This window comes from Erithacus rubecula (assembly GCF_903797595.1).
Source record: "Erithacus rubecula genome assembly, chromosome: 2".
In the NCBI taxonomy this organism is placed as follows: domain Eukaryota; kingdom Metazoa; phylum Chordata; class Aves; order Passeriformes; family Muscicapidae; genus Erithacus; species Erithacus rubecula.
Window position 1 is genome coordinate 66,814,142 of NC_136685.1, and position 72,089 is coordinate 66,886,230.

At 39.1% G+C, this 72,089-nt stretch overlaps 1 protein-coding gene across 1 annotated transcript; it reads left to right on the forward strand.

Annotated features, from left to right (window-relative positions):
• The first annotated feature begins 3,164 nt into the window (after positions 1-3,164).
• Positions 3,165-45,589, forward strand: NID1 (nidogen 1). The gene is made up of 20 exons (XM_079297474.1): positions 3,165-3,423; positions 9,723-10,022; positions 11,099-11,328; positions 11,938-12,362; positions 13,216-13,365; positions 14,605-14,856; positions 15,982-16,182; positions 17,952-18,197; positions 19,110-19,253; positions 20,325-20,453; positions 23,288-23,431; positions 24,173-24,295; positions 31,894-32,118; positions 32,746-32,918; positions 34,898-35,024; positions 38,552-38,723; positions 39,473-39,630; positions 40,858-40,981; positions 42,201-42,313; positions 43,717-45,589. Exons 1-20 carry the CDS (start codon positions 3,217-3,219, stop codon positions 43,836-43,838), a joined length of 3,765 nt encoding a protein of 1,254 aa, XP_079153600.1. The 5' UTR covers positions 3,165-3,216; the 3' UTR covers positions 43,839-45,589.
• Positions 45,590-72,089: the final 26,500 nt, after the last annotated feature.

The following is a 72,089-nucleotide window of genomic DNA, read 5'->3' on the forward strand; positions in this document are numbered from 1 at the left end:
TTCTCTCCAGTGCTGAATTTTCTGTGACACCCCGATCTTACAAGCAATCTCTGGAAAAGCAGTGTCATTATACACCTTTAGAAAATGTCCCTTCCTTGTAACAGAAAAACCCAGCTATTTTGTTCTACAGGATCTCAGTGGCTGCTCAGGGAATACTGTTGCTTTGTAAACTGCTGCCATATCTGATTTAATATCCAATGAATATGTGGAGTTCTTGGTATTTACCAGCTACGAAAGACCTTCTGGAAAGTCTTTCTCAATTGTGACATTCCAATATGAATTTAAATACTTTCCTTCCCTTCTTAAATCTTGCTGAAGTATTTTGCATTCTCCATTCTGGTTGGAGTTAGCAATTAACATCTCCCAATTTATTACAACATAAGTGAATATGATTTTCCTTCCCCTTTTTAGGTCCTCACTGAAGATGCCAGAAAGCACAACAGGAAACTTATTTTCTTGTCTTAGAACTAACAATCCTTAATGCTTCTCACAGTGGGAGCTGTATAAAAGGTAAATTTGCAACTACAACAGAAACATCATAATCCTCTTACGGTAAGGGTAGACTAAACAATCTCAATATGCTGACTAATGAACAGAGGGCTATTACATGGCTATTACCCCATGCAGATCAAGATATTTAACTCTTGAGCCTTCAAATTTATTTCAAAACTCTTTCAAATGTACTACACTAAGTTTCTAGCTTCCCAGTGGTCCTTGTCCTTCCAATTCTGGACAGAATACTAGGAAATCATGTGAATCTGACAGGAAAATGTTACCCCCCCTCAGAGTTTACTTCTTGTTTTGCTTATATCTTCCTTTTGTTATGTCTTACTCTCGTAGTAAATGTGGCTGTGGAAAACATTAAGCCTAACAGAAATGATGCTCTTGTGAATGTGTATATGAGGTTCTGGTATTACCATGGGGGTTCATTCAGGCTTTCTCTTTGCTATGGAGCTGTGTTGCACAAGCACAAGAACCTTAGGTTCTACAAATTTGGAAATGGGCTTATGCTGGGGGGATAATTTGGAAATGGGTTTATGTAATTCCTTGTAATAGGAAGATGATTTTGTGATGAAGGCTGCTGGTGATATGCCAGTACACACATTTAACATGGGTAAGAAGTTACAGTTGGCTTATAGTTAAATATTGATTTGTCAAATGAGGAGAAAGACACCTCGGCTGGATATTGAGTCATCTTTGTGAGTATGCCTATGCTCAGATATGGTGGTGATCCAGCCAAAAGGCTGCTCTTGTGGCAGTGGTTAGCCACATACTTCTGGATATACATAAAGTCGTGGATTCCATGAATCCACCAGTTACTGTTTTAGAGGCTCTGAAAATATGGAGGGAAGTTGCAGGTGAAAGTACAACAAGAACTCAAGGAGAGCAGACTCATCTTCCTCTCAGACCTCAACACAATGTCTCAGTGACGATTTTCACTGATACACAGAACAGTAACCCAGTAAATAGCTGCCAGTGATCATGGTGATTAGATGTGTTTCTCCTTTAGGCTGGCATGGTTACAGCTCTACCTAGGAATGTCTTGTGCTCTTGCAATTTGCCAAATGCAAAATCACGCCAGGAAGGAAGGAAGGAAGGAAGGAAGGAGGGAAGGAAGGAAGGAGGGAAGGAGGGAAGGAGGGAAGGAGGGAAGGAGGGAAGGAGGGAAGGAGGGAAGGAGGGAAGGAGGGAAGGAGGGAAGGAGGGAAGGAGGGAAGGAGGGAAGGAGGGAAGGAGGAAGGAGGGAAGGAGGGAAGGAGGGAAGGAGGGAAGGAGGAAGGAGGGAAGGAGGGAAGGAGGGAAGGAGGGAAGGAGGGAAGGAGGGAAGGAAGGAAGGAAGGAAGGAAGGGAAGGAAGGAAGGAAGGAAGGAAGGAAGGAAGGAAGGAAGACGGAAGGAAGGAAGGAAGGAAGGAAGGAAGGAAGGAAGGAAGGAAGGAAGGAAGGAAGGAAGGAAGGAAGGAGGAAGGAAGGAAGGAAGGAAGGAAGGAAGAAGGAAGGAAGGAAGGAAGGAAGGAAGGAAGGAAGGAAGGAAGGAAGGAAGGAAGGAAGGAAGGGGAAGGAAGGAAGGAAGGAAGGAAGGAAGGAAGGAAGGAAGGAAGGAAGGAAGGAAGGAAGGAAGGAAGGAAGGAAGGAAGGAAGGAAGGAAGGAAGGAAGGAAGGAAGGAAGGAAGGAAGGAAGGAAGGAAGGAAGGAAGGAAGGAAGGAAGGAAGAAGAAAAAGAAAGAAAAAGGTATGCAAAACCCATGTGGGTATCATTTCAGCTGCCTTTCCTCGAATGATTATCTGCTGTAAGCATTCTGTGGACATATCACAGCATATACTCTACTGGCCAAGATTTAATCCTTAAACACTGCTGTCCTCACTTGGAAGCTGTAGGAAAAAGATATGAAATATACGCGTTCTTCAGGTGCTTCTGAGTGTTCCAAGGGAGCAGGACTGCAGGATAAAACAAGAAGACACGGTCAGACACATAACACATAAGAAGTAATTTATCTATATATAACATATTTATTTTCTCTGTATTTCATATCAGAAGTATTTTTTTGTTTGCCTACTTATTTCATTTGTTTTAAAATTTTATTTTATAACCAAATGCAATTCTGACATGGATGGTGTTAATTTATGAAACGCATTCCAAAGTATTTATTCATTTTCCTGACAATGAGCACCTGGTATTGAAATTACTTCAGAAGACAGCATAGGGATTAATATTTTTGTTTCATGTTGATTTTGGAATTTGGTCGCGGTGCGCTGGCTGTTGGGAGGTACTGCAGCTGCTGGAGTTACTTTGAGCACACATTTTCCAAACTAACGCAGGAGCCCCGCTGGCCCTGGCGGAGAGCCGTGGTGCTTTGAAAGCATCCGCCGGATGCCTACGACCCCTCTCCGACTCAGCTTCCCGAGTTCCGCGCCCCGCAAGCGACACATATCCCAAAAGCGGCTGCGCGTCCCCATCCCCGCGTCCCCGGAGCGCTCCGAGGGTCGGTCCCTGCGGACGGCTCTTTGCTCCCGCGAGCGAAGCCCCGGGCCGGGAGCGACCCCCGTGGCTGAGCGCGCTGCTGAGCCGCGCTGGGGCTGTGGGAGCGGCCGCGGGGGTCCCGGGGCCGCTGTTCGCCCGCCCCTCACAGCCATTGGCCGCGGCCCCCCCGCTCCCCGCCGGCCCCGCTGCCCGCGCTTATAGCGGCGGGACGGCGCTGCCGCCGGGAGCCGCCGGGATGCGCGCCCCGCCGAGCTGTGCGCGCTGGGCGCTGCTGGCCCTGGCGCTGCCCGTCCTGGCGCTGCCCGCAGAGCTCCTGGCGCTGCTGCCGCACGGCGAGGACCGCGGCGATGCCGCGCTGGAGCCCGGGGACGATGTGCACTCGGCGGCGCTGGAGCTGAGCACGGCGCTGCGCTTCTACGGCGCGGCCGTCCACTCCCTCTATGTGAGTGTGGGGCACCCTTTGGCTGCCGGCGGCTCGGAACCGCTCCTGGGGACTCCTTGGGGAGCTTTGGGTGGGTGCGCGGTGGTGCTTGTGGGTCCCGTGTGGGTTCCGTGTGAATGCCGAGGTCAGAGGTCGGTCCAAAGAGATAATTGTTCCAGTTGTATACAGTCAGGTATCGGGACCGTGTTAATTCCCTTCTCGCAGTGTGGCCGGAGCAGATTCTTCGAGGTGCACAGCTTCTGCTGGGAGACAATGCAAAGGATAGTAGTAGCATAAAGAAAATTAGCCAGAGTGAATGCCATCCCCAGGCGTTTTCTGCAATCGTAACAGAGTGTGTTCGGCTCAGCAACATCCTCGTTATGGTCTGTTTTGTGTGTTTCGGTATGCCAGAGTCACAAAACTGAAACGGGGTGTCTAACCAGAAGCCTAACATGTCCAAGATTTGCACCTCTAAGCACTGGAGAACTTTCTGTTCCCTAGTGTCTCTGGCACTCTCAGGTGTTCATTGCTTTAAGTCTCTTGGGTGGAGGAAATCCATGTTAGTAATTGCAGGCTTTGCGCTGCAAGCATTAACTCAGACTTGTGTGCATGTCTCACAGCTGAATCTGCATCCCAGAGCGGTGTGTACACGTTTATAACCGATGGAGGGTGTTCAGTGTTTGAAGGTGGGATTGGAAACAGATTGCCTGGAGCAGAGCTGCTTAAAAGCAGTCATAAGGAAAACTGTTTAAAATGGCAACGTGTTCAGAACACTGCAAGGGTACTGCACACTTTATCATTGCCTCTTTTCCCCTAAGCCCCGTCTAGGCTAGCAATTAAACATGCTGAGTAACATGTTTAGAAAGGTTTTGGTAGAGAAGTCACAATGTGTTTAGTGCATTAATCTGGTAAATTAAATCTCACTTCCCTGTCCAGATAAAGCAGTGTAGTTTAGTATCATGGATCTAAGATGCAGCTCACTGGATTAACCTACATGGAGACACTTGGGAAACTAGAACTCCATGTGATTGCAGTCATTCAAAATTTCACGTAGTTCCCATGTCTGTTTCATGGGTATTCACTGAAGCTATAACTTGCTTGTGCTACACTGAGTTATATTAGTGCTGACACTGAAGTTACACTCATTTTCATTGTCCATACTGCCCATACTTAGATATATCCTGAAATCATATCTGAAATCTAAAATTCTGGGGGATTTGGGTTACACTTGTGTGGAAAATGGATGTTGTTCACTGAAGCTGACTGAGACAAAGTATTAAGTAGAGTTCAGACTTCAGTTTGACCCTTAGTTCATTGTCTTGCCTTCTGTACTCTAATTTGGTCACTGATTAGTCAACCCAAGTAAAAATACACTTTTTAAAGCGCGAACATATTCTTGAAAGTTAGTGGGCTGTATATTCAGCCACTGAGAAGCAAAGATGACAAGCAGCATGTGACAGAGGTAAGCGACAGAGATGGGGCAGAATTTTCACAGAGCAGTAAATTGATTAACCAATCTAGGTTTCTTTAGTTTAATGATCCTGTCACTTGCCTCGCCTTCAAACAGGAACAATTCCTGTTTTTGCCTGAATGATTATCCATATTGAATCTTCCAGGGCTCTGCCAGCATTGCTCAGTACTAAGGATGGGCAGTTTTAATGAATGGCATTTCAGTACCAGTTTATACACTATGCAGAGGTGTTTTCTTGCACTGCATCTGGCACAAGTATTGCAGAACAGAAGCACAGTACAAACTTCTTTGGCATAGGGAGAGGAGAAGTATTCCTGTTAAGGAAATGCGCTGAGCAGTTTTTAATGCATTTTCACATTACAGATTTTTATTGTATATTTGCAATGTGTACTAATGTGGCTCTATGATCTTGCTTGGCTGGAGTTTCCAACATATTTCTAATTGGCAGTAAATATTATCAAGCTGATGTAATTAATACTTAGTGCACATAATTTTATGTAGCAATTTTATGTTATTTCTCTATCTTTTTTTAACAGTTGAGAAGCTGAATTGTTTAAGTTAGCTGTATACATGAATAGAAAGGCAAGGCATTCTGTGGAGTGATTGTTTAGTACCAACTTGTCATAAAATCCTTGGCAACAAAACCTTTCCTCAGACAGAAGAGAGCACTTTTATTTCATATAAGTGGAAACAGACTTTCACATATTGTGATCTTCAATATGTGCTATTGTATGTAAGATTTATAACATTGAACTCTATCACTAACCCATACTACACTATTTTTTTTAATAGTACACTTTTATTATGTTTTTTTCAGTTCACACTAAAACTCACTGATGTGGAAAAATAGAAGGATTAGGGGTTACCTCAATTTAGGAAAGAAATGAGAATCCTCTAATGCAAACTTGGCTCAATTTTTTTAATCCTTGCTTTTATTAACTTCTTAAATTAATAGTTGGTCATGTTCATATTAGAAAGCTTTGCTGTTTTACGTCAACTGTCACTTCATTATAAAAATAAATTCAAATTTTCTAAAGATTTTTTATGCAGAAATATTCAAGCCCATAAAATGCCTAGTCATTAAATAGGGGAAAAAGTATCTCATTTGTTAGAGACTTTAATTTTTTGTTGTACACACAGATACAATTTTTCTTTTAATGGAAGTACTTCCTTACTTTGCATTCCTTTTCTCACTTGGTTTTCAAGGTGGACCTATAATTGTGTATGTATGTTATTGGTTCTGCTACAAACTACAAATGTATGTTAACTATGCATGTAATCCAGAAGTTTAACAGGCTAAAAATACATCTATGTTAGTTCCTGTCAATTTAAATAGTGTTATACCCTAAAAGGAAAGATGTACAGTAAAGCTGGTCTTTAGACAACGCCCACCTGAGGCCTCTTTTCCCCCCTCTCCCTTTTGACAAGAATGATGCTTTGATGAAACCCAAGTTATTTCTCTTTATTTTGGGATTCACACTTAAACCTGTGTTTGTGACCTTGAAAGAAGCAGGGTAAAGTTAAAGGAGTATTCACTGTCTTTGACAATATAAATGTATTGTTGAATCTGAAAACTAAAAACATTTTTTTCATTATTGTGAGTTTCTTTTTTGCATTAAAAATCAAGGCAAAAAATGAGCAGCTTGTTTATTTATTTTCATGTGACAACTTGCAAATGTTTCTGGGTTATAGTAACATCCCCCTTAACATTTATAACTGAACTGTCTCACTTTAAAACTTCCTTTAAAAATGGGGCTTGCATCTCCTTAATAAAATTCTTTCTTACATTAAAGTTTTTAGCAAATAAGAAAGGAATAGCTAGACACATGTCACTAAGCCGTGAAAAGAGGAGGGTCATTTCTTCTGGCCTCTGCTTTATTCTGCAGTATTAACTAGTCCTGATTGTATTTTTTCTTAATGCTATTTTAATCTCTGCCATAAATGGGGGATCATGATGCTGCAAAATCTACGCACACCAAATCTGATGAAGAGCATGGAATTTGTTTAAAATACTTCAAACACCAGTCATCTCTCACAAGAGGATTTAGATGAGAGTAGGACTGTTTGTGTACAAAAAATGTAAGAAAGCAGAAGGAAGAGGGAAACTTTTAACTTGCATTAGATTTATTACTTAAAGAGGGAGTGCATCTCTTTTTTCAAAAAGGCCTTAGCAAACAGACTGTAATGTCCACCATTCTCCATCCTGTCTTCTAGTGTGTAGTATAATCAGTGGATTTAAATTTTCAAGTCATGTTTTAGCTTTGCTTTACAGGGATATGAAACATTTTCTAGTGTACAGATGTTGTAGGAGTGCTGGGAACTTTTCTGGACTAAATTTCTCTTACATGTCCTACTCCAGTTTTAGGGTCTGTACAGAGGTAACTCATGTTGGTTTTTTTACTTCTATATTCCTCAGATTTATATTTCATCTTAGGATCTGTGGCCATTGTGAAGTCATGAAGGAACAGTGTAAAAACTATCACAATATTCACCTTCTTCCCCTTTCTAACATGACCTGCTTTCCCAACATGTTTGCACAGATTATTTACTGCTTGTATACCTCAGATCTATTGTTCATGCATAAAGCCTACTCAACTATTTTTTTCACATTATCTTAACTTTTTGGTGTTTTTCACTCTGGCTGAAATTATACATCTGCTGAAAATACAGTCAGCATATGTCAAGCCACTTTTAAACTAAATTCTGATATACTGAGGGAACTATTTGCTAAATTTAGCTAATGGTTTGTGATTAGCATTGTCCAGTTATACACCTAGCTGGCTGACTACTGGTGTGTGGCAGGGGACAGGCTGTGACCCTCTAGATAGCCAAAGGAGAGTTCAAGGTGTAGGTGTTTCTTGTATATGGAAAAGTGACTTTTTTAATGAGTTGTAATACTGCACTTTTCCAGATTTACTGTATGTAGCAGCAGTGGTGGTCCAGATTTTAAAGATGTTTCCAGGGCACATGTAGCCAGCATCCTTGATGGACTTGCATAGACTGTAATTTCTCTGTGAAGAATATGTGTGGCCTCCTTGTTTACAAATTTAGAGTGGAAAAGGGTGAAGAAATATATGGAGACAATAAGAGTGATCAAAGACAGAGAACAGCTCTTGGAAGCACATAGGAAGTGCATGGATAGGCTGGGACTGTTCATTCTGGAGGAGAAATTGCATAGTGGGAGAGACTGGGCAGAATTTTTGTATGTCTCAACACAAAAATTGGGGCTGTCAAATGAAGCTGGAAGTCAGACTGAAAGCAAACAAAAGTAGGAGAGAGCTGAGGATATGAGTCACATATTCATGGAGTTTCTTTTTAAGGGATTTTGTGGATGCATAGAGTTTATATGTGTTAAGGGAAGACTCAACAAATAGGCGAAGGAGATCCACTGAGAATGAAAAACAGCCAAACCACAGGGAATCCCTTGAGGTGGATGCAGTTGGAGGCTCACTAGAGAAGTATGTACATTTCCTCTTGTTTTGCTGAATCTCCAAGCAAGCAGGTACTGCTGGGGACAGGCCACTGGGCTAGGTGGCCTTGCAGTGTGAGTCAGTGGCCTTTCTGACTGACTTCTAGGCATATGTAAAGATTTTATCATGTTGACAGTATCTTGACCATGTAAAAAGATCCAGCAACAGTTTGTTCTTCTTGGACTCACAAGAATCCCTTTGAGTGAGATAAATCTGAGGAGATTTTAGTTTTAATTTCATAGCTTATAGTGACAGTTCTGGGACCTCTTTCCCCTTTTGAGTCCCCCTGTGTGTGGCAGCAGCTCTAGAGTGAGTGCCTGGCTGCCTCCACAAAGTCAGATGTGTCCTGTTATCAGGTTGTCCAAGACCTGGAGGTGGATTTGTATGTGGCTGAGTCAGTGCCAAACACAGCTGGTGGAAGGGCCTGTCACAAAAAGCTCTGTGTGAACACTTCATGCACCAGCTCAAGGCCTGACACCTGTAGTCTGTGTGTGAGAGCCAGCTCTGGTTTGCCAGTGGAGTTTGGCTGTCATCTTGGATGTGCCCTAGCACCTATCTGTACTTAAGTATTTATCTCAGTTTTAGTTAGAGGTGGCTGACTGTGAATCATCATCTCACTGATGGGTTGAATCTCCCTGAGCCAGTACCTATGCATTTGCAGACCAAGTGTTTCACTTTTGTATGTGAATTCCTTCCCCCAGCCCCCTTCAAGTATTAGACCCATTTTCCTATCAGACTGTGTCAGGGCACTCAGCTGTAAAGGAATTTATAGGGTGGCTTATAACTGCTGTGGAAATTGTCTCCTATCCTCTGTGCCCTGTGCTCACAGCACGTCTTAAGAGTGAGCAGCAGCTTGTTGTTGTTAGCCTTGCACAGTAGCAAAGAAGTTCATAGGAGGGTGATTATAGTGAAGTGAAAACTAAAGTAGTCCTGGCCAGGCAAAGAGAAATCAGTGTATCTTCCCAAAAGGCTTTCACCCAGGCTATTACAATATGTAAGCATGGAGCAGTTTTTTGGTGTTGGCATCTATGTATGAATTAGTTCTTTGCTCAGAAATTCTATCAGTTTCTGAAGCGTTGGTGGACAGGTTATGTACATCCTTAGATGTTAGAAAAGACAATAGGTGTCTGAAGTTTAAAAAGCTGAAATCTTTATCTAGATTAAAAAGGCTGTTCCATCTGTAAAGTTGACTTCTGATTTTGGACAACCGAAATTTCAGGACTCCTGATGTAAGATAAAAACCAAAAGCTTAAACAACCGCCATTACTTTTTAAGTACAAAACCGACTGTAGATTAAATTTCTTTTGGAATTAAAATTAAAACATTGTGAGACAGTTGTATAAATGGTATTTGTGTTATAATTGTCATCTTTTTATTAGGTTACCACTAATGGGATTATTGCAGTGAATGAACCCTCAAGTGAAGAAAAATACCTTGGTCAATTCCCAGTGAGTTTTGGGGCTATTGCTCCTTTTATGGCTGACCTAGACACAACGGGTGGACGTGGAAATGTGTATTACAGGGAAGATTCATCCTCGGATGTCTTGCAACTTGCATCAGACTATATCAAAAGAGGTTTTCCTGAGATTGTTTTTGATCCCAGCAGTGTTGTTGTTGTTACCTGGAAGCTTGTGGCTCCTTTCCAGGCACCCGGAGAAGATCATACTTTGGAAGAAAAGGTGAGTGTCAATCAGAGCTTTAAATCATGTTGGACACATGCTCGGCTAAAGTGTAACACTGTAAACTTTCGATTTGAAGACTTAAAGTTCTTTGTGTTTAAATGAATTCTGCAGACCTAAGAATGTATATATTGTGTAAAAGACTGTAGCAAAAAACAGGAGTTTCCAGAACTTTTATTTGAGGTTTATTTTAATAATGTTTTATTAATTCAAAAGATAATGCTTGAAACTACATAGCTGATTTTGTTGTTTCCTAATGACTCTTACTTTGAATGTTAAATGTGATAATAACAGAACTAGAATGTCCTGACCTCCCTCTGTGCAATGTAATCCTGCTGGCTTGCATTTTTCAGCAGACTCTTAAGTCATTTTGACATCAAACTATGTAAAATCAGATAACTATGTGAACTAGTAGGTTCTTAAACCCATTTTAAACAGATGGTATTGCATTCAGAAAAAAGTTTGTGTTTTGTAGCTAGTATTGGATTAAGAAACAGTTAGAGATTATTTTTATTATTATTCACAGATAATTTTCCCTTTTAAACCATTCAGGTACTCTCCTGCAAGGATATTTAACTTTGTACATCATAGTTATCAAAGTTGATGAGAACATTACATTATTTAGCACATCTTTTCATGTCAACAACTATTTTTTTTTGCTGAACTTGACACAAGGATTGTGTTTATAGTAACAATTCTGCACCCTGGTAGTAATGAACATCTGATGCCTGAGGTGCTATCCCAGTGGTTTCTACAGCAGACAGGAGTGTTCCTGTGGGAAAACGCTTTAACAACATGAAACTTGAACTTTAAGCATTCTATTTACATATTTTTTTTATTTAGTCTAGCACATTACTTCTGTTATTTTAAGGAAATGAAATAGAAGCCTATAACATTACAGAACTTAAAATTGTTATGCTTTGGTCAGCCTATCTATTTCCTACAGATTTCATTTATTTTTGTTAATGTTTTCTTTTTAATGAGAATTCTGATCTTCATTTTGTGTTTTAAAATTACTCTATCTTTCTTGACTATTTTTATGTGAATAAGTGTGTATTGATTTTTTTTTTCCACAGAGAAACACATTCCAAGCTGTCTTAGCATCTTCTGATTCCAGTTCCTATGCTATTTTCCTTTATCCAGAAGATAGCTTGCAATTCTATAGCACATACTCCAAGAATGGTGATGAAAATATTCCTGCTATGGTTGGCTTTAGTCAAGCCTCTACAAACTACTACTTTTGGGAAAAGCCAGGATCCTACAATGTCATTGCTAATGATGAAGACAGCATTAGAAACCTGTACAAGTATGCTTTTTTCTTTGTCTAAACTCCTCAAGAAAACATCAGAGTTCCATGGTTTTCTTAATTGTAGCATGAATCAATGAGAACTAATTAGATCCCTTTAGCATGAGAAATCACAAGATCTGCCACTGATAAATATCCACCCCCTTGAGGACTTTGGTGTAATTTGTTAAAGTCCATATTCCCATTGTCACTGGTAGAAACTCCTGTATACTTAGTTCTTCTAAAAATAGTACCACTTCAACTCTTCATAATGTATCCTAGGGAGATTGTTTTTGAAGAAAGAGTGAACAAGCAGGAAAGGTAATAAGTTAGAAAGTTTCAGTCAGTGGTAGCAAGATTTTTGTGGCCATAAAATCTCGTTCCCACCACTTTGGAGACAAGAAACAGAAATTCTCAACAGATCTATAGGTGAGGAGAAAGAAAAAAAAGTTACTCAAACTGTCAGGGGTGTTCTACAGCTGAATAAACTGTACCTGTAGGTAAGTATGTATTGTAGATAAGATAATTAGATGGTTTTGTCCTGACACTTTGCAGTGAAGAATAACATTGTGTAGGCTAGACTTGTGTAGACACAACTTGCTTTATTTTGCATGTGCTTCTCTTTGACAGAAGCAGCAATGCTGGGAAGCAGGGCGTCTGGGTGTTCGAGATTGGTAGCTCATCTGACAGTATTGTGCCTGCCAAAATCAGCAATATTTTGGAGAGCATAGAGCCCAACGAAGAAGACCAGGAGATGACTTCTAAGCCCTTTATGTCTGACTATGGCTCCACTGAAATAACACAGCAGTATATCACAAGTAGTACAGACAGCACTGAAGAGGATCACCACCTTGTCACATACAGTGTTCCTCAGTTAGGTGAAGACTTTCTGACTTCCTACCAAGATGTAACAGGAACACCTTCAACTGAGTCTTTTTACAGTCCTCAAAATTTTCCAACAGCAAAAGCTCCACCTCGCCAGTTTCGAATCCAGCAGTTTCCCCCACAACCACCTCAAGTCATAGATGTGGAAGAATTTGATGAAACTGGAATAGGTAATTTTTTTTGTATGGTTTAGCAGCTTTTAACATGAACAGGTTGAAAAAAGGCGTGTGAAAGAAATTGAATTACAAAAGAAACAATGTTTTCTTCTCATTAGCTTCATATCTAAAAATCTGGACACGTGTTTTAAGTTTGTGTTATTCATTGAGGTAGTTAATTTGGATGTCACCTCAGATGCAGTTCTTGCCAGTCTAGTAAACTAGTTCTCTAGTTAAGCTCACAGACCTTTCTCAGATGTGTTACTGAATACAGGTGATTCAATAAAGCCTCAAGTCTTAGAAGGGCAGAATTAGCAATTTTAAGTTATAATAAAGCATTTCTAGAAATTTCAGAGTGGTTTGACTGACTGTCCAGATGTTAATTGCTCCTTGAAGCAGGTGTAAGAGTTGCTATCTCCATTAAACAGGGTAAACCAGATAGGATTACAGGGCACATCATTTACTTCATGGTTCTGAATACAGATATGTGCTGCTATGTTTTGTTTGAGGTTGGAAAGTCCCCTTTTTGTTTTGATTCAGAAGCAAGGACAAATTTAAATTATTGTGCGTTTAGCTTTGACAGGAACTTTAACTGAACTGTATTGATACAGATCTGCTGGAGTCAATAGAATCAAGCAGTTTTCTAATGAAATAATTGAACAGCTGAAGCCCTGATGTTTTCTGCAAAATAGTAGAAAGTTATTTGCATGTTGCAAGGTTAGCCAATAGCAATTGAAATACCTTGTTTACCTTAAAGAGAAAATGAAAAGGCGATCAAGTGAGTCCAGAGACACTTTAAAATTAGTCCAGGGATATGTGCATACCACAGTAATTGCATGAAACATAAATGTCTGGTCTTATTTTCCAGTGTTTCGCTACCACACAGATGTCCAACAGACCTGTGCTAACAACCGTCACCAGTGCTCTGTTCACGCGATTTGCAAGGATTATCCCAACGGGTTTTGTTGCAGTTGTATTGCTGGTTACAAAGGAAATGGCAGACAGTGTGTAGCAGAAGGTAACTGGTTTGAAATTTAGATGCATAAGCAACAATAACATATGGCATTCTTGAATGAGGTGACCTGTATTCAATACCAAAATAGACCCTATAAAAACTTTTTGAAAGACTTATCACTGAGATATAGGGAAAGGCATTTAAATCAGTCAGCTCTACTTTTTAAAATGATTTTTTGAGTGAAGCAAATTATTTTGAGTAGTCAGTTTTATGCTTTATGCATTTTAATGTGACTTTCTAGAAAAAATAAACTTCTTCTGCAACTGTCATCATTTGAAAGAAAGCATAACATCCAGCAGTATTTCCTAGAATTAGTAATGAAGTTCCAGCGTGTTATAATCTGATATGGTACTCACTCTAGAAATGGACAGTTCAAAGTGATGAATAAATTCACTTTGATCGTCGAACCAAAGAGCACAGCTCCTCTTGGACTCTTAAGCTGCTTTACTAAAGGGTGATCTGCCAGATTTCTGTTAAATACCCATTCAAACTTTGTTCCTGTGTAAAATCCATAAAGGAATTTCTTATGTATACACTCGTAATCCTTGTAGTGATTTGGCTCAGAGTACAGATGCTTTTCAACAGCTCAAATAGTTTACTGCAAGACTGGGTTTTATAACCTAGGAAAGCAAAACCTAATACTTAGCTTTCAGTTCATAAAATTGTGTTTTCCATAGAAAGAAAAGAAGGATCTGGTAATAATTAAATTTAAACTTCCATGTAGGAAATGATATACAGGAGAAAATTAGCAATCCAAAATAGCTACTTCTGTATAACATTAACAGTCTTCAAAATGGTCAAAAGTTCAGAGCCAAGAAATGTAATAGGTTAGAGTAATAGAGAATCAATTACTCTAATGCCTAATGATGTTAGTCTCCCTACAGAGAATGAAAAAATTTGCAGTGTGTATTGATATGCAGTGTGATCTAAGAAGCTTCTGTCTGCCACTTACTGTCAAATATACTGTTATAGCGTTATGAAGTTATCCTTGCAGACAGAGCTTTCAGTGAGGATAAAAAGCATCTCTGCAGGCAATTTTGGCCATTTAATCCTTCTCATTAGACAACACACATGCATGTACCCACATAAGCAAGTGAACACATGCCAATTTCTTGTCTGAACTCTGGGAGTATTTGCCATTTATTTCAACACTAAGCACTGAACATTGTGAGCACTCTGGACATGTTCCTTGGAGAGTATGAGAGTACTGTTTTGTTCTGATGCATTGTATTGATTTTACAGGTTCTCCTCAGAGAGTCAACGGCAAGGTCAGAGGAAGAATATTCGTAGGAAACAACCCCGTTCCAGTTGTATTTGAGAACACTGATCTGCACTCCTATGTTGTGATGAACCAAGGGCGTGCCTACACTGCTATCAGCACAATCCCAGAGACTTTGGGGTATTCTTTACTACCTCTTGCCTCTATTGGAGGTATCATAGGATGGATGTTTGCTGTGGAACAGCAAGGATATAAAAATGGATTCAGCATTACTGGTAACTTCTAAATTAAAATAATGCTCAAAATTGCTATGCTTTCCTCCGTCTTGGTAGAAAAGAAATGTGTATTTAGAATCAATATAGGGTGAAAACATACATCTATTCTGAGCTGCAAATTGATTTTTTGTAATCAAATTTCTCACCATTTTTCTTGTTTACCATATCTAGACAATGGACTTTTTAATTTACTGTCAGTGTACAAGATCAAAGTGTGCTAGAGAGAAGATTGGCTTGGCCAGTTTCTTTCAAGAAAGAGATTATTAAAAAGATCTGTTGGAGGGGAGATTTTTACTAGAATGTACATAGTTACTATAAAAAAGCTTCTCCTACATCTTCAAGAGATTTAACATGTTAATTCCCTGATTGTACCAGCAGAGCGAAGGAGAAATGATAATCAGACCTCCTGAGGGTCTGAAATACTTTACAGAAACAGCTGCTGCATGACATGCAAATGACTCTGTTAGCTAGTTTGAGGGAAACCCCTGCTTACAATTCGAGCTTTTCATAAGAGATTAAGGCCAAATCTGGTTGGCTGTGCTGCTGTAAATTCAAGCTGTAGATTCAATCTGTTCTAGAAGAACACATGTTTCTTTTTAAAACTTGATCCTTTACAGACTTGTAATGCGAATTTAGTTGAACACAACTTTTTGGTTCAGGTTTTCATGGATTTGGTATGTTTGAAGCTTGTTCTGGAATTTGCAACATACATTTCACTTGGTTTTGATTTGGAAGCAGATGTAGAGGATTTTGAATTTTTTTTTAACTCTTTGTACTCCTAATGGAAATTTTTTCTAAAATGACCTTTTAAACAGAAAGATAAGGACTGCTGCTATTAACTTAATCAGAACTTCTTTTTAAATTTAATAAAACACTGCTGCCTCAGGTTTATTTGTGATTTATCATGTTTAGTGCTTAAAAAAATGCTTGCTAAGTATATCATCAGTATACCTCTGAAAGTTATTTCATTAAAAGCACAAGACATTAGCAACTGTGCTATATCAAAACTTGCAGACGATAGTATTTATTTTTTATGCACTAGAAGCAATATTTGGAATAGAAGGAACTGGTAACCTCTAAGTTTTAACTAATAAATAAAGAGTTTAACTAATTCTTTTTCTTTAGGTGGTGAGTTTACACGGCAAACAGAAGTAACTTTTCTCAGCAACAATGAGAAGCTGGTTGTAAAGCAGAAGTTCAGTGGCATTGATGAGCATGGTCACCTTACCATCAACACAGAAATGGAGGGCAGAATACCTGAGATCCCATCTGGGTCATCAGTCCATATAGAGCCATACACTGAACTCTACCACACTTCTAGTTCTGGTAAGAATGAAATTATAAGAAAGTGCACAAAGCAGAGACTAAGACAATCTGAAACACATTCTTTTGTTCCCTTTTTAGCAATTGTATTTAGGACCCTTTGACTTATAGAAAGTTGCTTTTTGCCTCTTAAGAAAAGATTTCAAATGAAGGTGGATTTTGAGTGGGATTATACAAATATTTCTAATCTTTTCACCAAAAACTTACGAGTTTAATTCCCTTTTTATTGGCCTTTTTTTTACACTGTTGATGTTGTAAAAGTTGCAAAGTTTTTCTCTGTAAGTCACAGCCCTTTAGTAGAAGCTGTAGTGGAGTACAGCTTTTTGTGGTAATGTCATTAAGTGAGCTGTGATCTTTGAGACTAAACCCATTATTTACCACTATCTCATGTAAACTTCATTACAATGACTCTATGAGCATTTATCAGTAGTATTTGAGCTGAATTTTAACAACCAACTGGAAAATTACCTCTTAATTCCCTTATCAGTTTCCTACATTGTTTCTTCAGTACTCCTCTCTCTTCTCTCTCAATTCCTTTATCATAGGTCCTAGGTTTCCTAAGAAAACCATTCTTCACTCATTATTTACAGGGCAATCTTGATTTGCTAACTTATTTTACTTTCTTCTTTCTGGATAAAATTATGGGTGTTTCAATACAGAAAGTAAAGAAGTGAAGTTGGATTGTTGCTGCTGGCCAGCCAGCCCAACTGGTTGAGCAATACAGACGAAGAAACCCAGCGTGCACATGAATACTGGAGAGACTGCACTCTGCTCTAAGGGTGCACTTTTGGTTGTAGAGAGAGAAAATGGTGTGGTTACATCCTCATTGCCTTATATTCACTAATGTCTGGGTTTGGTAGTCAGTGATGAACCCACTTGTGCTTTGCCTGTTATTTTGGACTGGGAAGAGGAGGAAGTGGAAGCAGCAGGAAACTTCTGCTTTGTGCTGAACAACTTGAGAGTTTGGGCAGCATCTGCTCTAAAGAACAGTTGTGTACTTGGCAGAAATGCAGTTCCCATGGAGGTAAAGTCAGGGGCTGGAGGGAGGTGTCCTTCAGGCTGGATTTGATTTACCAGGACTCAAACAGCTGCAATTCTGCTGTCCTATGGCATATCTAAAGGGCTTAGCCTAAATCCAGCTTTAGCCAGCTGTTGCAAATGGATCGATATAGGTGTGTTCTGGTGTCCAAACAAAGAATAGTAGTGTTATGAGGACCCTTCTGTTGGTGGGAGGATCCACAAACCCAGATCTTTTTTAAGAGTTTTTGTTCACAATTTTTCCCTATATAAAAAACTGTTGTGAAGCATACAAGAGCTCTCAGACATGCAGCTTCTTCAGGACTCTGTTAAAAACCAAGGCTAATAGCCTGGAATGAACTAAAACTGGATGTAGTTTAGGCTGGTGAGATGGCTTTTTTCCTTAGCTTGGGGATATATTATAGAAGTCCAACTAAAGGAACCTCTGAGTTTGCTGAGTTGAATTTTCCTTTCATTAGTTGGAAACCCAAAAAGTAAAGTAAAATTTGTAAAATATGTCAAAATAAATCAAATTACTCATTTCTCAAAGCTGTGATACCTAAGAACAGAGAAAAGAAAAGAAAAAGTGTATTCAAGTGTTTGTTCTGCTGCATGGAAATACATCTATTTTCACAGCCTCTAGCCTTCGAAATTCCCATTTGCACTACACAGACTGCATCCCAAGTCTACAGATAGCATTTGACAGCATGCTTTTGGTCTCTGCTCTGATCAGTGTGTTTGCTGTCGTGTTGTAGTGATCACTTCATCATCCTCGAGGGAGTACACAGTGACAGAGCCAGAAAGGGATGGAGCTGCTTCCACGTACACGGGCGCCTATCAGTGGCGCCAGACCATCTCCTTTGATGAATGCATCCACGATGACTCCCCCCCTTCTACTCCTGCCACTCAGCAGCTCTCAGTGGACAGTGTGTTTGTCCTGTACAACAGAGACGAGCAGATCCTGCGATATGCCATGAGCAATTCCATCGGCCCCATCAGTGGTATGTATTGCAAGTTTTGCTTTTTCTCTTTTGTAATTAAGAGCAGTCATCCATTTTTTTTCAACCTGCCCTAGCTGGGATTTATTGAGTTAAATTAACTAATTGCATTATCTCGTAGCAGTCCAGATCCACCAGGTAAGGAGACAAATGGAACTGTTGAAAATTTGTATTTTTATTTGAGAAAGGGTGTTTAAGTGATGCTTTATTCTTGAAATTCACTGGGGTTTATGCCTTATTCCTTTAAATACTCTCAATATACCACCTTGAATCTGTTCCTGCTTGAATGTATGGAATATGTTGTTTACCTAATTTGTAGTTCCTCTATTATTTTTTTTTTTTTGGAGGGGGGAGAGGTATTGTCAGAGAAGAGAGCAAAAGAGGGGAGTAAGATTTACCATGGATGAGTTTCTATAATTTATCTTGAAACATGGCATTTTGTCTTTAAATTGTAGGCAACTTATGAAAGGGTTGCTTTTTTTTTTTTTCTGGAGGAGCTTTGCAAGCTTGCACTAACATCAGAGAGAAAGCAGAGACAACTTGAAAATGTACACCAGATGAGTAAAACAACAGGCTGTGCTCACTTTTGATTTTTACAAAATAAAGTTCTGCTAATTAAAATCAATAAACCAAGCTGTTAAGGATCATGTTTTGAGTCTGGTTTCAGTGGCTGGAAGATGAATTTTCTTCTTGTCTTGCTCTTTTGCTCTTTTTTAACTCAGTAGTCCTTAGTACAAGTAACAAGGAATACAGATGCTATTAAATATGTATCTAAGATATCACCTGCACCCTTTCTTCCTGATGCAAAAACTGTGTTTCCTGATTTAATGTGTGTTATGAGCCTCCTTCCAGACCTTAACTGAGTGCTATTACTTGGACAGAGTCATCAAGGATAAATATGGTCTCTCTTGCCAGATGGTTCTGCTGATATTAACCGGAATCCTTGCTACACTGGCACTCATAACTGTGACACCAACGCTGTGTGCCGTCCACGAACTGGAAATCGTTTCTTCTGTGAATGTTCAATCGGCTTCCGCGGAGATGGAAACGTTTGTTACGGTATCAGAAGTCTTCAGTTCATTGCAAAATGAAAACTAATGTAGAATTTATTTCTCTTGGGGTATACTGACCTTCAGGACCAGCCATTCTAGCAAAATGGGCTGCCCTGAGAGGCTGTTTAAGGTTAGAGGGTTGCTGGGCTGTGTATCTCAATAATCAAAGTAAGCAAGTCTGACTGTCTTGAAGAGTATGTTTTCCTGTCTTGCAAAACATCTTTCCCACCCAGTTGGTCTTTGTATAAAGCATGAGGGAACTTAGTTGTGAGAAATTTACTATAATGCAAGTACTGGTTAAAATGAGTCAACAAGGTTGAAAGTTCTCAAGGGAGATGAGAAATAGGAAATGAACGTGCGGAGAGAGCACAGATATGTGCAATTCATGGAATAATCTTTTTCAGTATCTACTTTGAAAATCTATTTCTGTTGAAAGAGACTCATATTTCTCAGTTCTGTCTAGCTCTGTATTCCTAGTGTATTTGGTTTTGCCGTGCAATCAAATTGCAGCACTAATATTCATTTTCAAGAAGTGAAGGTGTGTGTGTGTTAATGAAATGTGTCATGCCTATTACCTAAAAAAGTTTTGGGGGTTTTTAAAACCCAAAGCGCAACCCTTTAATCAACTTGCAAATGAAAGTGATGGCATCACATTGTCCCTTCTAGTCTTCTGATGCTGTGAGTTGGGCAGCAGTGGACTAGAGAAGTGTATGGATAATGAAAGGGGAAGCTTTTCCTAGAGTTCATGCTCTCCTAGTAGTTATCATTGCTTCTGATCACCTAAAGCTGCATTTTTTTGGCTCCTCTTTCCTCTGCAATTTCCTCTGCCTCCCTCTTGTTACTCCATGATAGAACTTCTTCTGGTTTGTTTTCTTCTTTTTGGTGCAGATTAGCTGAGGCCACAGTTACCTCAAAACTTATTTTCAGGTTATTAATATCTCTTAAGAGGTATGATCTATCCAAGCGGTGGCCTAAGTGCAGAAGACTAGTATTAATCTAGAGTTTCCCAGTTTCTGTTTTTCTGGCATCCATATTAAATGGCTTTTTTGTGATAACCAAGATCCTTTTAATACCCCAGATATTGATGAGTGTTCAGAGCAGCCAGGGCTGTGTGGCAGCAATGCAGAGTGCAACAACCAGCCAGGAACCTACCGCTGCGAGTGTGCAGAGGGATACCAGTTTGCAGCAGATGGGCGGACTTGTGTTGGTGAGTTTCATGTTTCTTGAAAGCATTGCCCACCAGCCTTTGGGCTGTGATCCATCTCACAGGGACAGAAAACTGTGCTTCATGATCTGTGCTGATTTCTAACGTGAGTGGAATTCAGGAGTTTGTGCTGCAGCTCATGATGACCAGATTTTTCTGCCTTTTCTAAGTGCTGTGCTTTTGACTTTTTGGGGGTTTGTGTTTTGTTTCTTGTATCTAATCCAGAGTTCAGTTTAACAGATAAGATTTCAGTTACAAATTCATTCCTTGGACAAGATAGTTCACAGCTCTAAACTAGTTTGTCTTGGCTATTGCAGACTTATTCTGAAGTGATAAGTTATCACGATGATAAGGAATTGTAGCTGCAGATCACTGTTAAAATCTTTGCGATTTAGCTCTTTGCTCATTTTTAATGAACCATTTAATATCAAATTCAGTAGTTGTCACTCAACTAGGTTTTTGGGTTTTTTTTTTCTGTAATTTAAGAACTTTTTTCTGGAGGAAACCTGAGTTAATTTGTATTTGCTAGACTAAGGTTCTCCTAACAAGGGATATCTTTTCATTCTTTGCCCTGATCACTGAGCTGTGATCTGCCAATAGTTTTTTTTTTACTAATGGTATAGAAATTCCTTTTGGAAAAAGCATCCACAAATTTTACATGGAAGAGGGATAATGACAAATAACAAAAGAGGAATAATGACTCTACCTCTAGAGCTGCAACTGTCAGGATAGAATGGAGATTAGAGGGTTTTTTCTTGTTAGAGTTTCTATCTTTTCAACCTGACAGTAATTCCATACCAACAAAACCTATTCACACTCTTCCAGTATAGATGGAAGCCTTATACTTCCAGAATGGCTGGAAGTTCCTCTTTCTTTTGAAAATAGGTGGTAACAGCTGAGGATTTTCTTCTTCTGTTGTGACAGCTTTGTGGTAGAAGTTTAGCTACCCTTTGATCATCTAGTGCATCCAAGTTGTTGCTCATTATAGCCAAGACTGTTTTTCAGCAAAGACTGAGGAGCCTTCATATTGCTGCAGAGAGTTGCATTACTTTCCTTGAGTTTGTGACTTTGCATGCTGTGTTTTACACTCTGTCACAAGCCAAATTTCTCTGCTCCACTTGGAATTACAATTCATGTCTGTTCCCTAAGTCACAGTGCACCCTAAGTCTCTTTCTTGCAGAACAGTCAGAAAAAGCAGCTCCTTCTACCAAGGCCACTGGGAAGGGATAGGGTGAGATATGGGAGAGCAGCTTTATGTTCCTTCCGTTATGTCCAACACTGCACTTTTGTGACTTGGACCTGAAAGGGAACATTCTTCTCTCCAGCCATGACCTCACCAGCTTCATTCTACCACTTTCCCATGGAGCTGATGTTCCACTTTTAGCAAGTGCTAAGTAATTCCTTGCCCAGCTTGAAAAATTTCAGTTTGATCCCTTCCTTCAACCAAAACCAAATTTCATTTTTAAGGCTGAAGAGAGGGAAGATAAATTCTAGTTTTCCAACAGATTGAAAATAAATGTCACGGCAATCTTTTCACAACAGAAGGTCTTATAACCTACAGAGAATTTGAACCCCAGAAGGGGCAACAGCAGCTCTCTGTGGTTTTGCAAGTTGCTCTGGGATCCCAGTTCTGACTCAGCTTTTTTGGAACTAGCACTTTTTTTCATACCGACTGTGTGATTCACTGGGTAGCTTCATAAGAGCAAATAAACCTTGTCCTCCTATTTGTAGGATGAGAAACAGAAAGACTTGGGAACTGCCTTTGAGCTCCAACTCTTACCTTATGTATTTATAATACTGTTCTTAATTAATTTCTCTTTAATCCAAAACTTACTTCATCAAATAAATATATTAATGATTCTAATAACAATGTCATTTCCTCCAGAAAAAAAGAAAAAACTAGTGTTTTCAGATATGGCTCTGATAGAAGATTTTTTTATTTCCCTGCTGACATTGTGGTAGTTTCCATCTGTGTGCTGTGATGAAATGAACATTGTAGAGTCTTGTCTTGACTCCCTGTCAAATCCTTGTTGTAACTGTGTAAAGCCTCAGTATTACAGCAGCCTCTATTAGAACAGCTGGAATTCTGTAGGATGTACACACTGGACACCCTATTTTCAGGCTCAAATTTTTTGTAGTGTTTTACCTCTTCCTATTTCAAATACCATGATTTCCTTTCCTGTTCTCTGACAAAACAGGTAAACATGGGCAACTTCCTGAAACAATTTAAGTGAAAAGTAGTGCAGTGCCTTCAGAGTCTCAGCTGTCAACATGAGAGAATTACAAAAAGCTACAGGTCTGGTCCCAGATGTCTCCAGTAGTTGACAAATGTGTTTATCTCCAACTGAGTGAATCATAGCTCCTATTTGTTGCAAAGTGACAGCAGCTCTGGGTCAGTACTAGGTTAGTGCAGCAGGTCATCTAAATAATTCCCAGTGCAGTGAACTGGCAACTTAGCTAACATGTGAGGTAGCTCTGTGAGATGCCTTACATTTCTTCATTGAGGACTCCTTTTCATAAACAAAGTTCATACAGATATTAGGATCTGTCACTGTGGTAGCCTTTCTGATCCATTCTATATTAACAAGCACCTATGAGATTCTGAGACAGTCAATTCATTGTGAAACATTAAGAAGATTTAACACCACTGAAAGGGGAGATTTCAGGAAAAAAAAAAAATCCCAACCCCCAGGGCAAAAAACCCTCAGTTCCTTGTTTCCTTTCTCTCCTGTAATCTTTCACAGATGTTGTTCTCTTGTATGAACTTACTAGGAGGCTTAGACTTTGTGAGGGGAAGTTCAGATTTTCATCTCCTCTCTTTCACATTTACCCTGCAGCTGTGGAGTATGTGGTAAATCACTGCCAGAGGGGCACACACAACTGTGACATTCCTCAGCGTGCCCAGTGTGTGTACACTGGAGGGTCTGCCTACATCTGCACATGCCTCCCTGGCTTCTCCGGAGATGGGCGTACCTGTGAGGGTGGGTAGCACCATTTATTGTGGGGCTTTTATACTCTCCATTGCACAGCTGGGCTGGTCTTTGCCCTGTCCTATACCTACTTGTCATTTCAAGTAGGAAATTTCATAATCTGGGTCCCTTAGGCAGGAATTTTTATTAAGCATTTCTTCTTTTCCTCCTCTCATTTTGAGTTTGCTCTTCAATGTTTGGTCTATAGAATGTCCAAGATGAGAACTGCAGAAATTGCTGTAGTTGCAGCTGCAGACCTTTATCTGCTGCAACTTTTTGCACTGTAATTAAAATCACTAAGGTGGTGAAACAAAATGCTCAGACTACGTAAAAAATTTTGCATTCTGTTTCATGTCAGTCTGAGTGCCATGGGGAAGCAGCTTTACCTAATTACATGTTGGAAATATGGCTAGTAATTCCTACTTCTCTTGCTATGTTAAGTAATTTCTTGGAGAAATATAGGCATGTATGTCTAAAATAATATGTGAGTTAATAATGCCTATTACCCTTTGGAATAGGAGAAACATGGGATTTGCTAAGATAGAGAATCTAAAATACAGGCAGGCTTTCCCCCCAGCCCGTTTTATCTCCCTTGCATTTCTGTACTAGTTGTATTTCCAAAAACTATCTGTATGTCTAATCAGATACCCTAAAACAGGAGCCTGAAAATGTAACAGGTCTGTACTTTATTTCATCACTCTGATTTGTCCATCAGAAGGAACAATCACCTGAGATTGATCTTTTCTCTTACAGATGTAGATGAATGTCAACAGGGCCACTGCCATCCAGATGCTTTCTGCTACAACACTCCCGGGTCCTTCAGCTGCCACTGCAAGGCAGGTTATCGTGGGGATGGTTTCCGATGTGTGTTAGGAGGTAAAATTCTATAGTTCTTGAAAGTTGGACCAGAAATATAATTTGGGATTTGGAGGATGTATATCTTAATTTGGTTCCCTTCTGAAACACAGCACCTAATGCCACACTGGCGTCCTTATTCTTGTCTAATCTTGCAACTTTAGGCCTTTACCAAGCTTGTGTCAGAGCTGTATCTTGACTGCTATCACTTTTTCATGATATCCTGTTCCATTTTATGTTTTGTTTATTCTCAGCAGTTTTCAGCCCCAAGCTGATACTATCTTTGCAGTTGCCTTGTATAAAGATTTGACCGTGGGGGTGATTTGGTTTGCATACTCAGTAATCACTTACCATAAAATATCTGGAATTGTTGGCAATGCAAATGAATGCAATATTTACAGGAAAAAAGTGAAGAATGAGACCAAAGACATGAGGCTCTTGTCTGCAGTAAGATCTAGATGCCTACACGCAGCCCGTGGTCCAGAAAGACTACAGTCTCCAACTGGCACTTATTTGTTTCTGTATTTAACCAACCTACTGTCTATTCAGGAGAAAGTTCTTTACCCTCACACTTCTGTTTCTCCATTCAGCTTTGAGGCTCAAAGTGTAAAACTCATACTGAAGGTATGCTTTAAAAAAAAAAAAAAGAAAAAAGAAGGAAGTAAGGAACATTGGAGCACAAAGTAGCATTGTTATTTTACTTTAATTCAACAGCATGTCAAACCTATGTGACAGACTTAGGTTTTGTAGATGGTGAATCTTTCATCCAGGAAATGAAGCCTAACTTCTCAGTATATTCAAACCCAATTCTTCTTCCTCTAAGATTCTTACTGTTGGGCATTTCTCAACAGACTGAAACTCAAACTGTGCAGTCAAGAGTAATAAGAATATCCTAGGGCCAAAAGGAAAGAAAGGTTTTGGGGTTTTTGTTTGTGTTGTTTTGGCTTTTTTTTTTTAATAGTGGAGGTGCTTGTTTCAAAGTGTTTGTCTGTGTGACATGGTATTACTATCTGAGACTTAATATTTTTATTTTGCCTCTATATTCCCTAATTCTGAATTTTTGACTTATTTTTTCTGCACAGTTGGATGCGCAGTTTTTGGAACCAAAAAGCAAAGGATTGTACAGAGGAAAGGAAAAAAAAATCAAAAAGTTGATTCTAGTTTTAGATCATATTTACCATGTGCACAGTAACACTTTATGTAAAATCACCCACTGCTTGTAGATTTTTATATCATGGGTAAATTTCAGGAGGTTTTGAAGTGTTTAATTCTGAGATGTAGCTTTCACCACTTTGTCAGTGTTTTAATATAATTTTTAACTAACATTTCATGCATAATCACCCATGTGTATTTTCATTTTAGTGCCAGATAAATGAGGAACTAACTGGTATTTATGACCTGTGTCAAAATACTTAACTAACTATCCACCTGATAAAAACAAAGTTATTTCTCCTAGAGGAGAAACTTAATGTGCATAACTTGAAGCAAATCAAACCTTAAAGCTTCCAGTTCTTCAGGCAGAATTGTAGGGGCAGAAACATTGCTTTCATGTCTGCCACAGGCCCTTTGTAGATGAAGCAGGTGGTTGGGTAGACTGTTATTTGCAATCAACCAATTAACCTTATTACAAGGACACAATTAATTTCTTCTGAGTATATGTGATGATTTACTTAAATGGGGGTAGTTTGTGTTATTCTTAACATCTTTTCTTATGCAGTGGTTAGTGTGTCTACTAAACTGCTAAGCACATGGTATTATTGTGTAGTAACTTTTTCCTACTTATCCTGTACACTTCTTCACTTTCTGTGCTCAACACAATTGTGTCTTGAATGGGGATTTTTCCGTGTCACAATTTTAATAGTAGTAACAAAATATTTTTAAGAGTTTTGTATCTACTGTTTTAGTGGGTGGAGATCTGCCAGGCTTTGTTAGTCTTCATATATGCCTCACTGATAATTTGTTTTAGTATGGTTCTGTATTACCTGTAGAAGACAGGCTTTTAGAAACACTTGGAGCAATTATCTTTCTTCATTAAATGTTCTGAGAAGTAAAAAAACCCAAAAAACTGTGTAGATAAGAAGTCTCACTTTTGCTGAATTGTGACTGAAGTACAAAGTGTCCGTGTTGTTCAGCTGGTATGCAGCAATGGCAATGTTTACAACTTAGTGACTGCTCCCTTCTTAGAGTTAATAGAACAATAGCTGCCCTTGGGGTGTCATCTGTTGCTAAAGCTTTAGTGCCTCTAAATGGACAGATCCATCAGTTAATCATTGTCAGGGACAGAAACAAGCTATACTTTCTGAAGCCTTAGAAAAGTAGTTTAGTTTACTCTAGCACTCAATTTGTAAAGTAAGTTGCTTCAGAATGGAGATTGAAGAGTAGTCTGTATTGTATTCAGCTGTAATTAGAGACCCTTTCTCCCCCCTTTTGCCCACTAAGGTTTTGATCTAATAAGCCTCAGTGTAGTAACTGAAGTTTTTCCTGGTTGTTAAAATTAATAGCATGGAAAGTTTCATTCATCCAAATACTTGGTACTTTTTGCTGTTCTTGATTCCAATCCATGTGTACAATCACTTGCTTGTTTGGTGTCTGTATTATTATATGAAACCTACTGTTAAATCTCAATGGCAGCTCTTGAAACAAGTAGACTAACAAGAGAAATGGATTTGAGTCACACATGTGGGAATGTCAGTAGGAGTGAACTGGCAGGTTAATGAAAGAGTTAATGATGCTGGAATGTCCTGCTGCTCCCAGCTATTAAGGAAGTCTGTACTTCATTATTTCCTCACGCTTCATTTTTCCATTTCAAAAAACCCAGATGTCTGAGTGTTTCTACCCCTGCAGACCCCAGACACTGTTTACTAAACAGAAACAAGCCTGGATTCTTGGAACTAGGAACTGTTAAGAGCTATTCTCTGATCATCTGTGTGCAACTGGTCTCACATGAGAAGCACACTTACCAGGACAAAACTGTAAGTGAGGAATTACAAAGGAAAATGAAGGGACAAAGGGAAGGTTTTTCAATGTTTTTTCTCCAGCATCTGAGGACAGCAATTAAAAATGTCAATATATGTCTTTGAATAAGAGAAGTCCTTGCATCTCAATTTCTTGTCCTTTTACTCAGCCTCCATCTTTTTAAAGAAAAGTCCATAAACCATTTTCTACATTACTGCTACAAGAGCAATCCTCTATGACTAAAAAATATGACCTTAGTTTGTTTTTTTTCTCTGTTCCATTTCTTTATTCACATATGTGAGAAATGTGTATGTGTATGTTTTTCATCTCATCTTTCCATATTCATGCTACTTCTATTTTCATTTTTACAAATTCCATAATCTATTTCAGTGACTTTTAAATTCTGGATTGCTAGTGGTAATTAATGAATCAACTTCAAAAAAAAAAGTTTAATACTGATCAAATACGAATTGATTCTTCTGAAGAAGGGTATACATTTAGCTGAAAGTTAGGATGCACCATTCTATGTATCTAGTCTGACTTGCACTGTGCTCCATAGGATACACATTCTTCATCACACCTTTGTTCTCTTTTCTGATCTGCAGCTTCTATCTTAGGAGCAATTTTCTGCACACTCATTCAGTTTCTCACTGTTATCTTGAACTGTGGTTGCCAGAGCTGGATGCAATATTTCTTGAATCATCTCCTGAGCCCCATATTTTCTGTGCCTGTATATTCCCTGTGTATATGCTGAATTCTTTTTTTATACTCTTTCACAATCCCTAAAGCAATGAGCTGTGATCTGCTGATAGACTAATCTTTGAAGCTACAACCCAAATAAGCTATCTTCAGATGCTTGTCTACCCAGTTTATTCCAAGAAGTATGACTTCACATTTACGTCCTGTCCTTCTCATGTGGTCGGTTTCATGTCCACAAATGATGCAGCTTGTGGTTGTATATCTTCCTCTGAAATGCAAATAATGGAATTAAATTTCTTAATAGGGAAACTTAAAAACAAGACTAAGGTAATATGGGAATTTACTAAAGATACTGCTACTACATGATATTTGACTTCTGAATCAGATTACTTCTTTCAGTTTTTAATTATTTGCCAAATCAAGCGCTTAGTTTCAAAAATATTATGGTCCTGTGGGCATAAAGAGAGCACCATAGGAAAACACAGAGCTATTAAGTCAGTGTATTACCTTCAGCAGTCAAGCATCAACTGCACCAAAACCCAGTGGGGATGCAGTTTTTTCTTAATTTTACACCAAAGACTGATTGGTAATGTTTAAATGCATACACTGAATAAATACTGTAACTTTAGCCTGCTGTTAATGAAAAGTTCATGTCACCCCTGATTTTTTTTCATTTCCAACAATTACCTAGGTCCTGGTTTTACTGGTTGTTTCATCTCTGGCAGAATGAACTAATCCTGGTGTATACTGTTTTTATCATCATTGACATGATCATTTGCCTTGCCTTTCAAATGTGGGTTTCAAGAACAGTAATCAAAATCAGGGCTAGTTATCCCTCTATGAGAAGCCTTGAAACAGGCATGGCTTGTTTTCCATTTGCTACAATTAGGGGCAGGTAGGTGTTACTTGCTCTTGGTACTACCAGCTGTATTTAATGGACTTTCTTCATACCAATCACAAGATCAGAGAACTCTCTTAATGCCAACTGTTCTGTATCTTTGAAGAGTCTTGACTGGATGAAATACTACAGTATTTATGTTAAGGGCAGGCCCACTAAGAAACCACATTTAGGCTGCTGTAGTGAAGGAGATTTACTGGCTTTTAGGTTTGTGTCTGGATATTGGCTTACAAAGTAGCCCTTGACCTACCTTAATAGGTTTTTGTTACCCATTTTGTCTAGTTTGTGCAGTTTTCTCATCAAGGCAGGATATGTGCTTTATTTGTTGTGTCAATCTCATCTTTCAAACTCTGTCATACCTATAAAAATTTCAGAGAGTTAATTAATTTAAAACTTGCAAATTCAGAGTGTCTTATCCTAATCTCACTGAGTAAAAGGTATGGCAGTATAAGCAGTGTAAGTAGACTATATTTGTCATCTGTATCCAAAATTATTGTGCCTTCATTGTTGTATAGGCTATGACACTGGGCTGGGTTTCAACTCACATTTCTTTAGGTGCCTCTAAACTATAAGCATAGTAGTCCTGGCCATGATTCACAGATAAGGAGAAAAAAATGGAGAATGGATTCCAAGTGTTTGGTTGAACTATCCTTTAGTTTAACCACTGTTTGGTTTATAAGTTTTAATATTGGTTAAATTCATATTAGGGAGTCAAAACAAAATGTTGAAAAATGGGTAAAAATTATTGAGTCAGCACAGATGAACGTGGTAACCCTGGCTTTATTTCTTTTCAGAATGTCTGTTTAACATATTTATTGTTCTTGATACCATTAATAAAGTGATCACTAGAATAAGTGATTTTCATGAGCAAAGAATGAGTAAAATACATAGTTATTCCTGAAAGTGAGTGACCATAGGGTATTTGCAAATATTTTTATGCAAGTAAAAATTCTGCACTGATGTGCAAAGAACCAATCATACTCTGCCTTCTAGAAATTCAGTACTAATTTTGAAAATTATTTGGTTTTGACAAATCTCTTGACTTTAGAGTGCTAAGTGCATAAGCAGACCATTTATGAGATTGGTCTTGAACACTAGAATATAAGTCCTCTTTAAAAATACAATCAGAATTCTTGAGTAAAATCTGCAGATATTAATGTGAACATTGTCTTGAAATTAGAACAGATTGATATTTCAAATCACCAAAAACACCAATATATTTTATGTGTAGCCACTGGGTCCTATCTGGGAGTGTATACACTCTCATTTCCATAATTCTTATAGACTGTTGAGTAAAAAATTGTGACCTGTTTTTGAGTTTCTGATGGGAAGAAGAAAAGGTACAGTTTCTACTTTTGTTTTTATATCCTACTGAGGAGGAGTTAATAGTGTTTCTCAAAGCTGATAGGAACGCAGTTATGATTTTTTTTTTCTGCACTGCATAGAAATATATGTGGGGAATAGTTTACCAATACTCTGTGTTCACCCTGCTTTCTCCCGTGAGCAGTGCCTATAATGACAGTTTAGAATAAAAAACCTGTGGCAAAACCATCTGTTTACTGGAATCAATATTTCTTCTACCTCATACTGCAAAGGACACTGAATACATGGAAATAAAATCTGAGACAGATAATAGAGGCTTTCCCACAGTGCCTGGTTTTGTAGGTTGATTCAAGGCTTTCCACCACCCACATTAAAACTGATGCCAAATATTTCAGTTGTTCAGTGAGCTGTTGTCCAGTCGTTTATATTTTTCTAATTATGTCCAGGTGCATGAAACTTGTCCAAAGCTTTTGCTTGCATAACTAGTTTAAATATTAATAAAAACCTGCCTTTTTTTTTCAGAGCATAAATTTACACCATAACAGTCTGTAAATGCATGGGATTAGCTTTTTGCTCAGCTGCAGTCAGTCTAACTGAGCCACACAAAACTAATCCTGTCCATCAGGGAGTGTAAAAACGAGGAAAGGAATACATAGAAGTGTAATGTTAAAGACTCTTCAGCAGTTTGTGCCTAGTATTTTTAAATGTCTGTAGAAATCATTGACAGGGAAATAATACTCTCCTAAAATTACATCTTTTTCTCCTAGGGATCTCGAGTGTATGGTAAAACCAAGCCAGATTTTTTTTTTTTTTTTTTTTGTCTGGAAAAGGAAATACATTATTTTTATTGTATTTTTTAAATTTCATCATGTTATTTGGCTTCTAGAAGATATATTGATCCAGATTACTTTCCCTACTGCATGATATGTATATAAAAAGAAGGTGCAAATTTTATTTCAGACTATTTTGTAAAATTGAAACATAAAGAGCCAGATCCCTGAATGTCCTGATCTGACACCTGTAAAGTTTCTTTCCTCTGTAGTCTTTGCAGTAATATATATGCATGTGGTGTAGCCAAAGTGCATGGTATGTTTCTCTGTGCTTCACCAGGGACTGGACAATCTGTCCCTGCAATTCCTTTCTTAGATCCAGAAGAATCAAATGAGTGCTCAAATTTTGTAACTTAAAAAACCTAAATACATCATAGCAATGAATTGCTTCACTTCTTAAGATCTATAGAGAGTTTGGCATCTGCCTCATGTTGTGGTTTTCTCTTGTGGCTTTGAAGGGAATCTCGACTTTTAGAATTACCAAAAAACTTTCAGCCACTGTAGGGTCTGTCTAGTTAGTCTCATTTTAAGGCCCATGGACAATTGCCAATGAGTAGACATCAGGGTCAAAAGTCAGACATAATGTTCTTGCTCATCTGTTTCAAGAACAACTGTGTTTTCCAGCTTCTGTTTATGACCCTTCAATGAAGGAAGATGCAGGGGATGTGTTTGTTCTCTTTTAAACTATGCAGTGAAAGAGAAAATAAGTTTAAGGCAATTGTCACACTTACATAGGGCAGTCTGGTTGAAGCTGTTCTGAAGTCACACACCTTCAAGGCTTGTAACAGTGTCATGTTCCACTAGAGGTAAGAATTCTTGTGGTCAGTGTATATTGACTGTTAATGGACTGTAGTTATTAGCTAAAACAAATATTCACTGGAGTTTGTTTTGTCCTGTTGTTTTTTTTTCCCCAGAAGTAGAAAAGACTAAATGCCAGCATGAACGTGAAGTAGCTCTTGGCAGTGGAGGTGCTTTCTTCCCAAGAGATGCAAGAGTTGGTCACTTCATTCCCCAGTGTGATGAGCATGGGCATTACCTGCCCACTCAGTGCCATGCTGGCAGTGGATATTGCTGGTGTGTGGATAGGGATGGAAATGAGATTGACGGCACCAGAAGCGGCCCAGGAGTTCGACCACCATGTAAGTGACTGAAGCTCTTGTTTCTTGTGGGCATCTCTCCATCTGAGTGTACTGTCTCCCAAATACAGGGCTTAGTCCTTCCCTGAGATACAGCACTAACTTGGAGAAATGCAGATTTCTGCTGTCCCAGTGGTGGTATGTGTCATTCCCTACAGTGACCCCAACACACATTTTTCCTTCAGCCAGGGCATGTGGACAGCTGTGGTAAGCTTCTGAATAAGAGGAAGGTTTTCTAGCTTCTTCCTTGCCTTGAAATGGTGAGAGGACAGATAGTCTCTGCCCCCTGGGAGCTGTAATAGCTGACTTGCCTCAGGAAATGGAGGATGTTCCTTCCTACGTTTTTCTCACTTCAGCTGCAAAATAAGATGATTTTTCTAAATATTTGAAGCAAAGAGCAATTACAGAGCCAAACATGAAACAACATATTATGTCAATTTCTCCTTCTCTGTCAGCCAAGGGGAAAATTTCAGAAGCCTTCTGCATCTGATTGTAGTTATTAATGTCTGCTTATAGGGCTGTTTCCTTCTAAGAAGTCTGACTGTAATTGTGTTTCTGCAGATAATAAAGAGCCTTGTTGTGCTGTACAAGCTAATTTTTTCCCCATCTGTTTCCTTCTCTGTTAACAAGGTCTGAGCACAGCTGCTCCTCCTGTTGTCATTGGGCCCTCTGTTCGACCAGACACAGTACCTCTGCCACCAGGAACGCACTTGCTTTTTGCCCAAAGTGGTAAAATTGAACATGTTCCACTGGAGGGAAACAATATGAAGAAAAGCAGTGCAAAAGCACTCTTGCATATTCCAGTAAGTAGTGTACTATACTAAGTCTATGTTTTTTAGATTTCTGATGAAGATGAAAGCTACTCTTTGTCTACACACCTTGATAATTTCAGTTGAAAACACAGTTTTTACTTTTCATTAAAATTCCAATATCTCATCAATTTGTTACTGAAAATTCCTGACTAGTCAAAAATCTTAAACCTAAGGTATAGAAAAGATAATTATTTCCTTTTAAAGAATGGTTCACAATAGATCACAAGACAAAAATCTAATCTCACGTGCCTCCAGAAGCTCATCATATAAACTCCTCTCTATTCACACTTCTACTGATTTTCTGACTCAGGTATAAAAGTTTAGGAGGCCTACAATAGCAGTAGGTGGAGAGGCCCTTTTTCCCATTCCTACTCCCTCAAAATTTTTTTTCCTTAGGCTTAATCTATTCCTGTTTTTTTCAGTCAGTTGTCTCCATGTCTTGACTGGACATATATTTTTCTTTCTTTGTTTTGTTTTGCTTCCTTTCCCATGTGTAAGCCCAGTGGGTGGTAGATCTTTTTACCATCCTTCTTACTACTGTCTTGAGAATCTTTCTTTTTTCCTTGAAAATTAATTCCTGATGCTGAGAACCTCTCTTTTCCACCACCTGTGTCACATGCCAGCCCTTTTCACTGGCAGTTTCATTATATTCATTTTGCCCAAGGCCTAGGACTTCTGTTTTCATTCCAGTGTTACTTTATTTATAATAGATGGCAACATCAAGTAGCATGCTGATCCCTTTTCTTTTTCCTTTATATATTATACTGAGTTGTTAGTAAATCAAATACTGGCTAAATTACACAGATTTACTTCATTAAATAGTACCATAAATTGTTATGATGTAAATGCAAAATCAAAGTTTTGTCTCTTATGTAAAGTGCTGCTGCAATAACATAAAAAAAAGTAAAATGCTGTATAAAAATGGTGTAATATGGGTGAAGGTGAAATGATTCTGAATACTTGTCACCTAGTCTCATTATTTACTTGTTCTAACTTTAATTACTTAATTAGAAGTATCTTGAGGAAAGAACTTCCAAGAGATGAGTTGCAATTCTTTCTTGAAATTTTCAATTAAAAGGAAACCTTGTCTCTGCTAGCATTGCTGACTTCTTGTTGTTCTGTGTTGTGCATTTGCAAAGTGGTACCAGAGGTGTTTAGATTGTTTTGCAACCCACGGAGTTAATGTACAGTGATAGTAAGTTCATCTGTTTTAAATCATGGGTTTGGAACACCTTTCTGAGAAGCTGTGCTGCAAAAGCAGCAACAGTGACAGACTTGAGAATCCATGTATAGCTGTTGCTTCACCCTGTTAGTCTCTTTGATTTGCCTGCAGGAGGGAGTTTGAACTCTAAATTCATACTCTAGTCCTGTCTTCTTTCTGCCCGAAAAATTGCATGTAAATGTTTCTTGTTGCTGAGAATATTCTTTCCACCAGAATGATTTATGTAGTACTTGTTTAAGCTAACTTTTAAAATAAAACTTTACTCTGCTAGAACTTTTTAGGCTCAAATGGTGCTACATAGGAAGCACAGACATAATGCATGACTTGGTTGTCAGTGCAAGTCAGATTTAATAGAAGTCATTATTCCCCTTTAAAGGGAAAGAATGAGATTAAAAAGGTACATGAAAAGGTGACACAGTAAAATGTCAACATGAATTTTCTTTAGATTGGTATGCAGGTAAAGGTGCAGAAGTCAGACAAACTGTTCAGAACTAGTATCTCCAATGCTTCTTTGAAATAATGGTGAAAGATATCTGTTAGTTAAAAGGGACTTTTACTGGAAGTATTTTCCTAAGATATTTGATGGTGACTGTTATCCAATGATTTTTCTCAGCCTCTCCTCCCCATTTCCCACCTTTCCTCAAGAATTTTGTTTCTTGAGGCTTGAGACTTAAAAGCATATATTAATGCTGCTGATGAGTAACTGTTCTTCACCCTAAGCTGATCTAACCTGCTTGTGGTCCAACAGGACAAAGTTGTTATTGGAGTTGCTTATGACTGCGTGGACAAGATGGTTTATTGGACAGATATCAGCGGCCCTTCGATCAGCAGGGCCAGCCTGCATGGCGGGGAGCCAACGACCATAATCAAAACAGGTAACAGCATGAAATTCTTCCTCTTGCTACTCCCCAGGAATGGTATTAGACATGAATTTAGTTATATGTACTTCCTAGGTGTTGCTGAGCTGACTAAGGGTTGTGTTTATATATAACATAGAATACCATTAGAGGGTGTCTGGTTTTTGTTCTGGCAAGCAAGGTAGGTGCTGGACAGCTGAGATTTTGTTATATGTAGCATTTTTTTTCTCTCCTGATCTCTGCCTGTCAGCTGCCTGCTCTGATGAGAAAGGACTGGTGATCAGGGAGGCTGAAGAGAACTCCTGCTCTCTTCTTTGTCTTGGGGATCAAACAGCTGAAAAGTTGTTAGAAACCATTTCAGCCATGATTTTCCCATGCTTGCCACTCAAGCTGTAACATGGAAAGTGAGTAAAGCCATCTTGTTTGGTTTTTACCCTTTGTAGTTGTTGAAGGATTTGAGAATTAGACTAGATGGTATTGTGGAGTTAGTGCTTTTTCAGTTTATACTCTTGTTCTTACATTCTTTCCTTCAAGACTGCTGCCCACTGCAGTCCATGGTAATTTTCATTTAGAAGGGTTAAGGTCAAGCCCCTGTATCTTGAATGTTAAACCCTTTTATTGAGTGGAAAGTGCTACGGGGAAGGACAGGTTTAGAGAACAAGGTGAATGGTTGAGGGAGGTGTTATTAAGAAAAACAATAGCAAAAGTAGCTGGAGGCACATTTTAAATACTAGTGTCCTCAACATCCTTGAACACCTGTGAAATCAAGATACTGGAAGAGGTCACTTTGCTTTCAGTCCTTTGCAGACATTGTTACAAAAACTTATGAAATTGTTTTAGAGAAATGATCAGCCAGTTATAAAACTCTATAATAAATTTCGTTTCATTTTCTTTGGATGTGTAGAGAATCACTGCCTGGAATTTGTGCTTTGGAATAGTCAGTTTGTGAGACTCCATCCAGGCTCTTAGGAGCAGCAGATAGGTGGGGGTGGCTTGGATCCTACCATTGTACTAGGAAGGGAAAAGGGAAAAATAAGGCCATCCCTAACCATTCCAGCTGTTATGGAGCTTCATATTTTTATACCACTTGATGGCTGAGGTATTTTGTGAGACTTCTTTTTCCATTCCAATGTTGGTTGCATAGGATGTGAATGCTTTTTCTGAAGAGACTAATAGAGATGTTGCACTTTACTTTTTGTGTGTTAATGGGAATTTCAATAAGGATTCAGATCAAAATAATATTGAATATCCAGCATTCAGATGGATATCTTCTATGCAAGCCAAAACTGAAACTTTCAAATTTATTGAAATAGAAAAATTCCTCCCCCTCAGAAGACTCATGAGAATTTTTTTTGTTTTGTTTTGATCTTTGCCTTCTTCCTCCTGTGAGCTCCAGCTGCTTTCTTCAGTTCATGAGTATTTTTGTGGAATGTACTACATTTTTGATTGGGTTTTTTTTTAAGCTCTTGTGATCCAAGTTGTGCTGCTTTGCAGAAACACTGCATAATTGTGGAGCCCCATCCAGTTCTCCTTTATCCCTGCAGCTGGATAGGCTGTGGAAACTTTCTCAGCTCTGCAGCTGTGGCAGCAGGTTAGGAAGGAGAGCTTTCCTCTGCAGTAACTGCCTAAAGTCCTGTCAGCTGTGCATGTCTGTACAAACCTGCCCCCAGGGACAGAGCCTGAGGCTACATCAGGCTTGATGACAATATAGCAGGAACATACTTGTGCCTCTGGAAAGAGTGGTAATAAATGAAGCCTTTAAATATTCCCTTACCCCTCCCTTCATGGGAGATTGTTTTTTTCTGGCTCGTTATCAACCACACAGAAGGGACATTTACTTTAGACTTCTATAAATCTCCTAACATATAGCTGACATAAGGGAATTAAAACAAGAAAACTAGTCAGGGAGCAGGGGCTCCTGGGAATCAGTGACAAATCTTTTGCTTGCTGCTGTCCTCTGTTTTCTAGAAGAGTCTGGAAGCTCCTCCATTACCATTTAGTCAGTAATCTTCTGATCCCAAAAACTGGGGACTGTTGCTACCGTCACCTCAAAATGAGGCCATCCTCAGCAGACTCTGCCACTAGCAAAGAAAGAAGTAGGAACGTTTGAGGATCTGGAGTATATGTGAGGTGGTTTCTTGCAGCTGACGGGTTTAGCTCCACAGAAGCACTTAGAGAAATAAAGGAGTAATGTGAAATCAGTATAACTGAGTCTAAGTGTGCCCAAGAGCCCTGAGGAGGAGTAAAGAAATGCCTGATTAACATTTACTTTCTTGCCCACCACCCCTCCCCTCCGGCCGTGAGTTGTGAGTCAGAAACAATGAGGTACATCTTGTTTGTTCCTTTCCACCTCTTCAGCAATTAATATAAATCTAAAATGTCATGTGTGCAGATAAAGTGCTAAGTGTAATCCACTTGAGTGGGAGAGCAGAGGATGCTTGAACTATTGTGCAACTGTTATTCACAGCAACATCACAGTAGCAAAGCCTAGAGAGCCTATGTTCCGATATTCTGGGCCAAAAGCCTTTTCTCCAGAAAGGCTGCTTGTGTCACATAATGTTTGTTTAATGGCTGTCAGTGAATAAACTTAAGAATTAAAAGAAGGCTAATGGGCCACATTCCGTTCTGTGTGTGGATCAGCATTTGAAAGTTGCATTTTTTTCAAGCTGGCTGGTATAAAGGGTCATTTTACCTCTTTTGGGGCATGTACAATTCTTTCCTTTTCTTTTGGAACTGAAATTGAATGAAAATAGATTTTTTTTTTTTTTAACTTGTCTTTTGCTTCCTTAAATTCCACTTGGCCTGCCCATTCTTTTTCAATGGAATCTTGAAGAAAAGAGCAGTTTCTCATAGTGACTGAATTAAGCTTTATAAATTCTTTCTTCATCCTGCATCCAAGTTAGAAATTACTAATGCTGGAGCAGTAAGGTCATTATCTGCTATTTCCTGTTGCTTTTGGAACAACTAACTGTCCAAGAAAAACTGTGCACATACAGTGCTAAAATGTGTTCCTAAAATAAGAGCTCTGCAAAAACACAGAACTGGATCTAAATTGCATCAGTAAGTTAATATCATTGTCTCTAGTGTTTAGAGTTTGATTTTGTTTAATTGTTGCGTCAGGTAAACCTAGCATAAATTCCATTTTCAGAGGGTGCCATGTATGCCAGTACTAAAGAGGGAGAAATATTAAGGGTTATAAAATCCATTTTATGGCCTTGTAAGGATGGTAGAATAAGATTTTTGACACTATCTGCTGCTCCTTTCTGTTATCAACTCTATGTTTCCCCCTCCAAGTACAGTTTCTATGTGTGGCAAGTTTGTTCCGTATGGAACTTTTCATTCTATGTCGTTATGAGAGGTCTGTGTATTTAAACTTTGAGGTAAAATGCATGTTCCTCTTCCAAGTGATATAAAGTACCTTTGTTGGACCACAGCCAGAACACTGAAGAAAGCTTATGTCTGTTAAAGGTTATCCTTATGAGGCTGACACAGTGTATTGGGAATAAATATAATGCCTGGGAATGTTTTTCTTTGTTCTGCTGCAGACTTGGGAAGCCCTGAAGGGATAGCTGTAGATCATCTAGGTCGCAACATCTTCTGGACTGACTCTCAACTGGATAGAATAGAAGTGGCCAGGCTGGACGGGCGCCAGCGTCGCATCCTTTTTGACACTGGTTTGGTGAACCCCAGGGCAATTGTCCTGGATCCTGTGAGAGGGTATGGATGTGTTGTCAAAAAAATGTGCAAAGCTTGATTTTATTTATCTGATTATTTAATGGACTGAGGAGAGACTTGTGTTCCAGGCAGAACCCCACTGATGGAGTAGGGCTCTCGGTTCAGGTTCATGGACTTCCATCTTATGATAAATTGTGTTAAGGAGTAAACAATAAAGGTGCCATTGAGGGGCCTTGCATATTCTCAGGCACAGAATGTACATCCAAGGGAAAAAAACCCTACCACTAAAAAATGGCTATTAATAGTAAAACATCAGAGAGTTAATGGCCCTCTCTGGGGTCTCTGCTGAGGATAAACTACTCTGATTCTGTTGTGTGTTGCTTACTTGGTAAACTGAAAGGAAAAATATTGATTCAAATGGGTCCCAGATGTATGCCAAATACTCTTGCTTTAGCCTGAGCAGACATGATTGGAAGTGAGATGAAGAACTCTAAATGTCGATGTACATTTTGAATGGTACTCAGAACTGCTGCAACATAGCTCTTTTTTGGCTGGCATTTTGATCATATGCTAAACAATGTAAAGAAGGAATTTGGTTTTAGTGGAAGTATATTTGCTACATTTTTACTACACTTATTTGACTTTTATATTGAAGTGCAATATGGCCCTCCTTATTCATTTAAATGATTTAGGGGCTGTGTATTACTTTTGTGTTCTTTGCATTTTCTTAATTACAACAATCTTTTGAGATAAGTCCCTGTCTTAACTCTGGCCTTTTTCTTCTTTCTAAGAAACTTGTACTGGACTGACTGGAACAGAGAAGCTCCTAAAATTGAAACTTCATACATGGATGGCACAAACAGAAGAATTCTTGTTAAAGATGATCTTGGGTTACCTAATGGACTGACATTTGATCCTTATTCCTCAATGTTGTGCTGGGTAGATGCAGGTAAAGGGGGGGCTAAAATATATCTTTGTAATAGTAGTAGTGTAAATATATCCAGTCCTGAAATTATGCACAGCCATAACTTTTGGCTTTAATGATTTATTCATTGCTATTCACATGAGATTGCGTAAAAGCTGAAGGATTTAAATTCTGATCACAAAACTTTCTAGGAATGCAACAGATCTATGTCTGTGTGTCTAGTATGTGGCTATTTTTTTAGGTATTTTTTTAGGGCTTTGTAGAAGTTGTTAATTTAAGACTAGGGAAAAGCCACAGATTTATCTAATCTGCTTTACAGAATGTCATCCTGGCACTTTTGTTTTAAGGCCTGTAACCTGAGGCCAAGTCTGGCTTATATTTGACTGAAGCAAGTCTTGAAAAGGAATGCACCCAGAAGATCAAGGGATTAAAGTTCCATCACAAACCCATTGTTAGTTTTGTGACAGTGTTTTACCAGTAGGTGGTGGGGGGGGGGAAGTGTGCTTTTAATTCTCATTTAATTTTTATCTTCTGGCATCTTGCTGTCTTTCACCTTGTAGACTCTGGCAGGGAGGTCTTCCCGTGGAGGTGCTTTTACACTTCAAGTCACCTTTCAGATTTTGGATAAACTAAAATGATCAAGCTCTCTTCTTCACTGTAAAACTGTATCCAACCTTCAAATGCATTGCCTTCTGCTATCTCTAATTACTCTCTCTCTCTTCCTTTCTTGTTCTCATATTTTCACATTCTCTTTTTTGTCTAATTCTGAAACACATCACTTAGGAAAAACCTACAGGTGTTTAAATTCATTAGCAGTGTTCCCAGCCTGCAGTGGCTTTGCAGCTAGACCTTTTTGCACTGTATTTGCATCTGTGAGTTAGATGTTCTTCCTGCAGTCTCGCCTTCATGGCCCAACCTAGCAAACATTTCAGGAACATCCTCACCAAACAAACTTTGCAAAAATGTCTTCCAGAGGAGGTGGAATCAGTTAATAGCTGAAGTATCCCTCCAGAATGGAAGAGGCCTTCAGCCAGCTGCCACACCAACTTGCATCAGCACTGAAGTATTTATCCATTCAATTTTTGGCACATGCACACATGTGACATGGAGAAAGGCTTTGACTAAGCAGCACACTGAAAGATTTTCAGGACTTTCCACCCTATTCATGCTTGCATATTTGTGCTTGTCTTTCATCCCTGATGAGAGCTCTGCTGTTCTGATTCAAAGGCTTAATTGTTTCACTGCATCCAGGTACCAAGAGGCTGGAATGCATGAACCCTAATCACCTTGGTCGGCGAAAGATTGTTGAAGGGATTCAGTATCCTTTTGGTGTTACAAGCTATGGGAAGAATTTATACTATACAGACTGGAGAAGGTACGTTATCTGCTAAGGAAATTATGGAGTGCTTTTATCTTTTTTTGCTCCCTGGTATAAACTGAAGTATATATGGCATTTCTCATGCCTGAGCTCTCACACATTCCTGTTTTGTTGCTTTCCTGGCAAAAGCTAATGTAGGGTGGAGTGGATATGTAGAGTTGACCTATTGATGCTGCCAGTTAACTGAGTTTTCACTTTTTAGCATAGTGATTTGTCCTTGAAGAAAATGCTTTTAACACTGAACATTCTTGGGAAAGGAGTGGGCAGTAACTTGTTTCTCTTATAGCAGCTGCATTGTAGAGGGCAGACATTAATCACTCTTGGCTTTCTATGCCCTATATTATATGAATGTTCAATGAAAAATAAGGAAAAAAGTGTTCACTATCTTGGTGACACTTTCTTCATTGCAAATGCTCTAAAATGTTGCTATGTGAACAAGACTTATAGGTTTACTTTAACTTCTGGAAAAAAATCCAGTCCCTGTATTTTAAAATAAATATTTTTACTTAATGTAAATGGGCTCTATCGGCCAACTCTTACCCAAATGCCTCTATCAATTGCAGCAGCAGTAACTATTACTGTATGTGAGGATTTTCAAGTTTGAAACTAACATCTGGGTAGTGCTATTCTAGAACAGGCTTGAGGAACAGTGTTCTACAGGTCTGTCACTTGACTGTCCTTTTATACTAAGGAAGAAAGAATTGCTTATGACTATCTGCATTCCTTCTGGACATCAGGCTCCATCTGAAACACATCATTGTCCATAACTGTTATGCTTAATAGCTGCAGTGTCAGCTCTACCACAATATTTGTCAGAGGGGCAGAATTTGAAAAATTAGTAGCCAAAGCTACTAACACATGCATCCTTCCTGTAGAGGGACATTGTCCTGTATTGGAAGTACCTTCAAAATTGTTAAGGTGTCTCCCTGATAAATTTCTTAGCTGCTTAGAATGAAGGTTATAACCTACTAGGTTTGTCCAGGAAAGGTAATGTCTTTGGGGATTTTACTTCTGGTATCTCTTCCTAACTGTAAAAAGAAAGCAACTTTAGATTTTCCCCACTTTTGGTTTTGGTTTTGGTTTTAACTGGGTAATTAGCTTTTTTGTTGTTGGGGTTTTTTTTGGGGGGGTTGGAGACTTTTTGTTATGTTGGTTTGTTTTCCCCTATACTTTCACCTTCATCTCACTTCTGTGTATTTTCTTCTGCATATGGCAGGGATGCTGTTGTAGCAGTGGATCGCACAATTTCATTAGAAAATGATAACTTCCAGCCTCACAAGCGCTCACGACTCTACGGAATCACCACAGCCTTTGCTCAGTGCCCAGGAGGTAATCCAGATGATTCTTGAGTTTTTACAGCTGTGTAACACCTTACTGTATAAATGAACTTAGTAGCAGCTCCCTTTTATAAGCTGCCAGCTGATTTCAGTAGTGAAGATTTGGATTAGTGCTTAGATTTCTGTTTAGTAAGAAATTTAAAAACACCTGATTTCTTTCCATAAAAGCAGTTTATGTAGTTGCCACATGAAACTAGAGCTGGAGGGGGAGAAGGGGCCTGTCCTATCCTTTGTGAAAGGACGTGTATGATTAAGATGAGCATCTGACCTGTAAAAAATGCTAAAGTTTCATCTTCTAAATTGAATGCTATATTCATGGCTAGGGCCTTATTTACTTATTAAGTTTAAACTACAGAAATATTATAGTCTTCCAGATGTCCTTAATGTGATCCAGTGTTTTTCAAAATGGAATGTTCAGAAAACAGCAGTTGGTAGAGTGGCTGGACTGAGCTGGCCCTTCTGCTCTGTTGAATGTTAAATTTTTCAAATATTCTATTGAAAAGAGGAAGAGAGGAAGCTGATACCCTTGAAATATTATTTGGTTTTTGCAAAGCTGTATCATTGTGCAGTTATGTTGTTCTTAGCAAGTCACAGGAGAAGCATTCACTAGTTTTCATTACAATATGGCTGGAATTATATGAGTTGTGCTATTTTTACTTTGGGACTAAAAAAACCCTTAGGATAGTTTCTTTTCAAATTACTCAATACATGTAATTAAAAACAATTTACTGAAAGTTTTGGCTCAGAGCTTAAAAATACATACAAATGTCATAATTAAGAAATCAATTATATTGTTATTACTAGTTAATTCACGGATTCATTTTGGTAAGCAGTGTAAAATTCAACAACATTGTGTACTCTGAGTATATGCTTGTACCTATAGTATTCAGAACCTTGGTGTCATTTCTTTCTGTTATGTATGTTTCAAGTGGTTTTCTGAATGGATGCCTTTCCTCTCTGATCCACTGCTTTTGGAACAGACTTCTCTTTCCTTTTACTCTTTAATGTTAACACTTCCTCAACCACCCAATTTATTTGTGCTTGTTTTCATGATCATTCCTCTGTCTTTGTAAGGTTGGTATCTGAGGATGATGTTCTGTAACATTTTGGACTTTGTCCCCACGTTGCACTTCTCTATTTACTCACTTCATTCTATTATCTGTGACCATGTGGCCAGTTTATGAAGGGTGTTTTAGGAGCAGTCCACTTGATTCATGTTGCCTCTTTCACTCTGAAATCTTGATCTTTTTTTCATGTGAATGTCAAGTTGACACAAGGGATACGGTGACTCTTATCTCCCCAAAGCTTGTTTCCCTAGTGTAGCCATAAATCTTAACATCTCTTGTACACATTTTTTTTTTCCCTAAAGTTTTGCATCTCTGTTTTTTTCCCCAGGACATAACTACTGTACAGTGAATAATGGTGGTTGTACTCACCTCTGCTTGGCTACCCCGGGAGGCCGTACTTGCCGCTGCCCTGACAACACGGTTGGAGTAGATTGTATAGAGAGAAACTGAGCATTAAAATAAGCTTTAGAGCAGCAGACACCTTTTGGAAGTGTGCTGTAAACAATTCACTCCTATCAACACAATCAGGCCCTAAAGATAAGTGCTCCCTCTCACAGCAAGCCACAATGCACATATGCAGACACACACACACACAGGCAGAGGCTGTTTTTGTAGCAGTTAAGTAAGACAGAACTGCCCAGGTTGGGTCCAACTTCACCTTATTCCTTGTGAATCATCTCTTTGCTATTACAGGTTAATGTGGAGGCCTTAGTTGCATCTGTCCCAGACAAAGAGGATAAGTCTCTTGGCAAAATTGAAGTAATACAGAACAGAGTAAAGAGAATGGAACTACTCAAATCCTGAGACTGAATTGTACCTTGGAGTGCACAGCAGTTTTCTGCAGATGTGGTATGCTTAGCTCATCATATATGTGGCTGGGCTTATCTCTAGCTGAGCAACAATCAGGGAGTCCCAAGGATGAACAGGTGAGGGAATATACCCAGTAACAGCACACAGTTATTGCCCAACCATATTCCTTCTAACTACCAGTCCTTTCACTTCAAAAAACTTGAATCTCAACTACAGAAGTACTTTATCCATGTGTTGTAAGGTTTATAATTCTCACCCTGGCTCATGTGGTCCTTTCCTAGAGCACATGATTTGTAAAGAATAAACAACAGTTTAGTAGATATATTTGAAGTTTTTGTTAGGTTTTAAGAGATTTATCTTTCTGCTGTTTGAGGTGGATTCCTGAGTAGTTCCCTCAAATCCACTAAACAAAATTTAGATATTTTGAACAATCGCGGGTAGATGATCAAAGAATGGATGTTGATTCATTGAAAGAAAAGTGGTTTTAAAGAGATAGTCACATTTGTTTTCTGAGAGGTTTTTAAATAATATTTCTACATTTGATGCTATAAGCCTCAAAGTGGTCTCTGAATTCTGTCTTAGAAACCTTTCTTCTTTAGCAAGCCATGCCATGCATTTTTGCAGACCATAAGAAACCATGGCAGTTAAAATCTGTTTTTCAGAAAGCTCACCTCTGTTTTTCTTTTTAAAAGAAAAAATATATAGTGATGCCCCATTTATGTGCCAGTGTTCAGTAACAGCAAAAATGGTGTTCTGAAAATCAAAGTGAAGTTGATGTTTTCATCATCACCAGTAAGTTTGGAGAGGGAAAATCTAAATGCATATGTTAAATTAGCAGTACAAATCTGGGAGTGAAATTTGGTTTCCCTGCAGTGTGTTGGGAAGGAAGCTTGCCTGCAAACCAACCTGTGGCAGAGCAAAACAGGGCTTGTGAGGCTCCTGCCCGAGCACATTTCACAGTGTGTCATGATCAGAGCAGTAAGCTAATATCCCCATTTCCTCACTCCCTCTTCAGACACAACAGTGACAATTTTAAACAGAGCCAATTCTCAGTCTTGACTGTGTGACATCTTCCTCTTTAATTGTATATTTATCATAAAATAGCAAAACATATAAACATTTTAAAGATTTTTTGTATAACTTTTTATAACTTTTAACTCATTCTATTCATACACTTAATCAGGTATGTCTTACTGTAAATATCAAAAATTTGTTGAAATGAAGGTGCTTGATAACTCTTTCTCCAGAAATATTCACACATCTGGTGAAATATTAAAGTTTACACTCTGTACAGGTATCTGCAGTACAGTCAATAAAAATGTTTGGTTTTTATTTTCTGTAAAAAAGAATGTCATGCCTGCAGAAAGAAGTAATGTGGTGTCTGAAATACATTTTCTTGTTGTGTTCTGGGTTTTAGCTAACTCATATCTAGTGATGGTACTTCTCTTCCAAGATGCAACATCATAGGGGGGAAAAAACTGCTGTTGGGGCTTTGTATTCTGGAAGCAGTAGGATACTTCAAGACAAATACATGAGAGTACTTGAAAAACACAGAGTTTTATCTGTTTTGGCTTGATATTTTTGCTGGTTGTAAATTCTTGTTTACCTTTGTCAAGTAAGTATAATTCAGTTATCCCATACTTCAGACTTACAGCAGTGAAAATATAGAAGAAGGACAAGAATAAAAAGGGTTAGAATTAATCCCTGTGCTCAAAAATGCCCCAGTGCTGGGTTTCTATGTGATAGGGTGCTTTGCAAGGCAAGTACTACTGGGATCCAAAGGCTTAATTTGGAGTTACCACAGGAGATTGTTGGGAATCTGTTCTGCACATAGAATTGGACTGTATGCATTGATTTATGGTTTGTTATTTTTTTAATTTGAATCAACACAATGTTCTTCTTCATGCATTGTGATGGTCAATATTAAACACTAGTCAGCTAATTCTATGCAAATCATTCAGCAATGACAAAGATGTCAAGGAAAATGTATCTCAGCAGAACTTCTAGTGTTGATGCACAAGCTTCTGAGCAGTCTGCAGCACAAAGAGTGAGACTATTACTGTTAACTGAGATTTTAGACTGAGGAACTCAGGTATCATATCTGGGAGCAAGTAGGACTAAATGAGGGGACACTTCAGAGATCTATGTCAGTGGTGTAAATGTGGCAGTTCGCAAAAATTCAAAGTTTGCACAACTCCAGCATTCCAGTCCTTAGAAATAAGGAACTTTAAAAAAGCTCTAGCATGGTGTTTCGTTTCTCAGCTAATGCTTGTTGCTAACCTCAGCTGCTGTAGCTCAATGCCAATGTGCAGCAAGGGCAAAGCTGTTTCCTCAGGGAAGGGAGGACAGTGGAAGCTGTGGCTTTTCCAGCCATGGACCAGTCCCACTGTACCCCAAGTGAGGCAGTCAGTGCCAGTGAGGGTAGCTGGGTTCATCCCAGGGACCAGAACACCAAGCAAAGCTGCTGTGTGTAAGCTGGGAAACTGAGTCAGGATCACAGATCATAATCAGGTTTGGGCATAGTGGCCAGGATCAATGATTGCCAGTCAAGTGCACAGGGGTGAGGCAGGCCCACAGCCACACTGGGAAGTTGGCCAGCACCTGAACCAATGGGGTGCCTGGCTGTGGCACAGCCCAGGCAAGGACCAAGATGAGAGCCCAGCAGCCTTTGCTGCGAATCCCCAACAGAGCTGTTAGAGGATGAGCCTCTGCTCAAGCTCCCTCAAGTTTTCTTTTGTTATAAGCTGCTAGTGCTTGGGTGGTCTCTGCATGCTGGCACTCCAGAGTTCCCTATTCCCGTATCTGTTGGCTTCTCATTGAATCTTGCTAAATCTTCGGCCTCCAAAATGATCACTGATGTTGAGTTCCTTATTTTAATCACAGTCTAGCCAGGAACATCAACTTTTGATGACATATTTAGCATTAGCCACTTAAGGATATTTTTCCTGTGCCTATCATGTTTTTCCACTTCAAAGTTCACAAGTATTCTGGATGCTGAAAATGTGAATTTTCAGTTTCCTTCTTCTAACCCTAGAGAGTTAATGGTATCTTGCTATAAGACAGTGTTTTCTCATGCTGACCTGGGTCTAATTCATCTACTCTGTCCTTTTTCTAACTGTTGCTTGTTTGACTGTTCTAGACTCACCTCAGGAGCAAGTAAATTTCAGATATATATTTACATTATGCTTGAGGTTAGAGATAATGAAAAACATTGTGTTTTATTTAATTATTAATATTAATTTTTTTTTATTATAATAGGCTGGGACTGGTAGTCCCATATTAGTCTCTGGTTGAAGAAAGGATTCCATGTAACTGCAGATCATGGGGGTTTTGCTACAGAAATCTGTAGATTCCCAGGTTTTCCAGGAATCAAGAACAATTGGTTCAATATTTAAACAAAAGACAAAATACTTTCTAGAGCTATTCCAGAGGTAAGTTAATGTTTTCTTAAATGGATCCATTCGGATCTTCCAGCACACACAAAAATATTAATGATGTTTACCAATCTTGTAATAAGTAGCAAGAAATTGAAAGTAGTGAAAATAGGAGTGGCTTCCTTATGGCTTAATTGGACAGTTTGGCTATCTTTCCATCTGAAGGGTGTTTGAAAACTCCAACTTTACCCACTTTTTAACTTGCAAATAACCTTCCTCATGGTGAAAATCCAGCGTGGCTTTCTGAAGCTCAGCATCCTGAGCAGTGTGTTGTTCTAGGCTGACAAACTGCTAACTCTGCAGTTATCCACTTGCACAGTTTTGTCACAACATATTAGATTTTTAACTTGCTGGCACATGATTAAGAATGACAGATGATTACTAGAGGATAATGGCCCCTCCATGGCAGTGTCACAATGCATCAGTTTAACCTATGGTTAAATGCAAAGTGGGGGTTTTTGTGTAGTATTTCATAATGTACTCCTTGGAGAACTTGGTGGGGGGGGGGGGAGGGGGTGGTGGGGGAAGCAGAAAAACAAAAAAGCTAACAGGCTGTTAAACACCTATGGCTATAGGGAATACAGTTGTGAGAATGTGAGAAGTCCCCTGTTTGGCCTGTCTCTAAGAATGAAGTATTACCTCCAGAACCTAAGTCCCCTGGGATGTGGCAGGAGATTGTTAATGAACTGATTGAATCACTTTCTTTGTTTAAATTCTAATCTTATTGAAGTCTGTCCTTTATCTTATAAGTTTAGCATAGCATGGCAGTAAAATTGGTGAAAGGTCAGTATATTGCATGCTACAAATGTACATATTGATGAGTGGGAAGCTTTGCTTGACAAGCAAAAGGCTTGGCTGGCAGTGGAACGCAGTGAGTGACCTTCCCTGCTGCTTTATGGCAAAGCAGAAGGGACTGCAGTGACTTAACGAGGTTTTTGACCAGAGGGTTTCTTGACTTGATGAAGGGAACAAACTGCCATCCCCACAAACAACCAGGATGTTATGTTTCAGCCTTTGGCTTCTTAGTCTTTAGTATTCACCAGAATCTATTTGGTTTGTGATGGCATTAGTCACTCCAAGCAAGCAGTGCTTCCTACTCAATGGGGTATCTGGAACACATAGGAAGCAGACAGAGGAGTTGTGTAGTGCAGGGTGGGCCATGGCACATGGTGCCTCTGGATCTCACCCAGTAACTTGCACAGCAGCACTGGGGAAATCTTCCCAGAAGTTCCCAGGGTTATAGTGAAAGCGAAAAATGTTGTGGGAAGGCAACTGAAGGTTTTACAACAGTGGATGCAAAAGTGTGTGAAGCTTAAGAGGTGGGGTAAGTAATTAGTAAGATGATGGCTGTACTGTGTATTTGAGGTCTTCAGTCAGTTCATCATTGTGCTGCTGGGTGGGAGACTAAGATGTATTACACTGGATTTCAGAAACCTTTCCAGTCTCTTCCTTTCCCACTAGAACCATACTATCCTAGGCTCTTCAGGCACTATTGACTGCAGACTGTGTTCTTTGAGGCCAAAGTTTTGTTTGTTTGAGAGCAAAACTCAGGAGCAGGAGTTTTGTTTTTCACATGTCTGTTCCCTGCTTCATGTGGATAAGACACCTAACCAGATAAGCCAGAAGACAATAATAATCCATCCAGCTCCCAACCAGAGGGAGAGCATGCTGCCAAGCATAACTTCATTTCTGACAAAGCCCCAGATATCCTGGTGAGCCACTCTGGCATTTCATGGTGCAGCTGCTCCCTCAGGTTGGTATTCCCAACTAATACCCATCTGCACCACCTTTTCCAGGACTAAAACCTCTAGCTATGACTTCCTGTGCACATTAACTGTACAGTGAGTGTGTTACAGAGACCTCCTTTAATACTAAACAGCAGCCAAGTACTAGCATGCTAAGAAGCTGTTAAACCTATCTAACAGCTCAAATCCAGAGGTCCCTGTTGATGCATTTGTAAGCATAAGATTTAACCCCCTTGAGTTGTATTACAGGCTGTCTTATTAGTGATTAACCTTTGAGAAAATATATCTCATGTATCTTTAAGTGATTGCATTATAATTAATAATGTATTCTTAGTGGTCTGTTGTAATTTCAACTCATATGGGAGATGGCAAATCACACATTTCATCCTCTTCTAGGCAGAGTATCCTTCTAGGCTTTTGCTTGCCAAGTGACAATCCAGCCATAGCGCTGATTTCTTCAAAACAGAAAAAGGCTGATATACTGCAATCAATTTCTGTGCTTATATGGATTGTCACTTGATTTCTGTTCTGACAGGCCACACTGGCATTTTTATCTGACCTTAATCTGAAGAACCCATGGGCTTTGCTTTATAGGTGTTTCATCCTAAATCCTGGCAAGTCTGCTAGATTCTGTACTGTTACACCCAACTAATAAGTCACAGGATGACGTTTGATATGGCCTTTTGTATCTATTAAATTAAGTGTATTTGATCCTGGGCCAAAAACAATTTGCATGATGTATCTGCTCCAGACAATGTCTGTGCTCTGTCATGGCAGGAAAACTCAGTAATGACAGATGTTTGTGGTTTTCATGTGCTTTACCCTAGCTGCCTGTGATACCCATCTCTCTGCTAGGTTTTACTGATTAATTTTACGGACCTGGAGCCTGGAATTTGCCATTAAAGATGTTTTTAATGTTACACATTGGTTAAGACAGAAAGGAGGAAATTGCTTCTCTTGTGGGATTTATGTGCTCACTGTGAAAGTCCAGTCCTCAGTGTGTGTTCCCTGGAATCCAAACTTTTCAAAGATGACTTGGTAGTACTTGGTTGTACTCATATTTGTCTGTCTGCTTCTCAGTTTATCTGCTAGATTGTCTGCCTGTGAGAAATTACATTAGGGTCTGAAAACTTCTGTAAACTGTACATTTGTTCTGAAATAGTATTCTATTACCAGTGAAGCAAGAAAATTTAGCTTCATTTTCATTCTCTGGTGCTGTGACAAATTTATGTTCCTGCAGTTATCCCATTCTTATTTCTTTCATTTTGAACTCGGTTTTTACTTTAATGAAGAATCATAAAAGGAGAATGAGCATGTTCTTATATTTAAAAAAACCTCTTTCAGACATTGTTTTAATAAGCAACAAATGTACAACAGTTAAGAAACACAAAGGAAGAGTTTCTTTCACAGATTTTTATCCAGAATATTTTTTCTTCTAGAACCATGGCTTTTATACACATAACCCTCAATCTTGGCTCTAAAAGGCAAGTAAAATGACCAACACACATGATACTGTTTCTCAAGTTTGTTAACTATATGCACTCTTAGAAAATTCATAGACAAATTTGGATTGTAAGGAAGCTCTGGAGCATGTCAAGTCCTCAACTGGAAGCTGGTACAACTTCCATGTAAGAGCAGATTGCTTAGGATCTTGTTCAGCCAGCTTCTGAAATCCCCAAATATGGAGATGCAACAGCCTCTCTGGACAACATCTCAGCCCTGAACCACTTCAGTGTTGAAGTCTAAGTCCAATGGGAATTTTCTTTAATGTGACTAGTGGCATGGCTTCTTGTCATTTCCCCAAAAGGGTTGGGTTCTAGGCCCTTTCTTTAGGTGGTGGAAGACTTACACTAAGCTTGCCTTTAGGGAATATGTGTATTGGAAGCTGGAATAGTTGGTGTCTTTTCTTTTCCTGGTCATTCTGAAAGTATGTTATTTTTATTGCTCTTGGCATTTCTGTCTTGTAGTAGCCCTATTCCAGCACACAAAACAGCTATTTGTGCATTTGCTGGTCCTAGTTTGAATTCTTAGAGCTACAGCCCCTCCCCCCTGAAAGCCCTAGGACTGAGAGAAGCCCTGGAAAATGAGAGCTGTATTCATTCCCCATGTGGGAGGGGAATTAATCCACCAAACTGCAACTCTAGAAGAACTGGCACGAAACAGGAGCCTTCCCACAGTCAAAGTGCAGCTGAAAGGCTTTTGGATACAGGAAGGCAGGAGAACTTAGAGGGAGCTTCACTGGGAAGGGTGCTATGAGACTCAAAGAGATGTTTCCTCTGAAGTTCTGCTGGGCCCTAGACAGGATCAAATTGTTGATCTGGGTAAGCACCAGGTGAAATTTGGACCTTATAGCTGACTGGTTGTGCAGGAGGGGATATGAGGGTCTCAGTGCCACATCTGTGATGAGTAAGACCCCTTCTGGATCTGCTCCTCATTCCTTTCATGTGATTCACTGAGCAGTGATGGCTAACAGTGTAATTCAGTGTCAAGAGACATTCTGGGCTAAGTTACTGCTTATTTATAAATATTTTACATAAAGCAATATCAACAGCTTCAAACTCACTAGTGGGATGTGAAAATTTCCAAAATTTAGGTAGTTAAAAGCCAGGTTATTAACATAGGTATAAGGTCAGCAACTTACCTGTCAGGCTGCAGTCTTGAATCATGAAGTTCAAGAGCACAGCCCTCAGAATTTGCTGCAAAGGTACATGTGCTGCAAATGCAGGATGGGAGCTAAGTCTTCTCTCAAAAGATCAGCAGGACAAGAAGGACCTTCATCAAAAAGATTGATCTGACGTTGAAGTGAAGTCAGTATTAATGTTGTCATGGCAAAGGGAGCCTTGTGAAACACATTTAAATTAAAGATTCTATCTTTTCAATTACTAACAAGACATAATATGAACAAAATAATGATTTACATATAGAAATCTGAAGTATAATCAGGGGTTTGGAAAATGAATTACTACTGTATCACAGAAAGCTATACTGGAGATGAGCTCTCATAGTCTGTATGTCTCTGTATTTTGGATTCTGCATTTGTTCTACTCTGGGTTGCAATTGGTCGCATGGAATGTTTAAAAGACAGTCAGTCCAGTCATCAGATGCCAAAACATTTAGCAGCAAAATACTTCTGAGTGCAGTATACCTTCAGGCAAGTGTCAGAATTTATTCCTTACTGCCCATGTATAGAATCAAGTCATAAAACAACTAATGTTTTAAACTTTAAGCACTGTAGTAGTGTAATCAGCTAAATAGCCATCTAACTACAGTTCATCATCCTTAAGTTAGCCATAATATTTCACATGGCTCAGATATCATTTTCTTAATGCAAAACTGCCCAGTATCACTTAAATTACAGCAATTTCTGATTCAGCATTTCAGATGGGCAGGCAAGTTACTAATTTCAAAGGGAGAGCCTTCAAGTACAGTTTTCTGTTTGTTTTCATGACTTGAGAAGCTTCCCAGAGTTGTGCAAGAGAACAGTGTTTTATTATTCCTATCTTGGATCATTGTGCAGCTTTGAATTCCCAAGATGCATCCAGCTGCAGCTGCCTCAAATGGAAAATAGATTGGAGATCAGAGAAGGTTTGGGGGTTTTTTTAGGCTGCTTGTAATTGGATCCCACAACCCTATTACTTCTGTGTGCATTCTCCTTACAGTGCTCAAATGGCTGTAATTCTAGAGTTTTAGAGAAGAAAAAGAAAATAAAATCGAAGTTATTCTGTAGAAAATATTACTTTGGATTGATCTTATTGCCAGGCAGCTGTCAAATGGTTTCAAGTGTGCTAAGTTACAAGCTCCAGATGTGTGAGAGAGACTACATGCAACCTGACATCAGTGCAAACAACTTCTGGTGGATGCACTGATTTGTAATACTCTCATAGAATAAGAGTCTTGTGCTTGTATGTGCAGTATCACTGAGGAAAAGCTCAAAGAGGACTCTCTTCAATTATGGCTAAACAGCCCTGGACTCATGAATCTAATCACTGACTTGACTTCCTTCACACACAACATAGGTAGCTCCAAACACCCTATATACTTGAGCTGATCAAAGGGTCTCAAACAGAGTTTTTAATAATTCAGTTTTAAATCACTCAATCCCCCATTTTGATAGTAGTAAGGGGGATTTTTTTTCCACCATGAAACCTGCAAACTTTGAAACTTGCCATGTAAACAGTAAAACTGAGCTGAGTCACATTTTCTAGTAATTTTGCTGCAATTTTCTACATAGCTGAATTTTAGTACTTCTCTGTTGCTTCTCTCTTGCCTCTCTTGCTCAAAGTCTTTGAAATTTATTAATTCAGCAAGTAAAGAGTTAATGTGCTGTGGTTTTGTTGGTAGTGAATGACTGAGGCCCCCTGGTGCCTTATTTATTAGCAGATCTGGGAACATAGTGAAGCAGTTCTCTGTTTGTCCTTGTATTTAATTGCATGAGTAAAACAGATACTCTTTGCCACTATATATTCAAGCCTGGACCCCACATTTCTTCCATGCTGTCATAGCCTATCTTTTCCTTGCAGCTTTCCTCTCAACAGCCCTGCAAATGAAAGGTAAAGTGCCACAAATATCAAGCTGCACAACACACACAGGAAGGGTTTCATTTTTCTTCAGACTGACTCTTATGGCCCTTTGATGCTTGCAAAGTTGGACAGTAGTGCTAGTTTTTGCTATCTGGACTTTGCATTACTCTCCTTTTTGTTACCCTCCTTATTTTTAGGAAAGATATTTTGCATTGTATCAAGCCTGGCTTGCAGTTCCTTGGTTGCAGTTAAGGTGCTCTGTAGTTCGTTGCTTTTGTTTATGCAAGAATCCTCTTCAAAGACTTCATCTTTTCCCATTTAAAAGACCATACAGAGATCAAAAGTAAGACTTGAAAAGCCAAATCTTCCTTGAAAATCGTTTACCCAAAATATCAGCAAAAGCTGTAAGTGCAAGAATTCAGTGAGTCTGAAGGTTATTTTTTGATTAATGCAGCTGTGGTTACAGCTCAGGTAACCGGACACCATCTAGTGGCAGAAGATCAAAAATAATCTGATTACAATCATGTTGATCCTTCCTCTGGGGTTTATTCAAAAGCTCACAGTGCTTAGGTTCTTTCTGAAGATCTTTGTGTTCACAGATAAAAAATGTACTTGTACTGACTCAAAAACTCAGGAAATTAAATGTCAGCTTCTTGCCAAATAATCTATTAGTAATTTGCAGCCCTCAAGAGGGTATTTACAATTTGAAATTATTTTCTAATGCATGTGATCAATTAGTATCTTGATTAGGAATATTCCAATGTGTGGAATTCAGTAAATCATTTAAAACCAGTTGGCTCCTAAGTGTGCATGGAATTTTTATATGGGTGTGAGTTGGGTATTGGGTTTGATGTGGGGTTTTTCTTTTGTCTGCTCTGATTTAAAAGCATTAACTACTTGAGTTCATGTATTTAGAACAATTTGGCAAGGAAAGTACTGCTTAGTATTTGCAACACATGTTTTGCCTAATATTTCCTTAAAACTTTGTGTATTAGTTGATCTGAGGTTTTTGAAGATCTCAGTCTTAAAAAAGCAAAAGACATTTCAGTATTTACTTTGGACATGGTCAATGCATACAGACATTTGCTAAGACTTCAGTGCCTTTTTCCCATTTTTTATAAACAAGATACTACATTTTTTTTTTACTTGCTTATACACTGCAAATAAGATATTGAATAACTGATTTTCTGTTGGCTAGCACAGCAGGATGGATGAGTTGTGGAGGTTCTTGGATGATAGTGTAGATTCCTTGTCTTGGTCTCTTCTTAGCATAACAAAGCCTAATTTAAAAATAAAGAACAATCTCAACCTTGATTATTCAGAGTTATGTACTGCCAGTAATTACTAAAGCTGAGAACAGTACTTGATACTTTCTTCTCTTGAGGTCTGCAAGGTCTCCGGGATAAACATTTGTCAAAACAAGGTAAAACTGAAAATAGTAAAATTGAAGGTCAACACTTTCTTCTCTAAAATACATGGTTTTTGCTCATACAGGAAGCTGATATAAAATCCGTGCCTTTCTCACTGGACTTGTCTCCCAACACAAATAGATGTCACCTGTTAGCAATGTATTTTCTTTACTTTGTTGTGAGACAATCCTTTTCTCTTCACAACCTAAGTGAAAGGCAAAGTCACTGCTTGAAAGCCTAAATGTCTTAAATTGGCATTTAATAGCAGCGCTGCTGAGAACAAAAAAGAGCTGTTCCAAAGGACAGACTAGCTAATTTACAGCATCCAAACAGGGAAGTGCAATTTAGAAACTGTGAACTTCAGTCCAAATTCCATGTTTGAAGAAGGGTTGAAATTTGAAACTTCACAGCTGGATCTCATTCTCTTTTATGAAAAGACCCTTATCTTTTACCAGAGCTTTAGGCTATGCACAGAAAACTTGAGACACAGACCTCTGTCTTGAAGTAAATGTGTTTGGCAGGTTATGTACATAAAAGCAGAAGAAATAAGAGATCTTGCATTAACAATCCTACATGAGAAATCCCAGTAGATGAAGTCCTGCTTTATCCTGTCTCTAATGAACCACATGTAAAGTTGAGATCCATGTAACTAGTGAAATAAATTTAAAACCTTTATTTTGTATAGCTCAAGCATAACTTAATTTTAAAATCCCCAAGCCTTAAAAGCTTCTGTATTCCTTTATACAGGAAACACAAATGGTTAATCAGTCCCATTAGCATTAGGAACAAAATATCTGCAGCATCAAGTATTAAACACCCCAATTCTTCCTGAGGCACCTGTGAATGCCATCCTCAGCCAGTCCTTTTGGGGCCACATCAGCACTGCACCCACCAGCACTGCACCCACTTGCTGACAGCACTTCAAATGACCTTTTCTACATTCTTAGGAGGAATCAATCCACCAGCAGTCTTACACAGCTGCAGCTCACATACCCAGCCACCACCATCTCTCTTTCCAGCCCAACATCAGGAAACTTGCCCTAAACCCATCCTCCTTTCATCATCTTGCAGTCAGCTGCCTGGTTTTGTGCAGTTCTAGCAAGTTGTCTTTGATGTTGCTTTTGGCTGAGAAGCTCAATGAGCAAAATGATCTGATGCAGAGATTAAATTGCTGACAATCCCTGTTATTTGAAAGAACTTGGATTTGTGGGAAGCTGTGATTTACCAGAGCTAACAGCTCTCAGGAAACAGGTTAAAGGCACAGGTGTGAAATACAAGTAACATACATCAATTATGGATTGAAAGTAGCTGCTCTGAATTTAAGTGTTAGCACCTACTGAGAAGAAGTTGTTAGAGAGGAGAAAGGTTTGGTGGTTAGTGCCTGTTAGAGTTAAAGGTCAGGGAGTCATCATGCAGGTTAAAGTTTTGTAGCATTTGGTGGGGGTTGAATAAGGATCTGTCTGATTCCTCTGCTTTGCTCCATCGTCTCCTGTGGGTGCATTTTCTGCTTGAATGGTATGCAGAATTGCAAGCTGTGCATGGTGAAACTTTCATAGGCTTGAAAAGAAATAATTGACAGTTTTAGAAATATTATGTGTCTTAATTCTTATGCAAGTCAAGTCTGGAAGAGATTGCTGAGCATCCCACGTTCAAAGCTTAAACACAAAGCTCTGCATTCAAACCTTTTCTGTTGATAGTTTTGAGACAGACAATTTGACTCACTCATTTATTTTGCTCTATAACTTGGAAAATAATGGCTCCTCACACCATGGGTTTGTTGCCAGGATCAGCTTTAGACCATGAGAATGAGAAGGGTTACAGAATTCCTGTTTGTCAGAACCAGAGCCGATGCAGCCTTGGTCTAACATGAGGAGGTGCAGGAAGAGACAGGCTGCATGGATCTGCCCATGATGGTTGCTCCACTGGCAGTGACAGCCATGAGCCACAGCTCTGCTGCCTGCTCAGTAACTCTGTCTGTCCCTCACTCAGACACAAGAGACTCCTGAATTAACAAGCTCTCACTCAGGTTGTGGGGCTAAGTCCAGACTCGTGAAGATGGAGGAGCAGAAGATGAGAAATTTTTGGGCCCTTGTGCATTTTAAACAAGTGGAACTCTTCACAGCCCTTCTCTAAACTAATGATTGGGGAAAGGCTTTGGCAGCATACCTTTGCTGCCTACAAAAAGGTTCCCGTACTCAAGGCAGTGAGGAGCTTTGTATGATGTGGTTTGATTTCAATTCTAGCCCATAAGTATATGCATATGAGATAAAAACATCAGAAAAATTACAGCGCCATTCATGGAGGGTTACAGGCTTAAACAAGATGTGTGACAGGTAGGTGAGCCTGAACAGAAGGCTGGAGCTGGGCTGGATGAACAGAAACCAGGTAAAAATTGTGTCCCTTGTCTTCAGTGCTTACCACTGTTATTGGGTTGGATTTAGCAGAATTCCCTAGGGAACGGCATTCATTTAAATTATACCAGTGGTGGGTTTCTTGAACTGCAAGTGGAAGGTTTTTCTGAGGTAAACTGGGAGGCAGTGTTAAAGTACAGGAAGAGAAGTAGAAAATCAGCCTTTTTCTAGAATAGAACTAGCCTCTGAAAGCTTTTGAAGCAAGGATTCGAAATACATAGTAGAGACAATAGGAAATTTTAGAAATACATTACATATGCTAAGCAATAATCATCCCATACTTCACTACAATCCCCAACTAGTGGGCTGTGATCCTTGGCTAAAAAAAAAACCTGCTAAGTTGCAAAATCAGCTAAAAAAAAAAGTCAAGAACTTTTGTAAAGAATTGTCTACTTTTCTTCCAAAGAAAGTTGAGGTTAGATAGAGTTCTGCACTATTGCATGTTTTCACCACATATTTAAGCTGGTGGGATAATAACATTTCTTTTGTACTTCCAACTCTAAAATCTGCTAACTAGCAAACAAAAAGTAAAAGGGTGGATTTTAGTCAGAGAGGAACCACAAGTTCAGTACTCACGTGCCTCAACTCAGCATCAAATATGAGTGCTCTGCAATGGCATATTCACACTAATAAATCAGGGAGCAGAATTGGATGTTATAGTTCATCTTACTGCAGCACTTGCTTTTTGGGGGATGTTCTTCATCTCTGTATTTTGGGGAGGGTTTTAAGCACCCTCTGTTGTCTGGTTTCTCAGGGCCAGCACAGCATCAGAGTAAAACATAGCATTCTCAAACCTTCAAAAATGTGTAATGGTTAAAATGTTAGTGTCTTTAGCCTAGTGTGTTTTTCACATCTTCTAGTGCAGGGCCTGAAAATAAGAGTAGAGGTAGAACAACTTTGGTGGTGCTGTGTTAGACAAGGAACCCTTCTTCAGCAGAAGGCATGCACTAGTGTCTGCTTTTGCCTTCTTTCCTTTCCCCAGGCTGGGTTGTGTTGGTTTTGTACAGTGGCTGAAGGGTGCTGCTCCTGAGAGCAGCCTAGGAAGCTGATGGCCATAGCCATCATCCAAAAGGACCAGGGTCACTTTGAAATCTGGATCCGCCTTGCAGATCAACAGCCCGGCTGGCTGCTTAACCCTGGGAAGGGGGAGCTGAACTCCAGGGAGCATCAGGTTCTGCTGAGGCAGTCCTTCAAGGTCCCTGCTCAGACACAGCTTTAGCCCTGTCTGCTGCAGGAGGGACTGATGGCTTGGGGAGAGCTCTCCCTGGGGCGGACAGCCAATTTGGAAAAAAGAGCAATGGTGAGAATTGAGGCTGCTGTTCACAGCGGCCTAGGGAAACTCCACTATCAGCCTGAAAGTGCTGCAGGAGCCATGCCTGGGTAGAGCATGAGCAATGCCTTTTCTCCAGACTTCACTCAGAAACTGAGATAAAGTTTGGGAGCATGGGAGCCCAGCAAGCTGTAGGGAATTTGTCCCATGGCACTCTGTGTGTGAGCAGTGGGTACCACTAGGTGGTGGTGCATGGACACAGAATGCCTTTTCCACAGCTGGCATCTTGGCAAATCTGAAGCAGGGACAGCCAGGGTGAGCTTGGAGCAGGGAGAAGCTGGACAGGCTTTGGACTTACAGAACGTCTGCTGTGATTCCTTGACCACAAAGGAATGTGACTTAGCATGTTCTTTCCCTGCAGAACCCGTGGTGATTGTGAATTCGAATCAGGAAGTACAGTGGGTTCAGAAAGCAAAATCTTAGTAGAATATGGATCAAAAAAGATGAACAACCACCTCTGGGAATTCAACCCTTTTCTTCCCATTACTAATAAAAGAGCAGCAGAACAAAGAGACAAGCCATAATCTGGCCAAAGATGCTGATGAGGTACCCCTTGGGAAGGCACTGTCCCAAAAAGCCTTTGTGGGTGATTGAAAAAAAAGCTGTTCTGAGGAAGCTGCTATCATTTTACTAATCTGTCTTAGAGCTCTCAGCAGCTAACATGCTACTGAAATGACTCTGCATTAAGGCATCTATGCAATCTTTACTTTATGCGTCCCTGGACAGTGCTGTGCTTCACAAAAAGTCTCCTGAAAAGCTGAATTGAAATAGAGTTGAGTTCAGTTCTATCAATAATATATATTGCAGCAATTGCTGTTAGTTTTCTTGAACAAAGACATTATAAATGAACCTTAACATTGGCAATCTGAGAGACTCAAACAGGCAGAGAGGAGCTCAGACCCTATTGCTCGTTCCAGTCATGGGGAAAAATCAAAAATCTTCCTGAGGAGAGGAACTATGGCATCTTTTCAGGACTGACCACTGTGCTTATCAGGAAGTTGTTGTAATGAATGTAGTCCTACCTTTAGGGAGGCTTTGCTTTTCAAGTCTCCCAAGATTTTAATCCATCTTCCTTTATCAAGCAGGGATTTTTAGGCTATTGATGCAGCTGAGCCAATTGAATGGCAATGTAGTTTAAAAACCCCAAAATATTTGAAAACATTTTCTTCTGGAGGGTTGTCACTGATCCTTGAGCCAGGGTTTGAATAACTCTGAGGTAGCTGGCCTAGCTGTTTTTCCACTCCAGTGTTTTAGGGAGAGGTTCCAAATTCTGAGTGTAGTGATTTAAAAGATCTTTCTCACAGTGTCACTCTGGGCATTACAACATGCTTTATTAATTAATGAATTAATTGACCACTTTGTGGTTTGTATTATGGCCACAAAATAATGAGGGTAGTTACTGGTACCTTGCAAAATAATGATGGAGGGTTTAATTACAATAATAGGATCATCTAAGTATTTGGAAATAAGGGATGATACAAATTGAGAAAATCACAGATAATTCTGTCTCTACACTATTGTGCCATTCAAATTCCTTCTCTATGCAAAATAATTTTTATATATGTCACTTTGAAATAGCAATATTTTTAAGCCAAGGACTGAATTAAACACATATTTCCAGGCTTAATATTGCACGGAGTTTAGCAAATTCGATATAGGATTTAGCAATTGTCTGGAAGCTTAGTACTTGGGGAAATCTTCCAAAACTGAATCCAGTTGTCTGTCATTGTAGGCAGCCTTGTTCTATTATCCTTTTAAAGGATTTATCAAGCTCTGTCTTAAAACTGATTAGGCCTTTTCCAGTCACTGTTCCTGACTGGAAGTCTGTTCCAGAGCATCACTTTATTGATGGGTAGAAATAATACCGAAACTCCAGCCTAAATTTGTATGTGGCTGGTTCACAGCCATGTGGTCTTGTGCCAACATTATGCCATTTTAGCCTTTTTTCCTCCTCTTTGTGTCACTTTCCAGTGTTTTTACAAAAAGCAATCATATGCCCTCACAGACTTTTTAAAATGAAACAAGCTTAGCTGGTTTAGTCTCCTCTTATAAGATAGTTTTAAATCCCCAGCATTTTTCTCTGCATTCCTTCCAACATGAGCTAGGTTTTTTCTGAACATAGGGACCCAGATGCTGTGCTTTGTCCTAAAAAAGCCTCACCCAGGCAGTGCCTCAGAGTGTGGCACAGGGTTTTCAGAGTGCTGCACTGCGTACAAGCTTTTGGCAACTAATCCCCTCATCCATCATCACAGGCATGCCCAGCTCAGTTGAGTGTCCTATGTCTTTGCATTCCTTCTGCTGAGAAAGCAAACTGCAGGGGAAAAAATTTAAAATAACTGGGACAAAAAGGGAAACTCAGCTTGAGGCATCTTCCCTTAAACAGGACACGTCAGACAATCCTTTAAGCAGTGTGAGTATAGACTTTGTAATTTCTGAATTGGTCAAGCCATAATAAGAGTGCGGTTTTCTTCCCTGATTAAATCTTTCCATATCCCAGTTCTATAAATACAGTGGTAAAATACTAAGTGCAGCCTGTGGTATATACTTGATAAGATTTGGAGTTTTTCCAATTTGGCCAGATAATGTCTGATGCCAATGTTTTCCCGGGTAATTTTGAAGCATGTGGACTGGTAAGCAAAAAAAAATGTAACAAAGGGTCCCAGATACCTGCTACACAGTGCAGAATGATACTTTCTGTTCTAGATTTTTTTTTTTTTTTTTTTTAATGAGAACATTTTAGGTCTAATGTTATTTAAAGGAGAAATCTTGATCTGAGTTGTGCCCAAATGTGGTCTAATTTAGCAACGTTCCTGGAAGAAAGGTGAAAGGGAAGTAGTTAGGAAGGAAAATGCCTTTCTGTATTTGCTGGATTTTCAGTTTGTGACAAAATGGAAGTAGAGTGGAATTCTCACCCATGAACAGTGTTTGGAAGGACACCATAAGTTCTTGTGTTAGAGATGCCCCAGGGGTAGATACAGCTAATGCTTTTTTGAACTTAATTCTCATTTTTCCTATTCCGGTTAATATTGGCTGGTTCCTCTGAGTAACTTCTCCATATCCAGGGAAATGGAAAGGACTCCAGAGAGTGTTTTTAAAAAACAGAAAACAAATAGTATATTTAATTCATTTCCATGTTTTTTCAAGGTAATGTGGCTCAGTCCAAAACAATTATCAGTAAAATAGGGCATCCAGAGCCATTTTAGTCCTTAAGTCTATTTTCTGTTCTTTCTATGTATCATGTTTCAGATTTTCTTTCTTGCATTGTTTTGCATTTCTTTCTTGAAATGTTTTGTTATTTTGTAAAAGTCAATGAAGTATTAAAAAGATAAAAAACTGTCCAGATGCTGAAGCTCATGACAGCTAAATAGATCAGCTTGACTGTTTTTTTTAATAGCTATTGAGCCAGTCAATCTGTTCTTCTGCCTTGCTGTGCTGAATAAGGGCTACTTCACTTGTGTGGTGTGAGGCTACACTGCCTAAAAGGCAAGCTGTACAGAGGAGAGGTGTGTAGCTGCATCTTCCTCTGAAAAATTATCAGAAAAGTGTGTACAAGGAAGAGCTACATTGGTCAACTGATGAGGAAGAGAAATATTGTCAGCCTGGGAAAAATCACATAATTCTTATTCCCTTTCTCATTTTTTGCTAAATTTTTATTAATTTTTTTTTAATTTAATTTCACTGTCTGGTACAAGATAATAAAGATGAATGTTTGTTTTTATCAGAACCCTGTTTTTCAGTAGGCTGTACCTAGTGAGAGATGTCATTGCCTCAGTATCTTGCAAACCATATGGAGAAAGTGTTGTACGAAACTGATTTTCTCACCCACCAAGGAAAGTCTCTCAGGAGAAGGGATTTCTTGAGTATGAGGCATAATAAGAACCACTAATCCAGAAAGATTCTACTGAAAATCCCAGAGTTTAGTGTCAGGATTAGGTGTTCTGCTTGAGATTTTGCCCTCATCTCTCTGATTTCTGAAGTCCTTTTTCTTTTTCCTTCCCATTCTTCCTCCTGGAATGAGAAAGTAAGAACAAACTCTGTATGTATTCTATGATCTAAATGCTCAGGATTGCCATAGAGCCTCTACTGATGTTCATGCTGGGACAGACATTTCAATTGCCATACATAAGGCTCATGTTCAGTACTGGATCAATAAAAGGATTTCATCATGTAAAGATGTCAAATCACCAGCAGACTTCTGCTTTAAAGGTTTCTGAATATAATATAGGTAAGTCTTTGCAGACAGGACAGATTCTAGTCATAAACTTTTAGGCCATAAATTTTAGGCCAATAGACTTCTTAGTCTATGGAGAACAGCACATAAGTATTGTCCTTAATAAAACCTGATTTCTGTTTTGCTGGATTTATACATTCAAATTTTGTGTTTCTCACCTCATTGAGTTCTGCTGAACAATTAGCACTGGTAGAGTGTTTTGTTTTATGCAAGTCCAAGAGTAAATCAGGGCTTGGGGGACCTTTTTGTTGTCCCTTTTTCTTGTACATAAAATAGAGAAGAGGTCCTAACAACTGCATGTTTCGATGTGGGGCTGGAGATTAAATTAGCACACGTTTTAAAGTACACACTTTACCTGAAAGAAACTTGAAAACTGAATGTGTTATCAGGATTTGCCCTTCACTGTCTTACTTTCAGAATTTGTGGAAAATATCAAACCATGTCATTTAGGCTGACAGTTGTTCTGTTTCTTCAACTGGAGCTAATGAAACAGTGGCAGATGTTTATAAAGCCACTTCTGCAAGCTCGTTATGATATATGCAATAATTAGCTCTCCTGGGAATGTATTTCTCAGCAGCCTGCACAAATGACTCACATTGACTTCATTGGAAGCTCCGTGCGGGGAAGTGGGTGCCTTGATGTAATCTTGATAAAGAAAAACGCCATCATCTCTACTTAGAGAAGACAAGTTAAATCTATAGATATAGCTGACTATTTTTAAGTCATCCTCCTGTTTTACTCACTGCCATTGAATTCTGCCTAGCCTAATTGCTCTTTCAGAGATTTTTTCCTCCCACCTCTCCTGTGGTGTTTGATTTACTCAGGCACGGTGACCCATGTTTTTCCTTTTAAGCACATCATCCTCACTGATGACAGCATCACTCAAGATGCACAATTGATTCCTCTGGCTCTAAGACAGTCCTCTTGTCTCCTAAAGTCCTTTTAATAAAAGGCAGCAGTTCAGAGTTTTATTCTCTTCTTGTGTACTCCTGCTATACACGACTGCAGCTGCGATGATTCTAGCAGAGCAAATCCTGGTGTGTGTTGGTGTGAGAGAGCTGACTGCTGCTTCGTGCTTTGTTTGGGCTTTAGCTGTCGTGTTTGCACAGTGCAGTTTGCGAGCCTGACATTTTGTGCATTGTATAAGCTCTGGATGAGTCACAGAGGCAAAGATTCACGGGAATCTTTCCAGTAACTTCAATAGGCTTTGAGTCGAGCCTCTAGCACCCTCGACTGGAACAGATGGTGTGTCTGCAGGAAAGCAGGCAGCCTGATGGACATCGTTTAGGGCTGTATGATGTCACTGACACTGATTTTCATCAGTTGTTAGTGAAACCATAATTCATGTACATGCAAAACCTCTCCTAAGTGCTGCCAGAATGAGTGCTGTCCTCTTGCCCCTTTATTCCATCGTTCCATTCCTGATAGTGGGGAGCAACAATAGATAAATGGGGGATACCTAATTTCTATTACCATCTTCTCTCCTAAGCATTAGGAACTGGGGCTGGTTTAGTTCTTAAAGCATGGGGAGTCTTTTGATCTTTCCACCTTTTTTATTTTTTAAAATTTCAACTTGGAGGGAATGAAACACTTTAGTAGAAATTTGCTATTTGTAATTTCTACACGGGGAAAAATGAAGATGTTAAAAGTGATTTCAAAGGTAGTACAGTAAAAATCTGCTTACCCATGACACAACCTTTCCTGAAGTCATCCAGTGAGAGAGGGAAGCAGCCCAAAATGTATGCTTTGAGGTACTGGCAATCCTTTAACTGTTGTGGAATTATCACCAGGTATTTGCTGTCTGTATAGAAACAAAATTATTCATGTTGCTAAGTTTCCATGCTAAGACCTGGTAAATCACACAGCACTCTCTTGTGTGGTGGGAAGGACACATGTTGTAAAGACTTCTATCTCTTGTCAGGCTACACATATAGTCTCTGACTATCTTTGAAGTGGCTTACAATGATCACTTCATTTTTGCTGTCTTACTTTGAATTTTTTTTATTTAACAATAAAATTCTGGGAAGGATAAAAATTTCACCACCTCTGAGTGTGGGTGATTCAGCACTTTCCTTGTGCTGGCTTTGTCTGCCAGGCCAATGTAATAGTAGTCTCTCAGGAAAAACAAATTTCCTACAAGCTGGGAGGGATCAGAAAGCTCTTCTGTTCTGCCTTATAAACTTTTGTGGTGTTTTAGGTGCTTTACTGAGCTTGTAATTCTCAGTGAGAATGAAACTGGAGAATTTTCAGTACGAAATAGCTAAGCAGCTATTGATCAACATGTAGAAGGCAAGAGTAAAAATTTAAATCTCTATGTTTCAAAAAGTGTATGAAGGTGTCAAACTAGCACTAAAAAGCAATTTCTAGATGAAAAAAAAGTTGCAATCAACCACTTTCACATGGTATCATTTCTTCTTAAAACAGCCCTCTGCACGAGGACCTCTCTCACTGCTCACGCTCCAACAGGCTCATGTTTCAGCTTTCCTCCTGAGGCAATGGATGGGGGAGAATCCTCATAGAGAGTACAAACTTAATCTTCGAATGAACAAAGGCTCCATGACTCATAAGTTTTGTCCTCAGGTCAGGTCAGCCATTGCCAACAGCTTCCTCTGTTTACAGTCTGCTGCACTACAGCTAGGGGTGTGGATTGTTCATGTTGCTGCTCATTGTCATGCTGCTTATGAAAAGAGAGGGGAAATTATGTTTGTCTCTAATAAACTCTGAGAAGTGATGAAAACAATTCAGAAATGTAGTCACCACTGTCTTTAAAATGGAAATCTTCAGAGATTTGGATATCCTTCTGATATTTAAAAGAAAACAGACATTTACCTTGTGCTGTCCCAAATATTAATAGAATGCTTATTATCTTTAGGGAGGAAAACAGTCAATGGTTTTAATTGGCTTTGGATTACTTTTAGTAACTAAAATTATTTATAATTTGAGTTTGTAACAAGTATCACATATTTTTTCTTGGAGAAAACCATTAAACTGAACAGAAAACATGGGTTTGAACAATATATATAACATGTCTTCATACATGTTGTCAGGTATACATTTAATAATGATGTACTGGATCACAGGGTTCTTTCCTCCATTTATGTATGTCATTAAAATTTTGGCTCAGTACCTTATGGAAAAACTTCCTTCCTGCTTTGACAGTAGCTGAAGTTTTAGGATTTTTCATACATCGCCTCAAATCTGGTTTACTGCTTTGGATCTAAAAATTTATATTTCCTGTGCTATTAATCTGAAACCTAAATTTTAAAAGTGCATGCAAATCTACTTGCAGATAGTGAGATATCAATTGTGGTATAGACAGGTATGGGTCAAAGAAAGAGATGAAGAAAAGAATCACTTTTGGTGAACTTGCACATTTTTATTTAAAAAATGGTCTTGGGGGATTTCTTCAGCAACATGCTCCTATATCAATGCATAAATTGCCTCTAATGGCTGGTAGAAGTTGGCTATCTATATGTTCTCTGTTCCTGCTTGAGAGTATTAGACCTCCTTCTGCTTCCTCTTGTGACTGAAAACAAGCTGGCTCACAGATAGCCTAACTCTGTGTGCCCATTAGTAGAGATAAAAAGTGAAAAAGGAGAGGGCTGTTACCCCCTTTTTGCTGTTCAATGACACAAAACGAATTCATGGTCAGCATGCAGATGTGCACATCACAGAAACATCACAGCCAGGAGAGAATTACACAGTAAACTCTACTGAGCTGGAGGGAGCTTGTTGCTCTGTATGAGAAAAGCACAAAAATATAATTTTTTCTTTGCTGGAAAAGATTTATTCAACATCTAAGAAGTAATTTAGATGCAGTAACTAGATTAAGCAGAACTAGATTACTATTTCTCAATGTGGGCATCCATAAAACCAGATAAATAATGGCATCTTTAGTCCTTGTGACCTGCCTAGAGGCATCAGACTTCTTCTCCATTGCCACTGCACCTTCTCCCAGAAATCTGGCTAAATACATGTTTGTTGGTATAACATGACACGCTGGTGAAAGCAAAGTCTTCTGAGCATTTCAAGGTTTTGTTTATATTTTTTTAACATTTGATTTTTTTTCTGTCTATGTTATAATGCATGGTTGCGGGCTTGAAGAGGCTTTCCCCTTTGTGTGAGCCACAGCCTCTCTGTGCTTCCACCAGAACAGAACACGGATTTCTAATGACATTTGTCTGGTTGAGAAAAGACAGAAGGCAGCTCTTAGGATCTGGTGGAGGATTTCATATATATTGGATCAATCTGTGTCATGATTTCAAGTGCTATTCACAGGAGTCATGCATAGAAGCGATTCATTTAGATGCAGACCATGTTTTCCTAATGCATTTCAAGTTATATATGGTGCCATGGGTCACATATCATGGTGCTTTCCTCTTTTGCATGAATATGTATGACACTTTTCGTTTCAGTATATCATGCAAAGGGATTCTTTTATAAAGCAGGAGTAAAAAGCTGCAGCCTCTCCATGCATCACAGAAACTGACTGATTAACAGAATCAGGTTATTATTCTACTTCCTTAAATGTTCTATGTAACTCCATGTGTAGTGATCAATCCATGTCCAGTAGTTTACTAGCATTACATCCCACATGTATTTGACTTTTGTTTTTGTTTTTGGTTGTTTTTTTTTTTGTCTGAGACCTTTGTAATTTCATTTAACAGTGCTCGGGGTGTTGGGCATAACACATTTAATAGGACCATCTGTTGTGCAATGTGTAAAACCTGAGGAGTTAGTAGTCCACAGTAAATAAAAACAGAGTCCAAAGCCTGTGGATAAAGCAAGTAGTTTTCACTGAATATGGGAAGAGAAATAAGAAATCTTATGCCTTAATAAAATAGGTGTACTCCTCACAATGTACTTCATGCCCAAGAATGAAAGCTCAGTGAGAGCACTGCAGTCCTTGCTTCCATCTCAGCACTAATCCCAATAAACTGCTGTCCAAGACAGCTCATCTTGAATTAGCTTGTCGAGTGTGGATGTCCACACTGTAAGGCTCCAGAGCTGCACGGATTTGCACTGCAGAGCAGCTAAATTTGTAACCTCATGCTACAAACATGTAATGACAAATCTGCCTTAGGGTTCCCCTCTCTCCCTCCCTGCTGCAGCTGGTTCAACGGGTTGTGTGACTGGACTCTGAACTGTGTCTGAGAGAACCTGTACTGGTGACAGCATCACCTTCTACAGCAGAGGAAGGGGTGACTCTCTGGCTGCAGGAAACCTCTTCAGCTGGATGCTTTGGTGATGGAACCACTGCCTGCTAGGTCAGTGAGGACAAGCCTGGGAACTCATAGATAGTTGCTAGATGAGCTGCTATACTCTGTGCTGTTGGATTGGTTCTGTACTGGTCAGAAGCCCCTTCCAAGCACATCTGTATCTTTGCTTATCTCTGGTCCTGAGGACTGTACTTGCTCTCTAGCATTGTCTTTTGTGGAATCCCAGAATAAGTCATCTTGTGAGCACATTTTACCAACCATGGCTGTTCAGAAACTCCAGGAAGTTCAGCAGCTATGAGACTTTTCCTCTGGGGCTGATGGCAGCAGGCAAACACAGTGACTCACATTTGATCAGCTCCTGCTCTCTGCAGAGGCTGTCTAAATCAGTCAAAGGAAATTAAGTGAGTGGCCTTCTGTTTAGCTGGTGTACAGGAGGGCAGAATTATCCACATGCTGGGCTTAAAGGTACAATTCACAGACAAAGGTCTTCCTATCTCTTCAACTATTTTCTACAAACCTGGTTGACAAAATCTTGTGCTCACTCTTTCCTCCATATTTTCTTATTTTCTTTTTCCCGCTATCCAGTTAACAACAATCTCAATGGGAGATTGTATCATTACAGGCTTGCATACCTGGAGTAGGTGTTTATTTTTTTGCATCATTCATTGAAAACTGTTTTGTGTTTGCCTTTATTTCCTCCTCCATTGGAATACTACAGGTTGTATTTATCCCTGCAAGGGGGTATATATTGAAATATTCACAGAAGTGAATGTTCAAGAAAAGCTCACACTTTGCCTCCCTTAGTGACTAGGTTTCCTCTCAGTATCTTAGCAGGGTCTTTGTCTTCATTTCAAATATTAAAGCACAGGATGACTTGTCAATGTACTGCTTGTGCATGTACACTTAACACTGCTAAGACACCTTCACTGGCAGGAGGTTACTGGGCCCTATCAGAAACAAATATTCTCAGAAAAATAAGATGTCTAGTTCCTTCTCTTCAATAACCCAAGGAAATTTATCCCCTCTTGTGATTAAATGCTTTTTTTTTTTTTTTTTTTTTTTTTTTTACTTTGAACAATTAAATGTTTTTTAAAAGATAAAATTTCTCACACCAGCTAATGCCTAACATTATTTGTTTGCTTGAGAGTAAAATGCTATCTTTCTTGGCTTTCTTGCAACTTGCACTCATAGAACATCCTACTCCAGGGATTAGGCCATCAACTGGAAACAAATGTATTTGTAAAACAAACCCTAAAATCTGCTGAGTGTGTAACAGAATCATGGCAGCAACATAAGCTGTTCTATCAGAGCATGTGAAAAAACTGTAATAATCTCTAGATCTTCACAACAGAGTAGCAACAGTATATTATGCATTTTAGATTAATTTCCCTTCTTAAGAAAAAGTAGATCTCCTTCCTCTTCATAATATAGAAAAATAATGGGACTATAGATGAGGCAGTTTTTCTAGACAGTCTCAGAATCAGGACAGGTATCTACAAGGGAGGTGGTGGGTTTTTCTTGTACAGAATAGGTCTATCGTAAGATGTTTGGTTCCAAATAAATCTGAAATTTCAGAATTGAAAACTAAAGCAAATATGAGAGGCCACAAAATCATAATTAGCTGTTTTCTGTTTTGCAGAAACTAAACTCACAGATTCCATGCAGAATTAGCAAAAGCATCCAACATCCTGACCAACAGAGTTACCCACAGAAAGAAGCTAGAAAAGATCAAAGCAAATTTGAATTATTAGGCAGGGATCAGGAAGAGAATGTATAATTGTGCTTATGGGTATTTCTGTTCTCTGTTTAAAAAGAAAACCAAGCGTATATTCATCTCTTATACTTTAAATCTCAAAATAATTAGGAACATTTTTATATTAAAAATTACTACTTGAAAACTTTTCAGCCTGTAAGATGATGGGAAATTTAAAACTGAAGTTCATAAACGTCACTGATTGACAAGCTCTCTAAATCTCTGACTTTGGTATATAAAAAATTAGGTAATATCAGCAAACATCAGACTATTTCAGAAGCTTGCTTTTAAAAGCTGGAGTTTATAACTTTGAAGTTATAAACTATTGGTGCTTTGAAGGCCAAAACAGTCCTTTCTGTCTGCTCTGTGATGAAGGAGGAACAAGTGGACATACTTTCCCTGTGGAAGTTGTCACAGAAATTAGGTCAGTAGTTAGGGTTGTGATTTTGGAACTTACTTTATTTTCAAATATGTTGACTGTGTTCTAACCCTGCTCATTCGAGGTACTTGAAGAAAATGTAACTCACCAGATATATGGCCTTGCCTGAAGAGATGAGACTTCAGAAGTTTCCAGTGGCTGACCTCTAGTAACTACTAAGGGATGACAAAAAGGATTTCCTGGAATTGTGATCCTTTGCAGGGAGGGAAGGATAGTCTTGAATTTTATTATAGTGACTCATATTCCCTCTGGAACAGACATGAAAATATCTATCCTCATCAATACATCCTTCACCAGCTAAGACATGAATGCAAGGACTGCATGAGCAGACCACTTTTAAAATTACATTCAAAGCAAGATATGGCATTGACATTGTGAGATTTACACTAGCTGGCTAGTGGTTTTTGGCTGACATTACCTCTATTCCTCAGTCACTGTGTGCAGAAGAATTTAATGAATCAGCCTCTGTTCAAAGGAAAATGAAGGTCATTATCCTTCAAAGGACTTCATATTTGAAACCTTCCTGGTTCAGAAGTCCTCTCAACCTAGGCCTATAACAGCACCTGGTTCTGCAGAGGTAGTGGCTGGGTAAGAGCTGGTGTCTTAAGGCAAAAGGGAAATTGCAGTCACTGTTGTCAGTGCCTGTCTTCACTGGCAGCAGGAAGTAAAGGGCAGATAAAGATGCTATTTTCTTCTACGCTTAATTTTAACTAAGTAACAAGCCCAAAGTGGCCTGTTCTTGAATGTACATAGTTGCTATGGATGGCAAAGCTGCTGACACTTGCTTCTGATTGAAATCAATAACATGGCTCCCATTGCTTTCAGGGGGAACACAGGCCAAAGCTGCAAATCCTATCGGATAATCATGAATCAAACAAAGAGTTGCAGTATACAGTAAAGCTCTACATGGCTGTGATTCAGAAAAGCACTCCATGTTCTTTGTTAGGAAAGTAAATCATGCAGCAACAGGAGACATTTTCAACATTCTAAATACTCCTCATGGAAACAAAACTCAATTTTGACTGTGCCGGTTCATGCACCTGATATCTTCATGAAGTTTTTCCACCTTTGAGGATTGTTTGGAATTATTTCCTTCACAAACTGCCCCCACAAAAACAAAAACAAAAACCATAAAACAAAACCAACCAACCAAACAAAAAAACCCACAAAAAAACCCCTCCAAATACAAACACCACCACCAAAAAAATGAAAACTCCAATTTTCTCTTATTTTAGTATTTTCCAGGGTGCATTTGTTTCCACAGCTGATCACTGAAACCCCAAGGAGGCAACAGCTGTTGAGAATGAGCAATCAGATTGCTCAGCTAATTAATGGTTTTAAATGGACTTGGGTGGTTTTTTGCCTCCCCTTCTTGTGATTTCAGTGCTGATGAAACTGTT

Coding starts and splice junctions, on each gene's coding strand:
- NID1 (XM_079297474.1), top strand. CDS start 3,217: ATGCGCGCCCCGCCGAGCTGTGCGCGCTGGGCGCTGCTGGCCCTGGCG. Junction 35,025..38,551: donor AACGACCATAATCAAAACAG/GTAACAGCATGA, acceptor GTTCTGCTGCAG/ACTTGGGAAGCCCTGAAGGG. Junction 39,631..40,857: donor GTTGTGCTGGGTAGATGCAG/GTAAAGGGGGGG, acceptor CACTGCATCCAG/GTACCAAGAGGCTGGAATGC.